Genomic DNA, 72,089 nt, shown 5'->3' with positions numbered 1-72,089 from the left:
GTCTCTTTATGAATGGATGATGTCACCACGCGATGCGTCATCAGAGCGTAACGAAAGCCTCGGTTACTATGGTGATGGCCTTTAAGCCAATAACAGTGTGGAGCTGCAAGACGGCGCCCCCTGCCGAAAGAAACTCAACACTACGGGGAAGAATAACACTAAAGGAGAATCCAGGGAATTTGTTTGAAAAGATTAACGGATATTAATGCTGAGGGTTAAAAAATACATTTATATTGGTTGAAAAAGTATATATGGAAGAGATGAGATGATATTATATTATAGTGTTTATACATACATGCACGCACACACGATTATATACTTTTACCATTTTAAATATGTATTATTGTTTTAATAACTTTTCTTTATATTTACTGGTTGTAATTATGAACATTTCCCAATTGCAGAACAGATAAAGGAAAATCCATCTATCGCTCTTTGTATCCATCTAAAGTTTGCATTAAAATATAAAAACAAAAAATTTAATATATTTAAAAAAATTAGTGGATTAAATAGTTTTACATACATACATCTAATAATAAATATTCGGCATTATGAATAAATCAAAATAAAATAAAAAACATTTGAAAAAAGATATCACCCATTTGGAAATAAAGAAGTATATATAACAAACAATACAATAGATAATATAAAGATATAAAAAATATTAAAAATGTCCCTCTGGAAATATTAAAGGTATTTCTATTCTATGCAGTGACAGATTTTTACAAAAGATTAAAACATTACTGTGGAAAATGCATACAGGATATATAGGATTGCATTTTAGACGATAAAAAAACTGTTGAAAGATAAAATATTAGCAATGTATAGCATTAGAATTGTATTATTAAGTATATATAAGTATTATATTTTAAATAATATGCATTGAATGCCAAAAATGAAAATAATTGAACTTTTATGAAACATTGATTTTTATAGAATTCACATAAGAAAACGTATTCCATCCATTGGCTACCGCTTTATCCGGGGCCGGGTCACGGAGGCAGCAGTCCGAGCAGAGTTGCCCAGACTTCCCTCACCCCAGACACTTCCTCCAGCTCTTCTGGTGGCACCCCAAGGTGTTCCCAGGCCATAGAGAGACATAGTCCCTCCAGTGTGTCCTGGGTCTGCCCCGAGGCCTCCTACCGGAGGGACATGCCCAGAACACCTCCCTCGGGAGGCGTCCGGGGGGCATCCGAAATAGATGCCCGAGCCACCTCAGCTGGCTCCTCACGATGTGGAGGAGCAGCGGCTCTACTCCGAGCTCCTCCCTGGTGACTGAGCTCCTATTATAAACGTATTATAAATCTTTAATATGTAATAAATTAAGTATAATTCAGATGCATTATGAGCATTTGTGTAAATGAAATACATCTTCGGTATCAAATTAATTTGACACAAATTGGTTATTAATAGAATTCTGGGCCTCTTCCTTTGGCCACTAGGATCTGGGCCATTTATTTGCCTTTTATCCTCTATTCATAATAAACAATCAAGTTTCCCCTGTATGAATTAAACACAAAAACACTTTTCACAGAGAGAAAGCTTAATTTCATCTGTCGTCCGGATGGAGAAACACAAAATAAGAAAACAAGAAACACAGTGAAGACTGGATGTGAAAATCACCTTTTATGTTTATTACTTCTTTGATGAATTGCTACAAACACATTTCGGCTGCCATTAGCTGCAGCATTCAGTTTTTACATTCTGACGCGGGGCTGTGTACCGGAGCAGGATCGCATCGTGTTTCTGAAGAAACTGGCTGTAATCTGAAGGGTTGATGTGAACAGCCTCCGACAACAAAAACCCAAAGAGACGGACTCAATGAATCAGAGGTATTGAACGGCGTTCCTCCAGAGATGTCTCCCTGAATCTAATGATGGAGTCGTTAAAGGCTGGATGTGGAGCCCCTCAGTGCCATCAGGTGGAACAGAGAACTACACTGTGCAGGACGATAGCCAACGAGTCTGGAAACTACATTCAAGCCCATTCCTCACCAAAGCCTCTCCTGTCATTAAGTTTAAGTCGTTTACCAGCAAAGGAAACTGAAAAAGCATGAGGTGCGACAAGGAGAGAGGAAAGTCCCCATGCCTACAAACAAATCTGATTTTTTAAAGTTGTCACCAACGAGCTGATGTTTTTCTTCACTATATTTGAGTCGATCTGCTTCTCTTGTAATAAATTCATGGGTTTCCAGGTTCTGTGAAAGAGCCAGGGATGTCCAGTGAGAAACGCCTGGACGGACCTCACCTCAGTGTTGGAACAGTCTGAACTGGACTGTTCATGACGCTGCTGCTATTCCACAGCAGCTTGAGGTGGACAAGCTAAACTAAGATTTCACTGCGCAGACCAGGAAGTGCCAAGAAAAATAGAAGCATTGGACTTGGCTAGGAAGTCATAGATGCAGGAGGAAGAGCACCACCTTCAGGGCTTTGGAGAAAGTGCAGGACTTAAAAATGAGTTTTGACACATTTTCCTCACGCCACCCTTTCTGTGTTTTCATTGAGAAAAACAAGAAATTAACAACCGGGCTCCATGAATGCAAGTTTGATTTAGCAAAGAATAGTGACTGCAAATTAGATTTTCCAACAGTTTCTTCATACTGTAGGAGAAGTAATAATGACAACAAATGTCCTTTCACCTACTGTGGAATAGCTCCCGTTTAGTTAGAAAACAAACAAACAAAATCCCCCACTTCCCTCAGTCAGCGTGGAAACAAACAAAATTCACAGTCGAAGTGGAAAAACACCAACTAATCCAAAACAAAAAGAAGAAAAGAAATGCAAAGAAAGGGAGAGTGTGTAAAATGTGTTTGAGTGTGGAGCAGCCTTCATTGAACCAGGCTGATTAAAGATGTGAGGTCCAACGCAGTCCGTCTCTCCTCCGTTCACTTGGATAATGGCTGCAGAGCGGGACGAGCTAACTCGTTGTGTCTGGGACATTCTCCCCGTCCATCTGGTCCAACTGCTGGGGGACGCCGAGTGTCTCGGTGAGCGAGGGACTCACAGTGCAGTTTGATTAGTTCTGCTTTCACACGTCGTCCAGGGGATTATTTCTGCAGCTCCTGCGGCATGCTGAAGGACTCATACACGTTGGCTGCAAACTCCTTCACCTGGTCGTTCATCAGCAGATCCTGAAGGCAGGCGGAGGGAAAACAAGGGCGTGAGACAGACTTGAGGAGCTGTATTGGTAGCACTGACGTCTGCAACCTTCATGACTAAAACACGTTTGTGATTTTCCCCCAAACCTAATTTAACTGTGAGCACAAAACACCTCCAATCTTTAAAATGAGCTTCTAAAGTTTCACACCTATGCCTTTTAACATAATAGCAATCTCAGAGACATGGATAAAGGTACAGAATTCAATATAAATGGTTATGAAATCTTTTATACAAATAGACAAAAAAGGATGGGTTGCTTTATATACTGACAAAAACATGGACTGGAGAGTGGTAGGAAATATGTCATTAGCTGTCAAAGATGTTTTTGCATGCATTACTGTGGAGATTGTACTGCAAAAATGGAAAAATATTATTGTAAGCTGTGTGTACAGGGCACCGGGATCCAATATGAACGTATTTAAAGACTGGATGGAAAGTCTATTTACTGATAATATTCAAAAGGATGCTATAATATGTGGAGACTATAATGTAGATTTGATAAAGCCAAAAAACATGCATTTACTGAAGAATTTGTTGATACAATGTTCAGTATGAATATGTATGCCCTAATCACAAAACCGACTAGAATAACAACCCATAGTGCCACACTAATAGACAACATATTTACCAATATCCTGGACAACAACATAATTATTGGCCTGTTACTAAATTATACTTGTGATGATTTGCCAGTCTTCATGGTGTATGAGGCCACTTTTAGTTACAAGAGGTATCAAATACGATACGTATCAATAACGGAATTTATGTATAATGAGTGTGATGTGAACTTAGCTTACAACTCCTTCTTGGAAACATTCATTATGCTTTATGACAAGAATTGCTCGACTATAAAGGAATAAAGAGGAATGTGGAATGTACTGAATACTGTCATTGGACATGTTTCTAATAGCTCATGTTATCCTGAGTACTTTGTGGAAAATAATTCAATTATAAGGGACAGGGAAGGCATTGCTGTGGGGTTTAACAATTGTTTTGTTAACATTGGACCTGAACTGGCAAAGAAAATTCCCATAATCAATGAACCAATGAAAAACTTGATAGAAGTCAATTCTAATTCAATGTTTCTCACTCCTGTTACTGAGGTGGAGGTGTTGGCTGTAGTAAGAAAATGTAAGAACAAGACATCACGTGACATTAATAACATTGATATGAAAACTGTTAGGAGTGTAGCAGAAGAAATCAGTAAACCAATTCCATATATCTGCCAGCTCTCTCTCCAGAGTGGCCAATTTCTCTCCAAAATGAAAAGAGCTCAAATCATTCAATTACACAAAGCGGGTGATAAACACCTTTTTACCAATTACCACCCTGTATCTCTCCTGACACAGTTCTACAAATTATTAGAGAAAATATTTGATACACGACATTGAAAATTTATTGAAAAACATCATTTATTATCTGATAGCCAATATCGATTTTGACAAAATAGGTCAACATCTCTTGCTTTAGTCGATTTGATAGAGGAAATTTCAGATGGTATAGAACCAAAAAATTGCATTAGGACTTTTATTGATCTACAAGAAGCTTTCGACACCATAGATCACAATATATTAATGAATAAATTGGAGACCTATGGCAATAGAGGTATACCTAAGCAATGGTTCCACAGCTACTTGGCTGAGAGACCCCAGTTTGGACAAATTGAGCAATATAAATCAGAGCATAGAATTATAAAATGTGGTGTTCCTCAGGGGTCGATACTGGGGCCTACGTCTGTTCATCATGTAATAATGACATTGTTAAAATATCTAAATTCAGGAAATTTGTACTTTTTGCGGATGACACAAATATTATCTGTTCAGGAAACAACTTGGAGCAACTTTTGGAACAAATAACTGAGGAAACGAGTAAACTAAAAAACTGGTTCAATGAAAATAAGTTATTGAACTTAAAGACAAAATGTATGTTATTTGGAAACCGAAAAAATGACATTACCGTATTTTCTGCCCTATAAGACGCACCGGATTATAAGGCACACCTACATTTATTGACATAATTTACTACTTTGTTCATATATAAGGCACACCGCATTATAAGGCACATGCAATAGACCAGTGGTCATAACCTTTATAGCTCAAAGCCATTAGGTTACATTTTCCACTGATTCTAACACCCAGAGAGGTGCACACGCTTTATTTTGATAGTCCTACCTGCAGCCTATGCCAGGACGACACTACACACAAAACCTTCTTCACTGCTGGTTGACAACTTACAACTACCGCTAATAAACTAAACTACATGAACTAAGCAACAAAAACACAACACAACACAATTATTACCGACACCACAAACCAAATAGAACCCCCAATAATTGCATTTAAAACACCACAAACAGCTGCAATGAATTATGGGAGTTTCTATCGGCTGCACTGAGGAGCTCAGGATGTCCCATCATGCCTTGCAGCGACAAATTCATGTTTTGTGTTGTTGGAGGTTATTGTGGGTTGTTGTTGGGCTTGGTGTTGTGTTGATTGTGTTTATGTGTTTTTGTTCCCCAGTTTAGGGAGTAATTATTTCATCTAGTTTATTTTGGTTTGTTAGAATGTTGGTGTGCAACCATGAGTGATGAAGGTGTTGTGTGGAGTCTGGTCCGCACTGAAGATCCGGTTGCAAAGTTAGAGTTGTCAAAATAAAAGCTTCTGGTTGTTCAGCAGTCAATTAGCAGTTGCGAGTAGAACAATCTTCCATATATAAGACGCACCGGGTTATAAGGTGCACTGGCAGCTTTTGAGAAAATTTGAGGTATTTAGGTGCCTTATAGTGCGGAAAATACGGTACTCTACAATTATCCATTGATACCATAATAATTGAAAGAGTTCAACAAAATGTATTTTGAGGGGTTGTGATAAATGAGAAGATCTCTTGGAAACCTCATATTAGTTATTTGCGGAAAAAAGTTGCAAAATGTGTGGGAGTTATGAGGAGAGTGAGCCACGCTCTCAATCACAATGCCCTGATGAGACTGTACTATTCGTTTGTGATGTCATATTGAATTGTTACAAGTCAGATTTATTGCCTCTAATCACTCTATGAAAAAAGGCTATAAGAGTTGTTCATAAAGGAAAATATAATGATCACACTAACCCACTTTTTTTAAATCATCAGTTCTAAAATTATTTGATTTGGTGAACTATAAAACTGCTCAAATAATGTTCAGGGCATCAAAAAACTCTCTACCCTCAAATATCCAAAAATGATCCAACTTAAGGGAGAGAACCAATTCTGTACCAACCAAAAGTTAGAACTACTTTAAAATCTATGTGCAGCTCAGTGGAATGGTTCGACCGAGGAGCTCAAAGTTTGCTCTGCCATTATCCAATTTAAACAAATGTTTGGAATAAGTTGGAAATATTTGGAAGAGAGACTGATGCCCTCAGCTGTGAGCATTAAGGGAGAGGCGTGTGGGGTCAGAGAGTTCGGACTGGTCGTCGTCTTGTTGTGATGATTCTGTGTTGTTAATGTATATTGTGATGTGTTTCGTACGGGATTGGGATTGTATAAGTGTCTGCTTCATCCATCCCCTTTTCAAACCAGGTACTTGTTTACGTTATGTTATGTAAGCTGTGTTGTGTGCAGGTTTGACATTTTTGTTTTTACTTTGCTTTATACATAGTTTTGGTATCTGAACATAAACTGGATCTTATGTTGCATTCATGAAGTTTCATTTACGATTTGAGACGCTGAACTTTTCATTACATTTTCAGTTGTTTTACCTGATTTGACAAGTTTCAACCTTTTTTCCTGCATTTTTTTGAAAATGTTTACATTTTAGCAGTTTTAACCATTGCGGCTCATTTTTAAGCAGTTTTGTGTGGTTTTTTTTCTTCCCTCCAGCAAATTCACCTTCAGTCTTCAAGTGCACATTTTACTTGTAACTTCTGAAACTATCACTCTCTCAAACATTTGTGTTTACCTGAACAAAGTGGCTGGGAATCTCACTGCAGATGGTGTTGATCTGCCCGTTAACGATAGGGATGATCTTCGCCAGTGGCAGGCTCACTACAGACAGACTACACACACACACACACACACACACACACACACACACACACACACACACACACACACACACACACACACACACACACACACACACACACACACACACACACACACACACACACACACACACACACACACACACACACACACAGCCTCCGATTAACTGCAGTTACATATCTGAGCAATTAGAATAGTAATAAATAAACAGGGCTTCATTTATTTCAAGGCTCGTGGGCCTACAGCTCACCTGTCGGGAGCGTAGCTGGGGGCGGAGTCCCCGGGAGGCGGGTGAAAGAACTCGGCCAGGTTGTCAAGGAGACGAGAGAAACCTCGGTTCAGGCAGGCGTTCAACACAGTGGAGAAGTCCGGACTGAAGTTGTGAAAATAGCCACGCGTCAACAAAGCCAGATAGAAGAAACTCCCGATGTGCACTCTGCTCACCTCTCCAGCATGTCTCGGGTCTCGTTTAACAGCCGCACAGTGACCATGTCGTTCTCAGTCAATCCGCACGCCTGCGCAGAGAAGAGTTGCTCAGTCGTTCTGGACACTTCCTCCACCACGTGAATACCGTGTGTGTGTGGGTGGACTGCGACCTGCTCAGCCAGTGCGTCCTCGTCGTCTGCCAGCATGTACCAGCAGAGCGGGCGCTCGGAGCCGGACTCCACCTCGGCCCGGATCCAGCTGAGCTGCTGCTCCAGCTCCAGCAGGGACAGACTGTGCTTCAGAGACATGCTGCAGGACAACAGTCACAGTTGAACTCTTCACCTTCCATCTCTATGTGTGAGTCTTTAAGAGGCAGCGTGCAGAGATACTCTCTGACGCACCTGTTTAAGAAAAACAGACTAAAAACTCCACTTCTCTTCAGCTGGATATTGAGCACGTCACTAGTCCTGAACCATTGGGAGCACGTAAACAAAAACTTTAGCTTATTTATATCATTCATTGTAAAAAGAAGAAAAAAACCCAAACAATTCAATTCAACAGAACCAAAGTTTGCAAATTCTTCAATAAAAGGTAGTGGAAGGAAGAATAACTTCTATACTCTCCCCCTTCATCTCAATGAATCCTTCATTAAACAAAATGACTCTAAATTAGGGGTGTGCAATATGAGTTTGTGAAGGATAAGAACTTGACGATCCGACAACACAGAGATCGTAAAGTCGTCTGTCAAAAACATTGTATATGTTGCAGTTCTATGCTGACGCACAGGCATATCAGATGTTTGACGTACACCTTCAAGAGAAAACCCAAGATAAAGAGGTCAACGGCAGCTCGGTTGTGTGAGCATGAAGGAAGTCTGAGAACGGTGTGCTCTGACTTTTGTTACTGATTGGGTCGAACCGCTTTCCGCAAAAAACTGAAAGATTTGGTGAAAAACAACATGAGGGACACCAGTCAGCAGAACACACAACAATTAATATTACACGCTCCAGTCATAACGGCAATATTCCAACATGAAATTGTAAACTGACCTTCCCAGTGAGTTCTGCACGGCCTTCTTCACTACCGTCATCAACTCTGTCAGACCTGGAGGAGACGAACACAAATGAATCCTGGATTCATGGATCTGTGGGGATAATCAGCTGGAATCATCTAATCATTCACACTAAACTGTTTCTTGACAGTGAGCCGATAAGAAAACGGTGGGTTTACAAAAGGAAACATGAAGTGGTTCGTTTCATGTACTTTCGGGCTGTAGAATAAAAGCTGCAACGTGACACGTGACTGTAGTTACTGCCAATTAATTGAACTGAATTGCATTTATTGTCATTGTAACAGGTACAACAAAATTACATACAAAGTTTGGGGGAAAGAAGGACAACAAGAGGTGAGGAGAGGAGGACAAAAAGACAGATTTTAATTAGATTAAAAACTACAAATCTAGAAAAATCTGATTTGTTTTGACAGCCGAGTTGTCTGAAACATACATCTTTTTCCTTCCTTTTGTAAAACTAAAAAGATAACCTCTCTAATGTACTCCCACTGAAATTCACAGTAAAAAGCAATGAAATTCAACCGTGAAACAGTGTACACAGTCCGTAAAGCAACGGCTTAAACGGCAGAAATAGAGTCGCCACTGATCCACATGTTTTAAAGATTGACTAAACATACAAGAGTGAATTAGTATCAGCAGAGATCCTGGCCGGTGTGCTATTGTGGTGATGATTTACCGTCTCCCAGGAGATGTTGGATACTGGACAGGTACTGCTGCTGAACATCTGGAGGAGCCAGAGGAGTCTGAGAAGAGACGCACAAAGCACCAATCAGCTTCAGGTCAACCGGCTGCATCTCAGAGTGGAGACGTCCTCACCGGCAGGGTGGCAAAACAAAGTTTTCAAATGGGAAACTTTCCGTGGGGATTTACTAAAATTAACAGGAATAAACCAGGAATTTACTCAATTAATAGAGAAATTTAATTTAGTTGGGGAAAATGGATTTTTGCACAAACTGGCCTTAAACAACCAGATTTCATGTGGAGCTGAATATTTGCACCATTGCTCCATCGCATGCACGCAGCTTAAGGTTCAAGGTTACTTTATTGTACCCGTGGGTAGATTTGTGATTGCATTTGGAACATCATAAACAAAAAACAAATAGTGAACCAGACAGGCGAGTGACCAAGACAAATAAGACGAGTGCTCAATGTCCCACCAACAAGTAAATAAGATCAAAATAGATCAAAATAAACCACAATAAAAGCCCGAGAGAGATAAAATTGGTCTCTGACATAAAAGGAGAAGAATATACAATACTTACAAATATCACATAAATGTCGAATGTAATCGTTTCTGCATCGCGATTCTCCATTGATGCAGCGAAAAAACATTGTCGATTCTAACGAATATTTCCAAACTTCTCCGGCTTAACTCCCCATGGAGATTGACTGTAAACTTTGCAGGAGTTTACTCGAGAGCTTTCCAACCTTTTGCAGCCCGACTCACCGTTGCAGTCTTCCCCACAGAGTTATCCAGGTACAGGTATCCTCCGATGATGTTGAGCTGGATCCTCAGCAGCACCACCAGCATGCAGGTGCTGTAGACCGCCACAATGCTGCGAGTGAAACCTGAACAACAACAACCAGGGTTTGGATTGACGTTCAGGGCCTGAAGCCGAAAAACAACTACAATCAAACGTAAACGTCAAACATTTCAGAAAGGATGTATTTTCACTTGAAAAATTGTCATGAGAATGAGGCTTCAGTAAAATCAAAGTGCTTGATCATAAAATGCAACATATCTTGGAAAACAAAAGTGACAGAAGGTCCAACTCAATGCACGTTGCTCGACAATTTTACAGTCGGAAATTAAAATAGATCAGAGTTATAATGAAAACTACTCACTGATTATCTTTAAATCTTCCCATATGTCCAGTTTGTTGGTTGGTCTGAAAGAAGGAAAGAAGCACAGTTTATTTCACAAATAAAATACACAGAAGCAGACAATTGGTTTGAGGCTGACAGAAACAACAACATGTGATCGTTACGTTTTAACTTCATTTTTAATCTCACTTGGTCTTGAGGAGCGTGGTGAGACTTTCAGAGTTGAGCTGAGTGACAATGGCTTCTCTCAGAGGAGGCAGCATGGACAGCACTGTTATACACACACACACACACACACACACACACACACACACACACACACACACACACACACACACACACACACACACACACACACACTTAGAATATGTCACTTTCACGGCTGATTATGGGAGGGACAGAGAAGTGGTTCAAAGACTCACCGGTCATGTTGCAGGTCCTCTGGTTGCTCTCGAAGTGGAACTGCCGTCTGGCCTGAGCGATGTACTCCGTGGCTTCTCTTTCCTGAAGCTCCCGCAGCTTCTTCTGGGCATATTTACCCAGGAAATACACTCCTGAGACAAAAGGGACGCACAACCGTTACTGGGCACATCAAGCTGCAGTAGATTGGCTCACATCACCGAGGCCAAACACACAGTCTCCAGGTCTCTTAATGACATTAACAAATTAACATACGCATAATCAACACTTACTGTAGACGTGACTGTATATCCTTGAGACGCTGTTTGAAATTATACAAATAAACACTGACATTAGACCCAGTTTACGCAATGTTTCAAGTGAAAGCGCTTTCGTTTCGTTTCAGAAAAGTTTTGCATTTATGCAGCAACTGTAGTAATGCTGAAAACGATGATGAGGTTTTCTAAACGTAGAATGGGAGGCAGAGCTTTCAGCTATTCGGCTCCTCTCATGTGGAACCAGCTCCCTTTCAGATAAGGAAACTGTCACAGTGTCTACTTTTAAAGGTTAGGCAGAAGACTTTTCTGTTTAAGAAAGTTAGAACTGCTTCAGGACACCCTGGACTATTTTGTAGTGAAGCTGCTGTAGGTTTACATTGAGCCTTCTTTTCTCCCTCTCCCAAGTGTCACTATTACATGGCCGAACATTTCCCCATCTCTTTCAACATGTGTGCAGCTGTGGATGTATCCCTGTCTGCTTGTTGCTCTTTGAAGGTTTCTTCCCGGGAATCTTTCCTTTCTACTGTCTGCGCTCGGTGCTGATTAAAACAGCTGAGCAGGTTAACAATAACCAGCATTCATAATGAATGCTTGGGAATATTTAGAAATTATTAACTATAATCGTGAATTTTATTCATTTGTATTATGTTGGATTAAGTAAATCTTGTTTTTTTAAATCCTGAACATACTATGATATTATTCACTTTGGGTTCTGCTATTAAGACTAAACAGCATTAAGATCAATGTAAGTCAACATATGCTCCTAACTTTACATCAAAACAATGCCATTCAATGATATAATGTTCAGTAATGAAGTGACATGTGACATTGAAGCCACGATGCTTACAGTTCTTGTGCACTCTCTAAATCTTATTAAAAACAAAAACAATTGAGTAAAATGAATAAACCGTTTGAGACAGGAGCTAAAGCTAACAGCCTACCTCCAACCACAGCTCCGGTCACAATAAACTTCTTTTTATGGCGTTTCAAAAAGTTCCACACAGACGAAAACATCTTCAGTCGGGCAGTGAGTCGAGCCAAACCCCCGGAAACACTTTGCACCCCGCGCGGATTATTTTAAAGACATTGTATGTGAAGAAGTTTGACGGAGTTAGCAAGTCTGAGCGAGCATTACCCCTTACGGAAACAGCCGAGAAGACTCGAAGCTTTCCGAACGAGAGTAACTTCCGGCGAGGGATTTTCAAAATAAACAAAAAAGACGAACCCTTGTAAAACACTTAACATGTGCCTGTAACATCACAGCTCCACTGAAAAAAAAAGATCCCGCTTTATCCATCCATCCATTTTCTGCTGCTTATCCGAGGCAGCAGTCCGAGCAGAGTTGCCCAGACGTCCCTCACCCCAGACACTTCCTCCAGCTCCTCCGATGGCACCCCAAGGCGTTCCCAGGCCAGCCGAGAGACATAGTCCCTCCAGAGTGTCCTGGGTCTGCCCCGTGGCCTCCTACTGGAGGGACATGCCTGGAACACCTCTCTGGGGGCATCTGTGTGGAGGAGCAGTGGCTCTACTCTGAGCTCCTCCCTGGTGACTGAGCTCCTCACCATATCTCTAAGGGTGACTGAGCTCCTCACCCTATCTCAGAGTACACCCAGCCACCCTACGGAGGAAGCTCATTTCAGCCGCTTGTATCCGGGATCTCGTTCTTTCAGTTCATGACCATAGGTGAGGGTAGGAATGAAGATCGACTGGTAAATCGAGAGCTTGGTGTTTTGGCTCAGCTCCTTCTTCACCACGACGGACCGATACAACGTCTGTATAACTGTAGATGCTGCACCGATCCGCCTGTCGATCTCACGCTCCATCTTCCCCCCACTCGTGAACAAGACCATGAGATACTTGAACTCCTCCACCTGTGACAAGGGTACTCCACCGACCTGGAGGGGGCAAGCCACCCTTTTCGGGTCAAGAACCATGGTCTCGGATTTAGAGGTGCTGATCCTCATCTCACCTGCTTCATCTCGGCTGTGAACCGTGTCAGTGCACGCTGGAGATCCAGGTTTGAGGGAGCCAACAGAACCACATCATCTGCAAATAGCAGGGATGAGATCCTGTGGTCCCCAAACTGGACCCCCTCCAGCCCCTGGCTGTCCCTGGAGATTCTGTCCATGTATGTGATGAACAGAATCAGTGATGAAGGACGGCCTTGCTGGAGGCCAACGTGCACTGGGTACAGGTACGACTTACTGCCGGCAACGCGAACCAGACTCCTGCTCTGGGCATACAAGGACCGAACAGCCCATAACAAAGGGCCCCGGACTCCGTACTCCCGGAGCACCCCCCACAGGACATCTCGAGGGAAGCTGTTGAACGCCTTCTCCAGATCCACAACACACACATGGACTGCTTGGGCGAACCCTCAAGCACCTGGTGGAGGGTATAGAGCTGGTCCAGTGTTCCACCATCAGGAGAACCTGGTGGAGGGTATAGAGCTGGTCCAGTGTTCCACCATCAGGAGAACCTGGTGGAGGGTATAGAGCTGGTCCAGTGTTCCACAACCAGGACGAAAACCTCATTGTTCCTCTTGGATCCGATGTTCGACTAACGGCCGGACCCTCCTCTCCAGTACCCTGGAATAGACTTTCCCGGGGAGGCTGAGGAGTGTGATCCCTCTGTAGTTGGAACACACCCTCTGATCCCCCATCTTGAAGAGAGGGACCACCCCCCCGGTCTGCCAGTCCAGAGGTACTGTCCCCGCCCGCCACTCCCCCTTGATGATCCCGCTTTAATGAATCAATAATGCGACAGGAAATCGACGCGTCTAAACAATACTTTTAATCTGAAAGCATCCACCTGCTTTCTTGTTTGTAGACGATGACGCACCGGAACTTAAACGTGCCTGTAAAGTGGTGCGTCCAATATTTTCTTCCCTCTCAGAACGCATGTGCGACACGTCGGTGACCCTTTTCTCTCTCCAACATTTTTTATTTCAAGAAAACGAATATGCAACAAAAATAGAGATAATGCAGACGTTAGAGAGACTCTGAGTTGAAATGGGGGCAGATGGAGAAAGACAGGATGATTCCAGAGAAAGTTGGAGTCCGAGTGATGAGGACATTGAGAGGTGGATGGATTCTGCTTTCCAAATGGTGAGACGTGAAGCCAAATTAAATCCGAATGAAATCAATTCATTTTAGACAAAATCTTTCACGGGTGCTAATATGTTGGTGATCATACGTGCTTCTTCAATAACTCCAGTTTTAGTCATTAAATATAATTATGGTCCGAACATTATATTCAAAAGTCTTCGCCTAAAAGAAGGGTACTTTTGAGGGCCTTTACATACACAATTTTCTGTGAAACTTTGCAGTCGCCGGGTCCGGCGAAAAATGTGATCATTTTGGGGAGTTGCATTTGTGACTCGTGAAATAGCTCAGGACACATTCGGCCGTGCATTGGGGTGCAAGGACCCGTTCAACGCTTCTTGCAGCTTTAGTTAAATGTATTCTTATATATTAGGGGGGGGGGGGGGGAGAAGAATAGAACGACAAAATAACTGGGTCCCAAAAAGCCTGGTCAATTGAAAATTATATTTAAAAAATCTAATCTAAAATTAATAAATAAGTTTAAAAAAACAATCTGGCCTTCTTTGTATAGCTCAGTTCAGCAATTCAAAGTGCTTCATATGAACAAACCTGTACAGTTCGCAGTGAAAAGGGTTAAAAGAAAAAAGAAAAGAAAATAAATGCGACCACATTTAGGTTGTATTGCTTAAGACCAGTAACATGATTCTGCATAAAAAGAGTATTTCAGGTTCAGTGACACACCAATCTGCAGACAAAGCTCAGTGGAATTGATATTGTGCTGGTTGTACTTTGTAATAATGTGTGATAAGTGAAAACATTAGTTTATTTTAAAAACTGTTCATTGCACTTGTGGTTCATTTAATTAAAATCTTTTACATCCCAGCTGTCAACTCTCCTCTGGTGTCCCCCAGGGCTCTGTCCTCAGTCCCATTCTCTTCATTATCTATCTCCTCCTCCTCGGCAGTATTTGCAATGCAAATCTAATATTAGGGGTGACCGTGGCTCAGGTGGTAGAGTGGTCGTCTTTCGGAGTGAGAGGTCTGAGGTTCGATCCCAGTCTACACCGGTCTATGTGTCGAAGTGTCCTTGGGCAAGACACTGAACCCTAAATTGCTCCCAGTGGTCGACTAGCACCTTGCATGGCAGCTCTGTCCCATTGGTGTGTGAATGTGAGTGTGAATGGGTGAGTGAGCTGATATGTAAAGTGCTTTGGGACTGCACTCAGTGTGGTTAGAAGGCGCTATATAAATCTAGACCATTTACCATTAGATTTCACTGCTTTGCGGATGACACTCGGCTTTATGGTTCCACCGTGCTGCTTGTTGTGGATTTGTTGCTGCAGGCGAGAGATGCTCTGGAGAACGGAGAAGTGCCTGTCGGCTGTCTGATCGTCTACCGGGACCAAGTTGTGGGGAAAGGAAGGAATGAAGTCAACGAGACGAAAAATGTACCCCAAAAATATGTAAAAACACAATGGCATGTATCTATATATATATTCCTTTTGAAAAAAAAAAAGATATTTGTTTCTGTATTTCCAGGCGACTCGACATGCGGAGATGGTCTCCTTGGACCAGCTCCTGGACTGGTGTCGCCGTGGTGACTTGGACGTGAGGAGCGTGTGTGACCGGACGGCGCTGTACGTCACTGTGGAGCCATGCATTATGTGTGCCGCGGCTCTGCGCCTCCTCAGTATCCTCCATCTCCCCTCTCCGCTCCTCCTGAGGCTGGACTGGAGATTGTTGCACACGCTACGTTTGGCCTTTTGTTTGACGACTCTCCTCCCTCCAAAGCCTCCAGATTTGGCCCCTTGTTTCTTCAATCTTCCCTCTCTCCTCCTTGTTGTTGGTTCTATATCAGCTGTCAGACATCCCCCTGGTTGTGTACGGCTGCAGGAACGAGCGGTTTGGAGGCTGCGGCTCAGTTCTGGACGTCTCGTCAGCCGATCTGCCTCAAACTGGGATTACCTTCAAGGTGTCAGTTGTCGCCCTGAGTGTTTTTGTGTTTCTGGTCATCATGGGAGAAATTATCGTGTTATAAATAACACAACGGGGTTGGGGGTTGGGGGGGCGACTCAGTCCCCATTAAAGGGACAGGACCACCCCATAAAATATTAGTAAAATTCTGTTTTTTCCTATACATTTCCTTTTTGTTGTTTGTTTGTTTTCAGTCTTGTCATGACCATGTGTAAAATTAAGTCTATTTTAATTTATTTTTGTTTGTGCATGAGGGTGAATCTTCACTCTTTCACTTAATAAAGTTGCCGTCCTGCATGCAAGTTGTCCTCACCATTGAAGTGTGGGGGCGCTAGACTAAACCGTCACTTAAAATCAGTCAGCCGCTCAATGTCAAACAGAGAAACCTGGTTAATGTGTGGATTTCCTAATTCTAAAAATAATGTGTGGGATTCTGAGGAGCAGCACCAAGAGCTGATCCAGTATCTGTGGTGCTTCTGTCTGAAGGTAAAGTCTATAAACTGTAGTATTAATATTCAAAACTGTGTAGTATACGATGGTACTGAGGACTGGATCTCTGCTGGTCTGGATCTTTTTATTCTAATTCTGATGGTCATGCGTGTTTGGTGTCAATTATTGGTTTGTTGATGCGTGTTAACATATTTCAGAGGTTATTGTGTGCATGTTAATGTGGATTTGATTCCTGGTGAAGTCACACTTTTTTTTAAATTGACGTTCATATGATGTCTAAACAAGACTTCCATGTGATGTCCAGGAAATTCATACAAAAAACTTGAATGTGTTCGATTATGGCCTTGAAATCACAATTGTACACCAGTTTTGGCTCAGTGGGGTATAAGTAGGCTTGGAATTGATGTATAAAATGTAGAAAATTGTAAAAAAAATTCAAAGAAAACATTGATTTATTTTTTTTAAAAACAAAAATGTCTTAATAGTCGCGACAACGCAACACTGAGACCTGAGTTGAGACATTGGTGATGCGGCCATGAAGGATAGCAAACTAGCATTACCCTCACAACCATGCTGTCAGGGGGAGTTTGTAAAAACACCCAGAATGCAACAGCTGCAGGAGAGGTTTTCTGGCCATTCCACTGTATTTTTCGCCAGAAGATTTCAATGAAATTGACTGTAGACCAAGCTGCTGTTCACTGGAAGAAGATTGAAGCAATAATTCTGACCAGACTGTCGCATAAAAAGTCAGAAATGTAGCATTAGCATGTATCTTCAGTTGGTGTGATGAGTATTGCTTTGTGTGTTCAGTGTGTTTCAGGTCACCGAGCACAAGAAGCTGTGGAGATGCTGAAGGCTTTCTACAAACAGGAAAATCCAAATGGTGATCACAAACAAACAATAATTTTCTGCGTCCTACCACTTCATTACCTTCTTCACTTCACTTGTCTCTTTGTTTTTATGTTTCAGCCCCGAAACCCAAAAGCAGGAAGGTCTGACTGCCTAGACTGTGCCTGACACACTTGTATTATTATTTGATGTAATAAAGCACATTTTGTATCGTGTTACTGGTGTTTGTTCCGGGAACAACCTGCAACCCAGCAGGAAGAAAGGAGGCTCTTTAATTTACCATCTGTTTACTGTTGGACTGCCAACCGCACCCCCACTGCCCAACATCGGCCAGCAGGGGGAGCCAAAGACCAGATTCAGGTGCAGCTGACTGCAATTACAATAGTTTGTTTAAATATCTATCTATCTATATAAGCCAGAGTCCAGTTGTAACAAAAGATTGTGATTGTTTAAACATTTAAAAAAATATTTTCTGCGTGTTTTTCTTTTTGTTGCTATATTTTCTATTTTAGTAGTTTTTGAGATTTCGATTTAAACAATTCGCCACTTTTTGTACTTTAAATCATTTCTGAATAAAATAACATTTCAAAGACACGAGCTTTGAGCTTAGATTTCTTTGCATTTGGATGACTGTGAATGTTTCCACTGGAACTCTGAACATCACGTTTTTGTTTTTTTTCGTGACTGAAGCTCGAACCTCCGTCCGGCTCTGCTCCTCCTGCTTAACATGCAAATTAATGCAAACAAATGCAGTGCAGAATAATCCACTGTGTTTTAATGTGTCACCTCAGAGTGGAGGAGTTGTTTTAATTAAAACACGCACACACACACACACAGTGTTAATGAAGCTGACAGCAAGAGAAGTGGAGGAGTCGAACACCTAATAAGCCGAGCAACAGTGTAATATGAGATCATGTAGTGAGAACAACACTGCCACAGAAAATGTTTTTACTGTCCTGCCAGGTGGAGGGATGGGGGGGGGGTCTTTTTGTTTCTGCTCAAAGAACGCTTTTACATGTCAGAAGGATTCATCAGAGAGACAGGTGATCATTGAGCAGGTGAGCTTGTCGTTGCTGTAGCGTCGAAGCCACCTGAATCAAAGGAAGGGAGCAGAACTTACAAACCAATGAAACTGGTAAACTATTGTAATCATATGCAGTCTGTACCTAATAAAGATCTATCTGAAGATTCAAGGGCTTCAAACACCAAGAATAATGAAAAACCTTTATATCATTATTTGTGCTCTGATTCTTTATTTGTGTCATAATTGTATTTTTGCTGTACATCTGTATTTGCGTTGTGACTTTTGTGTTTGTATTGGATTTAGTGTATGTTGTGGTGTGCACCTGAGGGGGAGGTTCTCCCAACCAGAATGGAGTGGGTGTGTCGGTCACGTGGTGTGGTGTTGATAGTGGGAGGTGTTTATAAGGGGAAGTGCGGTGACACTGGGGGTGGGTTATCTGACAGGTGAACTGTCAGACGGTTGGAGAAAATAAAGGAAAAAGCAACTCGACTCCTTCGTCCGTCTCCTCTTTCTCCGCCTCCACATTGGTGACCCTGACAAACGAACATGTCGACCGAAGCCAGCAGCAGTGCAATCCCCGGCGGCGCGGCGGCCGGTGCGCCCGTGGTGAACGCCGCAGCGGTAAAATTACCGGAGTTTTGGCCACATCATCCGGAACCATGGTTCCAGCACATCGAGGCACAGTTCCACCTCCGGGGAGTCACGGCCGACGACACCAAGTATTACCACGTCGTGGCAGCTCTGGACTCTTCCACCACCCGCCGAGTGATGGGGCTGCTTCGGGACCCGCCGGCGCAAGGAAAGTACGCCGCCCTCAAGACTCTGCTCCTGCGGCTGTTCCAGATTTCCGACGCCGAGAGAGCCGAGCGTCTCCTGTCTCTCAACGGCTTGGGAGACAGTAAACCAACGGAGCTGATGGAGAACATGTTGGCGCTGCGGGGATCGGGGGACGCGGAGTTCCTGTTCATCCACCTGTTTCTGCGTCAACTCCCAGCTCCGGTCCGCACGGCACTGGCGAGTTCTCCACTCGTGCACACAAAGGACTATCGGGGGCTGGCGGAAGAGGCAGACAAGCTCCTGCTCGCATCACGGCAGTACGGAGTGCATGCAGTCCTGCCGGAGCCACCGGAACACCGGCCGGAGGAGGAAGCGCAGTTTGCGGTCGGGACGATTACGGATCGGCGCAGGAATGACAACCAGCTGTGTTTTTTTCACCGGCGGTTCGGGAGCAGAGCCAAGCGCTGCTCGCCGCCCTGCTCCTTCTCTGTGCAGGGAAACGCCAGACCCGGCACTCATTAGCAGCCATGAGCGCCGGGGACATCGGAACGCTGCTCTTCATTAAAGACACTGTATCCGGGAGGCGCTTCCTCGTGGATACCGGGGCCCAGCGGAGCATCATTCCCGCCTCCTTCACCGACGTGGCGAGCGGTGGTAAAGGGCCGCCTCTGGATGCTGCGAACGGGACTTCCATCCGCACATTTGGCACCAGGTTCGTGAATGTGTGTTTTAATGGCCGTCAGTTCGGATGGGATTTTGTGATGGCTGCTGTGTCCGTGCCCATCCTGGGAGCAGATTTTTTGTGTGCGCATGGACTCTTAGTGGACATGGTGAATCGCCGCCTGGTGGACGCCGTCTCATTCTCCTCCTTCTCCTGCACTTTGGGGAAAGGAGAGGTGGTGTCCCTTGCTAATATCTTGGCTTCGGGGGATGTGTACCAGCGGCTCCTGGCTGAGTTTCCTGAACTGACAGTCCCCACGTTTTCAGCCGCCGTAGTCAAACACGGAGTGGAACATTATATCCCCACGGCTGGGCTGCCGGTGTTTGCTCGCCCCCGCCGACTGGATGCGGCAAAGCTGGCGATTGCTAAGGAGGAGTTTGCCACTATGGAGAGACTGGGTATCGTGCGACGCTCTGACAGCCCGTGGGCATCCCCATTGCATATGGTCCCAAAATCTGATGGGAGTTGGAGGCCTTGTGGGGATTTTCGACGCCTTAATACGGTCACGGCACATGATCGGTACCCTGTTCCGCACATCCAAGACTTTTCTGTCCACCTGGCAGGGAAGGTAATATTTTCCAAGGTGGATCTGGTGAGAGGCTACCACCAGGTGCCAGTCCACCCGCAGGATGTAGCCAAAACTGCAGCGATCACACCTTTTGGACTGTTTGAGTTTCTGCGGATGCCATTTGGTCTGAAAGGTGCAGCACAAACTTTCCAGCGCTTGATGGACTCCGTCTTAAGGGGCTTACCTTTCCTGTTCATCTACCTGGATGACATCCTGGTGGCCAGCGCCTCGCCTGCGGAGCACCTACTACACCTGCGTCAGCTTTTTGAAAGACTGCAGGAGCATGGACTGATCGTGAACCCAGCTAAGTGTTGTTTTGGACTCTCAGAGATTGAGTTTCTGGGCCACCATGTGTCAGCACTGGGAGTGGTGCCCTTACCGGCTAAGGTGAAAGCAATCACTGCTTTTCCGCGCCCAAAGACCATCAGGGCACTGCAAGAGTTCCTGGGCATGGTGAACTTTTACAACCGCTTCATCAGACATGCAGCTCAGCTGATGCGGCCTCTCTATGAAGCCCTGAGGGGCGGAAAGGCCAAGCAGGACGTGAACTGGTCCGCAGAGAGGATCCTGGCTTTCGAAAAGGCCAAGGCTGCGCTCTCCAACACCGCCATGCTGGCCCACCCATCTCCCACAGCACCGGTAGCGCTCACCACCGATGCCTCGGACTACGCAGTGGGGGCAGTATGTGAACAATGTGTGGCTGGAGCCTGGCAGCCTCTGGCGTTTTTCAGCAAACAACTGCGCGACAACGAGAGGAAGTACAGCACATTTGACAGAGAACTTTTGGCTCTTTTCCTCGCTGTCCGCCATTTTAGGTTCCTGTTGGAAGGTCGGCGGTTTACTGCCTTTGTGGACCACAAGCCCCTCACCTTCGCCATGTCCAAGACCTCGGAGCCATGGTCTGGGCGGCAGCAGCGTCACCTCTCTGCCATTTCAGAGTTCACCACAGACATTCAGCACGTGGCTGGAAAAAGCAATGCTGTGGCCGACTGCCTCTCTCGGGCACACGTGGACTCTGTGCATCTTGGGGTGGACTACACTGCCATGGCCAGCGACCAGCAGGCAGACTCTGACATCCAGGCCTTCAGGACAGCCGCCACAGGTCTACAGCTGCAGGATTTGCTGTTCCACGACGATGGTGCCACACTCCTCTGCGATGTGTCTACAGGTCGGCCCCGCCCCATGGTACCTGCTGGCTGGAGACGGCAGGTTTTTGATGCCGTTCATGCCCTATCGCATCCAGGCGTGAGAGCATCGGTGAAGCTGGTGGGGGCAAAGTTTGTCTGGCCGGGCCTCAAGAAGGACGTCAGGAGCTGGGCAGCCTCCTGTGTGGCGTGTCAGCGGTCCAAGGTACAGCGTCACACCAAAGCCCCCCTAGAGCCGTTCCTGGTCCCGGAACGGAGGTTTGACCATGTGCATCTGGACTTGGTGGGTCCACTGCCTCCCTCCCAAGGCTTTACTCACCTCCTCACCATGGTGGACAGGACCACCAGGTGGCCAGAGGTGGTCCCGCTGGCTTCAACGACGTCGGCAGAGGTGGCTCGTGCTTTCATAGCCACCTGGGTGGCACGGTTCGGCACGCCATTGGACGTCACTTCGGACAGAGGCTCCCAGTTCACCTCCGAGCTGTGGACAGAGGTGGCTAAAGGCCTGGGAGTGCAGCTGCATCGGACAACGGCATTCAACCCACAGGCCAATGGACTGTGTGAGCGTTTCCATCGCACAATGAAGGCCGCGCTCCGAGCCACTCTCACAGACAGCAACTGGGCTGACCGACTGCCATGGGTCATGTTGGGCCTGCGTTCGGCTCCGAAGGAAGATCTCCAGTCATCATCTGCGGAGCTGGTGTTGGGGCAGCCACTACGGGTCCCCGGGGAGTTCCTGCCACAGCCATCGGAACCCTGGGGGGTCACAGCGGGACGACCAAGGTTCAACGGGGCAGTCCACACCTTCGACCCGGTCCCAGTTCATCACTGCCTTCCCCGGTCATACATCCCAAAAAACCTGATGACAGCCAAATATGTCTTTATCAGGCATGACGCTCACCGTTCCCCACTTCAGCCGCCATACGACGGCCCCTTTCATGTCCTGGAGGCAGGGACAAAGAACTTTGTGGTGGACATGGGGGGTAAACGGGTCCGGGTTTCACTGGACCACCTGAAGCCGGCCCACACCATGCCGGAGCAGCCGGTGGAGGTGGCACAACCCCCAAGACGTGGACGACCCCCCAAGTCGTCAGCTGCCACAGCGCCTGCACCTGCCACAGCGCCTGCACCTGCAGTGACCCCGGTGCCGGTACCTGCACCTCCTCCTGTGGTGGTGCAACGCAGCCGATATGGTCGGCTGTGCAGACCACCCAAGTGGGACTAAAAATAAAAAAAAAAAAAAAAAAATTTTTTTGTAAAACTTGTAGTATCATTCTGATTGTTCGGGGGGGGCCTGTGTGGTGTGCACCTGAGGGGGAGGTTCTCCCAACCAGAATGGAGTGGGTGTGTCGGTCACGTGGTGTGGTGTTGATAGTGGGAGGTGTTTATAAGGGGAAGTGCGGTGACACTGGGGGTGGGTTATCTGACAGGTGAACTGTCAGACGGTTGGAGAAAATAAAGGAAAAAGCAACTCGACTCCTTCGTCCGTCTCCTCATTCTCCGCCTCCACAATGGCATGATTTCCTATTTGTACTTTTGTTTGTGTTATGACTTTTATATTCATGTTGTTGCTTTTGTATTTGTGTCATGACTTTTGTATTTGTGTCATCTGTATTTGCGTTCGACATTTTTTTCCTTATTGTTGCTTTCCTATTGACATATATGATTATATTTGTGTTGTTTTATTTGTGTTGTGACTTTTGTATTAGTGTTCCAAGTTTTTGTAATTGTGTTGCAAATGTTTGTGTTTGTGATGTGACTGTTTGAATTGTGTCGTCACTTTTCGTGTATGCTCTGGTTTTCGTCTGTCCTCTGAGTTTCATGCTTCTCATACATGAATATTGCTGCTGTGTTCATGTCGTATATGTGAATAATAATATAATAATAATTCTGAATAACCTTTGCTCTCATTTGTTGTTTTTGCATTGACTTTACAGATTTAAAGTTTGTGTATTATGGATCTGGTGATGTTTAAAATAACAGATGCAGTAGTTATATATATTTTGTTAGGCTCTTCTCTCAGATTCACATTCTTGCTGCTCCGCTGCCTTTTTCACTTCTCACGGCTGCACATCTGGGTGACCGATCTCACTTTACTCGGTTTCGTCTGAGTCATTGCAGCGAGCAATGGACACCCGAGTGTTATTCGTATCATGAGCACTAATTGCTGTTTCAAGTTGAGGTTGCCATGGCGACAAAGAGCTGGAAAATCAGTGGGAGTGGGGATGGCTGGGCTAAAACGACTCACCTCTTTCACCCCGGTGCTGTGTGAATGTGTGCCACAATGACAGTGAGACCAGACATGAACTCATCACTGGGATTTATAACTGAGGTCTGTCCAACACTCACTCACTCCAATAGGAACCAAGAGCTCTGCCCTCACTGGTGGTTTCAACTGAAGCAGCGAAGAAAAAACTCACATCAGAGTGAGTCTTGGCTTTAAGTTGACATGAGCATCATTCAATCATTAAATCAGGCCAGAAGAGCTGATCTGCACTCCAAACTCCTGCAGAACACAAACGAATACAAACATTGTTAAAAAAAAACTGCTTTTCTGAAACCTGTTAAGTTTCATCTGTAACAGAGGACTGCAAAAACAATATGCAATGATATCAGCACAACATGTGCTGAATATGAACAACCCTGAGTCATCGGGGGTTTCAACCTCCATGTTTGTTGTCCGTCTGATCACCTGGTAACTAACTTTATATGTCTTCTGTCATTGTTGGACTTGACTCAGACTGTGGACGGACCAACATACAATGCTGGGCTACGCAAGACTGCATTATTTCTCATGGTCTTGCTGTGTCACTCAGAAATATCTGAGATCACCAGTCATCCAGCCTAACCCTAACCCTCCAGCCTCCTGTTCTGCATCTTGCCATCAGTTAATTGCCTCATCGACAGCTGCAGAGTTTGCTGCTGCTTTTGTGAGCTTGGATCTTTCTGCTTGTGCTGGAATTGTTCCTTTGGAATGCCTGGACAGCTTTGTGTCATCTTGTTATTCCACTTGCTCAGCGATCCTGGACACTATTGCTGCTTTTAGTGCAGGTGTGATCCCTGGTTCTCTGACTCTACCCAGCCCTCAGACAGCTGCAGATAGGCAAAGCGCTGCTGGAAGGACAGACTGCACGCATCACTGTAAATACTCCTGTCCACTCTGGCTCAATACCAGAGGCTAAATCCCAACACCTGTCACATATTATTTCCACTAATGGTCACAGCCCTTGGCTTCATCAAGCCTGGATCTCCAGCGTGCACTGACACGGTTCGCAGCCGAGTGTGAAGCAGCTGGGATGAGGATCAGCACCTCTAAATCCGAGACCATGGTTCTCCACCAGAAAAAGGTGGCTTGCCCCCTCCAGGTCGGTGGAGTGCCCTTGTCCCAAGTGGAGGAGTTCAAGTATCTTGGGGTCTTGTTCACGAGTGGGGGAAAGATGGAGCGTGAGATCGACAGGTGGATCGGTGCAGCGTCTGCAGTTATGCGGACGTTGTATCGGTCCGTCGTGGTGAAGAAGGAGCTGAGCCAAAAAGTGAAGCTCTCGATTTACCGGCCGATCTTCGTTCCTACCCTCACCTATGGTCATGAACTATGGGTCATGACCGAAAGAACGAGATCCCGGATACAAGCGGCTGAAATGAGCTTCCTCCGTAGGGTGGCTGGGCGCACCCTTAGAGATAGGGTGAGGAGCTCAGCCACCCTTAGAGATAGGGGGAGGAGCTCAGTCACCCTTAGAGATAGGGTGAGGAGCTCAGTCACCCTTAGAGATAGGGTGAGGAGCTCAGTCACCCTTAGAGATAGGGTGAGGAGTTCAGTCACCCTTAGAGATAGGGTGAGGAGCTCAGTCACCCTTAGAGATAGGGGGAGGAGCTCAGTCACTCTTAGAGATAGGGTGAGGAGCTCAGTCACCCTTAGAGATAGGGTGAGGAGCTCAGTCACCCTTAGAGATAGGGTGAGGAGCTCAGTCACCCTTAGAGATATGGTGAGGAGCTCAGGCATTGAGAGGAGCCTGCTGAGGTGGCTCGGGCACCTGTTTCTGGGAGGTGTTCTTCTCACCTGGACTCTTGGAAACACTCAGGTCTGAGGAGTTGCTTGGCCTCGTGCTGGCTGGGCCAGTTTACATCTATTTCCACAAATCCATTGCCATTTGTCCGTTCGCACTGAGGTGGCCTTCTTTGGAGTTATATGAACAAGGTTGCAGTTGCTTTTATACACAGAAATAATCATTAAATGTTGCTTTTAGCAGAGGTTCGATGGGAGCTCAAGCTAAACACAGCTTACTCCGTTGCCGTCAAGCCATGCTCCATTATATATAAGTTTAGATCTACTTCTAACTTGCCATTTTATCCCAAAGGTCATAGAGAAAATTATTTTTCTGTTACTAAATGTCATTCTGGGTTCAGATCAAGACACAGTACCGAGTCCGCACTGCTGAAAGTGCATAACGACATCGCTCTGCCTGTTGATGCCAAATGCCCTGTTGTCTTAGTGCTGCTTGACTCAACATTTGATATGTGGATCATTCAGTCCTGCTGTTTCCATGAAATAATTACGTTGGCATCCGTAGTACTGCACTCCATTGGTTTGAGTCGTACCTCACCATCAGGACCCTTTCGATTAGGATTAGCGGACCGTCATCCTCCGTTGCCTCTTTCTTTTGTGGAGTGCCCCAGGGCTCAATCTTTGGGCCTCGGCACAATCTTGCATTTTACCACTACACCAATGGTGTCCAGCTGCATTTACCGGTGTTCCCAAATAGAAGAGCCTTCAATCTCTAACAGACTGCATCACAGACATCAAGTTGTGGCTGGGAAAAAATGTTGTCCATTTGAATGAAGACCAAACAGAGTACAGTTTATTTGGTGAAAATGTTTCTGTGTACTTGGATTCTTTGTCCTCAAAGCTAAAACAATCTGTGAAGAACCGTAGACTGATTTTTGATAGTAGTTTAAAATTTGACAAAAACCTGAACAGTGCGGTCAGAGTGAGTTTTTATCAACTCTGAAGTTTAACTAAAGTAAAGCATTTCTTAAATGGCACCAACATTGAAAGGACAATTCTTGCATTAGCTCATGAATTGATTATTGTGATGCACTTAATGTCGACGTGTCCCAGTGGCCTCCAATTGGTGCAGAATGCTGCAACCCACTTTATAACAGCCACATCCAGACATCAGCACATCACCCCCATTCTCTGTTCCCTCCCTCTTATCTGGTTTGACGTAATTTTACTCTATTGTTGATATAGTGCATGTTTTTACTTGTTTTCTTTTAATTCCATTCTTTCTCATTTTACTGTCTGATTTGACCTTAAAGTACTTTGGTTGCCTTGATTGTTGTTAAAGGGCTTCTAAATACAATTTGATTGATTGACTTGATTGAACATATGTTCAATCAAGTCAAACGTAGTATGCAAATGCTAAAGTTGTAACACAAATAAAAGACATATCTCTATAAGTATGTCTTACATATGTTACAACTTTTGCATTTGTATTACAGGTTTTGCATTAATGTAGCAACCTTCCAATTCATGTTTTAGCTTTTTAATACATATTGTCTGACTTTTGCATTTGTGTTGCAGATTTTGGATCTGTGGTACAGTATCTATTTTTACGTTTCGGCTTTTGCATTTTTTAAGCAATTTTGCCTTTGTACCGTAGCTTTTATGTGTGTGACAGCTTTTGCATTCATATTTCAGGTCTACATTTGTGTTGCAGCTTTTACATTTTTGGAAAAGGTTTTTTCCTTTGTGTTACAGCTTCTTACGTGTCACAACTTTTGCATTCATGTCTCAGCTTTTACATTCATGTTTCAGCTTTTACATTCACATTGTCGCCTATGCATTCATATTGCAGTTTTTGCATTGGTGTAGCAACATTTGAATTTACATTTCAGCAGACCTTTGTGCTGTGGCTCAATGCCTCAGAAAGTTTTTCACCTCATTGATTGACAGATTAATTAATTGTTCACTCAGACTTTATTGAGATTTTACAGACCTACAGTTTCTTTCAAACAAGTAGAGCAACTCAGACAATGAACAACATTCCAACACATTGCTGACTTTCAGTTTTACAGCGTGGAAACTTATAAATGAATGAATTCAAGTAATTCATAGCAGAGAAGAAAAGTTCAAATCTTGTGTGTGTTTGTTCTCCATGTACATGGATTGATTTCCTATGTGTTGTGTGTGTTCCCCCAGTCTCTCTTCGTGTTTAAATCACCAAGTTCATCCGTTTTCTTTATGCACATTAAATGATTGATGATGTGTTGGAATCTTCAGATTTGACTGGATCTGTACAATGAATGCAGTTCAAAAGGTCGCGGCTGTTTCCTCTTCCAAAGAGCTCGTCTGTGTTTGTTCTCGCCTGCCAAGGTGATGGGGGGGATGACGTCCTCTATTACGACGTCCACAGTTCAGAGAAGATCACTCACCTTTGACCTTTGCTGAAACAAAAACAGAAAGAAGAACCACATTAGCACAACAACGTTTTTAAGTGACAATAGAAAACGTTCAACGCATTTTGGGCGTCTGGTTACAAGACAGCGGTGCTCAGAGCCGCTGAAAACGGAACTCTTTGAAATGGTATTATAATAGTCAAGTGTTTGAATGAAAGATTATATTTTGCTTGTATATCTAGGTTTTATGGACTAAAGTATCTAAAAGAAAGGTTTTCTGGGCGAGAGTACCTAATCAAATGATCAAAGCAAAGATGGCCTCCAAGATGGCTGCCATGAAATCAATAAATCTCAATGTCTTAACAACTGTGCTGAAGCAACTTCCTATAGGCCTTTTGTTCTGTACCACCCTGTATGTCTTGTGTTCTGTACCACCCTGTATGTCTTGTGTTCTGTACCACCCTGTATGTCTTGTGTTCTGTACCACCCTGTATGTCTTGTGTTCTGTACCACCCTGTATGTCTTGTGTTCTGTACCACCCTGTATGTCTTGTGTTCTGTACCACCCTGTATGTCTTGTGTTCTGTACCAACCTAAATGTCCTGTGGTCTGTAACAGCGTTACTGGTTGTGTACCCTGTGGGGGCTCTGTGTGCCCCAGTTTGTGCTGAGCACGGTCGGGGCACCTAGAAACCCTCCCCTGATTACCCTGTGTCAGTGTGTCAGGTTCACCCACCCTACATGCCTTATGTTCTGTACCAGCGGTACTGGTTGTGTGCCCTGTGGGGCTCTGTGTGGCAGGAGTCAAGCCCCAGTGTGTGCTGAACACGGCAGGGACACATGGAAATCCAATCCTGATTAGGCAGAGTCGTGTGATGTTTGTGGCATATGTGAATAAGGCCTGAGACAAATTCTGACTTTTCCATGTTGCCATTACCACGGCAACCCCACCGTAGGCCAACTGACCATGCGCATGTGATGGTAGGCTTGTGTCATGTTCTGTCATGGGCCAGAACAGTCGCGCCATGCACTTTATTTTCATGAGCCGGTACAAACACAGTGCATACTATCATATCACAAATTGGTGAAAACCATATCAAGTTAGCTAATCATACAAACCCTAATTGAGTTCCACTTGCTAGTTGGTGAACAATGGTTTATGCTATTGTAACCACCATATTGGACTGCATCTTTGTTTCAGCAATACACATGATAACTAGGAATCTAGAATGGTGTCCATCTAATGAATTGATCCCAAAAACCTAGTGATAGATCAAAAATCACTATTCTATGTCTATTATTTCCTGAAGTATGAGCATTTTTTGGTTTCGTGGCAGACATTTTGGACGCCATCTTTTTTACTACTATGCTGTATCATGTTGCATAACAAAAAAAATCCGGCTAAAATGTTAGACACTAGAATCTTTGGTTTTTACCCTTAATGTTGCATTTTGTTTCAAATATTTTGTTGCAGAAGACGAATTTACGGTGCACATGGTGGCCATCTTGAAAAATGGTGGCCATCTTGGAATTTTGCATGGCTAATGCCTTTTTTTTTTTTTTTTTTTTACAAAAAGTGGACCTCAAAGAGTATTTGTGCCAAATTTCATGCTTGTGTCACAAACGGAAGTATTATGCAGTTATGTGCTGCACTAAAAATGGCTCCCAAGGTGGAACGTTTCAAAAACACTCTAAGTCAGGGGTGTCAAACTCAGATCCTTGAGGGCCGAAGCTCTGCACGTTTTCCACGTCTCCCTCCACTGATTCTCATGATGCTTCATCACCAAGTTCAGCACAAAGCCGGATACCGAGCTGCTCATTGCAATCAGCTGTGTGGAAGCAGAGACACATCCAAATCATGCAGTGCTGCGGCCCTCGAGGACCGGAGTTCCACACGTGTGCTCTAAGTGGAAAAGCACAAGCTTTGGAAAACACTCCATCTCTGTGGAAAGAGGAGAAAGCACAACTTCGAGAAAAAGGTTTATAAGGTGAAAGTTTGCCAAAATGCTCGGTCTCAGCATGGAAACGAAGGAAACGTTCTCGGTCTGTTCAGAGATTGCAAACATGCAACATTCCACAAGTGAGGTTAACATTCAAAGCGAAATCCTGAGATAGGAGGAGAAACACTTATTTCTGTTAAGGGAAATCTAATGGTAGAGAACTGTGGGAGGTCTGAATTTTGTTCTTCGTGGTCCTAAAGTGGACCGTATGGTCAGTGGTTGTGGGAAACATAAAAGATCAGGGGCCTCATTTATAAAACCTGCATGACGTAGGATTCCTACTAAAAATGTATGTGCACCCAAAAGCTGAAAATAGCGTGTGGCAAAAAAAAAAGTGGATCAATACATACATCTGCACGTACTTTCCTTTTCCAGATCCCAGTCCACCTGGAAGGTTGACAGTTCAGGCCCTTCCCTCAACACGCCCACTTTCTACCATAAATGGTTAATGCAAATGCCTCGTCAATATTTTGACATCTCAATCAGTTTATTGATCGCCGTCATTTGACACTAAATCCTGACAGAAAAGATGAAAAAAAGGAATTTTACGGCGAGAGAAACAGTCATGGAGGAGATGGAGGTCAGGAGACGATATTATCTGGTGTCACAGAAGCGGAATCACTAAAAAAACAAAAACAAGTGATCAGCAGCTCGTCGTCACCGCTGGAAATAGTGAGAGAGCGTGAGAGAGATCAGTCACTGTAGAGGTGTAGGAGCCTGAAGGTGACCTGAAGGTGGAGGTCAGAGGAGAGTGGCATCATGGAGGTCAGAGGAGACTGACATCATGGAGGTCAGAGGAGAGTGGCATCATGTAAGGCAGTGGCATATTTGTTTTAATGTATTTCTTTCATTTCTTTTTAAGCATCAATGTATTTATTTTAATATTAATAATAATATTTGAATGTCTTTGCAGCGCTTTTCTGTATTTCTTTAATTTCTTTGTAAAGCACTGTGAATTGCCCTGTTTGAATGGTGCTCTCTCAATAAATCTGCCTTGCCTTACTTTTTGAAAAGACTTCGACACTTGTCTCCCTGTAGAAATCCAGGAATGAGCATGCACAAGTTCCAACTTTGCCGTATGTTCATACGAATGTCCGTGTACTCGCTGTTGTTATTATTTCTAGTGTATTGTTCTCTGCACAAGAGCACTTGTGTGTGTGTGTGTATGTGTGTGTGTGTGTGTGTGTGGGGGGGGGTACCTGTGTGTGGCTGGTCCCAGATGTAGCTGTTGAGGATTTCTCCAAGGATGTAGAAGATACTGATGACGCCCAGCATCACGCTAAAGAACATGACACGGGCGAGCGGTGCGATGCGCTCCAGCACCGGATACACCCACACGCCAGTCACATGGTGCACCCAACACGTCCTGGCGGTGGATGACAAAGATTAGCCCGTCTGCAGGGGACGTGTAGGATAAGTGTTGAAGCTGCATAGCTGCAGGACCCATTTACACAATGTTCCAAGGAAAAACTCATCGTCTTTGTGCAGCTCCAGAAAAGTTTCACGTTTTGAAAACTATGTCCATTTCCATTGAAATGGCAGAAACACTGACAATTATGTAGTTACCATGTAGGGCCACGAGTGGGTGCTGTAGCTGTTTATATTAACATTAAGACAGACGTTCTAGTGGACGTACAATCAAGTTGGATTGTTATTAGAGTGACTGTCAAAATAAAAGTACCAAGTCCAGGAGAATCTGGACTGGGAGTCCTGACACTCTGGAGGAAACATTGTTCTTACTGTCCAGCAAATGAGCATGTGTAAAACTATGGGTTATTACTGCTGTGGTGTGCAGGACCAGTAACAGCATTTCAGAAAACTCATGTTTTCCTCCGTTTCCATGGAGACACAAACAGAGCATTTTCGAAAAGTTGCCTTTTCCTCCGTTTTCATGGAGATAGATTCGGGGCATTTTCAAAAAATTTCTACCATTTCCATGGAAACAGTTAAAGTATTTTCATAAAGATGTATGGAGCAAGCCGCTTTCAAATAGTTGTGTTTTCAGGGGCTCTGATCATTGTTGTTGCATAAACGCATACCAAGATGCAACAAAAGTATATTGTTCCCTGTGCGCATGTGTTTGTGATTTCATTACACCCCCCCCCCAAAAAAAACAAAAAAACAAAAAAACACACTCAGTGGTGGCCCAACGGGCTAACTACATAATTTTCAAAACGTTGCCGTGTAAACATAAAACTTTTCTGAAACGAAAACACAAAACAACAACGTTACAAATGAAAACGATGCATTTCAACCTGTAACGTTGTTCTGTAAACCGAATCTCTGTAATTCCTGAACAATAAAAAAACCCCAAACTAAATGGTCTAGATTTATATAGCGCCTTCTAACCACACTGAGGTAGTCCCAAAGCGCATATCAGCTCATTCACCCATTCACGCTGCCATGCAAGGCGCTAGTCCACCACTGGGAGCAATTTAGGGTTCAGTGTCTTGCCCAAGGACACTTTGACACATAGACCGGTGTAGACTGGGATTGAACCTCCGACCTCTCACTCCGAAGACGACCACTCTACCACCTGAGCCACGGTCGCCCCAAAATAAACTAAACAAATAAATAAATAAAACAATAAAACAATGTGACCTGCAGTGTGAAAACAAGTCAATCTCTCTCAATACAAACAGACTAACTACTAAAGAAAAAAGCACTATTCTGGATTAATACGACAGAATGTCACAGCCACTAATCTCCGATGTGTTTAAAGAGGAAGCAGCAGTTACCAGAGGATGTATCCCACCCCGAAGCAGCAAACGGCCGCCAGGCCCCAAGACCTGCTGGGGTAGCGGTGGTTGGTGGTCCGCATCTCAATGATGATGAAGGGCAGAACGGTGGTGTGCTGAGAGAGAGAGAGAGCCAAGAAAAACAGCAAGACATTTAAGAAAACAGCCTGAAATAAAGTGAAATAAGTTTACTGCAGGTTGCTGAAGCATCTTTAGCCGATTGGTCTTTGGAAGAACTGCACCTCATGGCTTAAAGACACTTCCAGAAGGGATACATGTGTCACACATTTATCACACAGAGAAAAAGAAAGGTTCAGTGAGACAATGCTACCATCTATACATTTAAACCAAAGACAAAGTATACATTTTTTTTACTTTTACTATTTGCAGGTGACAGTTTTTGCTCAGGTGAGCTTACACAAAATACTGAGGACAATAATTGCAGAAATGTGTAAAGTAAAGAAAGAAATGATCACTAACTAAACAAAACTAGTTATCTGGGAATCGTCAAAGGAAAACTAATGCAATGATACAGATCGATGAGACTGACGTTGCAAGAACTCACAAAATCTATTTTTTTTTGTGTAATACTGGAAAGAAAAATAAACTGACTGGAAAGGGGGAAGGAAAATAAGCTTCTGTTTCTTCCTACTCTCATTTGAGAATATTAACGTTTCATTTTCACTGTATTCATTTGATTTATTATGTTCAAAAACGTTTCATTTTCACTGTATTCATTTGATTTATTATGTTCAAAATCAAATCAAATCAAACCAAACCAACCTTCATTACACGGACCACGACTTGCCTGATTGGTCAAATATGAATCATGTTGACATACTGTAATTACTTTGTTCAACAAGTTACCAAAACTGTTAAGAAGTGAATTTTTCAGAATATTAAAGAAATCCAAATAATTGATAACAAATGGAAAGAAGAAAAACAAACGCTGGATAATTTCAGCTGGTTTGTTTTCTTTTCTATAATTGAGTGATCTCTGTATACGAAGTATGTATGTTCACATCCAAGTGTAATGCATCTAAACACACAAAAAGCCTCTTTAATCGAGGACATAGTCTGTGTGGCTATTTTTCTGAGAATCATCTAACCTGAGAATCGTGACTCCAATGTTTACACACGCACACGCACACCCCCACGCACACACGCACACGCACACACAGTAGAGTCAGTACAACTCTACTTCCCGGCATGAGCAGCCAAGTGACCCAAGCAAAAGGGAGCCGACTGACCACCTCATGTGCAGTTCACACTGTAAACACTGGGGGGCACTCACACACAGGCACACAATCACGAGTGATGCTCTGACGTTTCCGTTTAATGTTCTCTTTATGTCTGTACAATTTCTGTCAGTGTGTGTGTGTAGCTTTCACGCTCTTTTTCGTCTTGTTACGCTACAGTTAGAGAAACAGCCACTGAGGATCTGCTGATTATCGCCCCACCAGCACCTTGACATGATGGAAGCTGAATGGGGTGTAGCAGTAATGGAACGGGTTTGGTTGAGTGTTGATTTTCGTCCAATTAGATTTAGATTACGACTCCAGTCCAGTCATCCAGGGTACTGTTGTGATCGCCACGTGTCTGCTGGCCTCCAGCTTTAGCTTCTTTCACTGAAGTGCATTGAATCGATACCGATACCGAGGGAAGTCTTCTTCTGGTCGTGTGTGTGTGTGTGTGTGTGTGTGGTCATGTGCATGCGTATGTGTATTTGTGTGTTTTTATTTTTATTTCTATAGTATGTGAAGCACTTTCTGCTACAACCTTATGCATGAAAAGTGCTGTATAAATCAAGTTTGATTTGATTTGATCTGGTATTGGACCAGAGGATCAGTTGGGTTTCTCTCTGTAAAACACACTGTGTAAACACACAGTGCTATATAAATAAGATTGAACTGAATAGAGATCAGTGGTATGGTATGACTGACAAATGTAGGTTCACTGAACAACACAGTGAATAATTTGGCACTGTGGAGGACCCGTGAGAAAATGTTGTTTTATGTCAAACCATCCAGGGTTCAATACTCTGTTGTGATCAGCAGAGTGAAAACTGGATCATGTTTGTTGATTGTTTTTCTTTAATGTTTTACTGGTGATCAATCCGGTTCAGTAATTTTAAGTTCAAACCCTATGCAGCAGAAACAACCACTTGACTTGAGTTGTAATGACTTGTGGTGACCAAAGTAATACGTTTACTAATCTTATTCCTTGATGGACTTGATATCGTGCTCTCAGAGAGGTGGATTACAGAAGCCAAACGTGTTTCAGATTCTAAAGACCCATTTACACGATGTTTTCAAGGGGAAACAGCACATTTTCTTTGCATTTCAGGAGGTGGCCACCGAGGATGAAATGTTTCTTTGACGGAGAAAAATGCAACTTTTCTAAAACGCTGCTACTGTGCACCTCGTTGGTAGTAAATACAGGTACGTCTCCAAAAAGTTGAATATAATGAAAATGTTCAAAATGTTTTGTCACTCATTTCAGAAAGTCAAACCCATATATGATATAGGCTCATGACACATAGAGTGAAATATTTCAAGCCTTTATTTCTTAAAATGTTGATGATTGTGTTTTACAGATATCCATCCATCCATCCATCCATCCATCCATCCATCCATCCATCCATCCATCCATCCATCCATCCATCCATCGTCTGCCGCTTATCCGGGGCCGGGTCGCGGAGGCAGCAGTCTGAGCAGAGTTGCCCAGACTTCCCTCACCCCAGACACTTCCTCCAGCTCCTCCGGTGGCACCCCAAGGCGTTCCCAGGCCAGCCGAGAGACATAGTCCCTCCAGCGTGTCCTGGGTCTGCCCCGAGGCCTCCTACCGGAGGGACATGCCCGGAACACCTCCCTCGGGAGGCGTCCGGGGGGCATCCGAAATAGATGCCCGAGCCACCTCAGCTGGCTCCTCTCGATGTGGAGGAGCAGCGGCTCTACTCCGAGCTCCTCCCTGGTGACTGAGCTCCTCACCCTATCTCTAAGGGTGACTGAGCTCCTCCCCCTATCTCTAAGGGTGACTGAGCTCCTCACCCTATCTCTAAGGGTACGCCCAGCCACCCTACGGAGGAAGCTCATTTCAGCCGCTTGTATCCGGGATCTCGTTCTTTCGGTCATGACCCATAGTTCATGACCATAGGTGAGGGGAGGAACGAAGATCGACCGGCAAATCGAGAGCTTCGCTTTTTGGCTCAGCTCCTTCTTCACCACGACGGACCGATACAACGTCCGCATAACTGCAGACGCTGCACCGATTCGCCTGTCGATCTCACACTCCATCTTTCCCCCACTTGTGAACAAGACCCCAAGACACTTGAACTCCTCCACTTGGGACAAGGGCACTCCACCGACCTGGAGGGGGCAAGCCACCTTTTTCCAGTCGAGAACCATGGCCTCGGATTTAGAGGTGCTGATCCTCATCCCAGCTGCTTCACACTCGGCTGCGAACCGTGTCAGTGCACGCTGGAGATCCAGGCTTGATGGGGCCAACAAAACCACATCATCCGCAAATAGCAGAGATGAGATCCTGTGGTCCCCAAACTGGACCCCCTCCAGCCCCTGGCTGTGCCTAGAAATTCTGTCCATATAGGTAATGAACAGAACCGGTGATAAAGGACACCCCTGCTGGAGGCCAACGTGCACTGGGAACAGGTCCGACTAACTGCCGGCAATGCGAACCAGACTCCTGCTCCGGGAATACAAAGACCGAACAGCCCTCAACAAGGGACCCCGGAATCCATACTCCCGGAGCACCCCCCACAGGACATCTCGGGGGACGCGGTCGAACGCCTTCTCCAGATCCACAGAGGTTCGACTAACGGCCGGACCCTCCTCTCCAGTACCCTGGAATAGACTTTCCCGGGGAGGCTGAGGAGTGTGATCCCTCTGTAGTTGGAACACACCCTCCGATCCCCCTTCTTAAAGAGAGGGACCACCCCCCCGGTCTGCCAGTCCAGAGGTACTGTCCCCGCCCGCCACGCGATGTTGCAGAGACGAGTCAGCCACGACAGTCCCTGCACATCCAGAGACTTAAGGAACTCTGGGCGAATCTCATCCACTCCCGGTGCCTTGCCACCGAGGAGCTTCACAACAACCTCGGTGACTTCAGCTTGGGAAATGGACGAGTCCACCTCTGAGAACCCATCCTCTGCTTCCTCAATGGAAGACGTGTTGGTGGGATTGAGGAGGTCCTCGAAGTATTCCTTCCACCGCCCAACAATGTCCCCAGTTGAGGTCAACAGCTCCCCACATCCCCTGTAAACAGTGTTGGTGGAGAACTGCTTCCCCCGCCTGAGGCGCCGGACGGTTTGCCAGAATTTCCTCGAGGCCGACCGAAAGTCCTCCTCCATGGCCTCTCCGAACTCCTCCCAGACCAGAGTTTTTGCCTCCACCACAGCCTGGGCTGCGGCTCGCTTGGCCTGCCGGTACCTGTCGATTGCCTCGGGAGTCCTATGAGCTAACAGTGCCCGGTAGGACTCCTTCTTCAGCTTGACGGCATCCCTTACTTCCGGTGTCCACCACCGGGTTCGGGGATTGCCGCCACGACAGGTGCCAGAGACCCTGCGGCCACAGCTCCGAGCAGCAGTTTTGACAATGGAAGTGGAGAACATGGTCCACTCGGACTCAATGTCTCCAACCTCCCTCGGGATCTGTGAGAAGCTCTCCCGGAGGTGGGAGTTGAAGGCTGCGCGGACGGAGGGCTCGGCCAGATGTTCCCAGCAGACCCTCATAACACGTTTGGGCCTGCCGAGTCTATCCGGCCTCCTCCCAGTCCAGCGCATCCAACTCACCACCAGGTGGTGATCAGTTGACAGCTCTGCCCCTCTCTTTACCCGAGTGTCCAAGACACGTGGCCGGAGATCAGATGACACGACCACAAAGTCTATCATTGACCTCCGGCCTAGGGTGTCCTGGTGCCACGTGCACTTATGGACACCCCTGTGCTCGAACATGGTGTTTGTTATGGACAAGCTGTGTGATTTGCCACCACTGTTATTGGGCACAGAAGTCCAATAACAGAACACCGCTTGGGTTCAGATCGGGGAGGCCGTTCCTCCCAATCACCCCCTTCCAAGTCTCGCTGTCATTGCCCACGTGGGCGTTGAAGTCCCCCAGGAGAACAATGGAGTCCCCCATGGGGCACTATCCAGCACCCCTCCCAGGGACTCCAAGAAGGTTGGGTACTCTGAGCTGCTGTTCGGTGCATAGGCCGAGACAACAGTCAGAGACCTGTCCCCTACTTGAAGGCGTAGGGACGCAACCCTCTCGTTCACCGGGGTGAACTCCAACACATGACGGCTGAGCTGTGGGGCAATAAGCAAGCCCACTTCAGCCCGCCGCCTTTCACCGCGGGCAACTCCAGAGAAGTGGAGCATCCAGCCCCTGTCGAGGAGCGTTACTGTTACTGTGCTGGAGTGTCTAGCAGACTGTCCTGACCTGAACCCCAGAGACAATCTCTGGACTCTTGTCCAGAGGACAGTGAAAGACACTAGACCAAGAATGCAGAGGACCTGAAGGCTGCTATCAAAGCAACCAGGGCTTCCATTATGCTGAGCAGTGCCACAGGTTGATGCCTCCAGGCCACGCCACTAAGATGCACTCATTCATGCTAAAGGATTGAGTGCATGGAAATGAACAGACTTTTCAGAAGCCCTACATTTTGATTTAAAATATCCTATTTCCTTGATCTTATGTAATATTCACATTTTCTGAGACATTCAATTTTAGGTTTTCACTATCTGTAAGCCATAATCATCAACATTTCATGAAATAAAGGCTTGAAATATTTTACTCTATGTGTCATGAGGCTATATCATATATGGGTTTGACTTTCTGAAATGAGGGACAAAAAATATTGAAAATCTTCTTGATATTGTAATTCTTTGAGATGTGCCTGTAGTTGTGCTGCACATGCTCAGTCGATGAAAAACAAGAACAATGTTTCCTCCAGAGTGTCGTGACTCCTAGTCCATATTCTCCTGGACTTGTTACTTTTATTTTGACAGTAACTGTCATAACAATCCAACTCTGTCATCTATCCATGCGAATGTCTGTGTTCTCCCATTGTAAATATTCATAGAGTATTGTTGCTGCATGTGTGTGGTTTCATTACAAAAACACACGGCAGCTCCCTCAAGAGGCCAAACATGCTAACTACATTGTCTTCATCATTTCTGCCATTTCTGTGTAAACAGATATTTTTCAAAAGTTGCCATGTAAACATGAAACTACAGAAACAATGCACTGCCATGTGAAACGTCAAAGGTCTAAGAGCGTTCAGGTGGATGAAGGATCTACAGGAATCCTAAAAACAAGGGACGTCCATCCTCCAGCTGTCATTAGTGCTTTTCAACTTTCAACTTAAAATCCCTCAAGGTGCTTGACGTTGTTCATCACATTGACCTAGTGTCCGATACACTGACGGCACTCATTCCATACATTACAACAGTTTGGAGTTCAGTGTTTTGCTCAAGGGCATTGGGAATTAAACCTGCAACCTTCCAGCTTTACCAACTGAGCCATACCTGCCAGTGCAGGCAGTCTGTGCTTTCTCAGCAGGTTGATGAAAACACATGAAACTGAAGCCAGACCTTGAGATGAAAGCACTGCTTCACCTCAACTGGCACAAGCTTTGATGTAATGAAACTCTTATAACCGACTCCTCAGAGTGAGAAACAGCAGAACGCCATTGCTGGATTGGTTTGGTTTGAGGATAAAGCAACAACACAACATCAGCATCAGCATCAGCATCAGCATCAGCATTAGCAGCAGCAGCAAACAGCCATTAACTAATCAATCGGTGTTGCAGTGCTTGCTGATCACCTTCGTCTCTGCCAGCTTTTCCTGCCGCCTAATTAGCTGATCCAGAGGCTTTACAGCAGTTTGGAGAGCTGACAGAGCTGAGAGACAGCTGGGCCAAGATTAAAATAACAGGCTGAGGATTTTTAACACAAACCATGAATGCCTTTACCTCTGGAAATTGAAGGAGGTGGTCAGTCAAATGAACCAATTCATACACACTTATCCAACAAAAGGTGCTCTCCTCTCATTCATCCAGGTACAAGCTGGTTCAAGTGAAAATGCATAACTTTCATTTAAGAAAAGTTTCATATTTACACGGCAACGTGTTGAAAACTATGTCCATTTCCACAGAAATGGCAGAAATGTAGAAAACGGTGTAGTTAGCATGTTGAGCCACTAGAAGGTGCCGTTGTTGTTTTGGTAACTTCACCACAACACATGCACCAGAGAACAATATGCTCTAAACTGGGAGTACAGGACATTGGTATGGACAGATGAAAGAGTTGGATTATTATTACAGAGACTCTCAGCATGATTTTGCTGTAAATCAGGGATGTCAAACTAATTTTAGTTTATTGGTCACATTTAGCCCAACTTCTTCTCTGGTCGGCTCGACCGGTAAAATAGTGCCATAATAACATTTCAACTTAAACTTTTTTTTGTGTAAAGTTTTTCTTTGTTTTGGCGCAGAGATGCAAGGATGAAAATTTTGGTATTTTCACAAAACACAAACAATTAGTATAGAAACATACTATAATCTCAACATGAAGCCAATTTACATGAAGGCATCAGTGTTTTCTGTGACATGTTTACAGTTTTCTTGGTATGCAGGAAGGTTTTAGTCCACGGGATGTATATTTGACACACCTGCTGTAAACCCTTTGTCTGCTGTGACCACGTCAAAATTAGATCAGAAAACCATAATGAGACACAAGGGGACAAATGGGGACTTTCGTTTCCGACTATTCTCTGTTATTTCTTTCTATATCCTCAAATCAAGGATCAGAAAGTGGCTTTGCAAAATGTCTTTACAGGGGGTGTTTTGGAGACAAAGGTTTGAAAACCACAGCAGGAGGCCACTGTGCTGTAGCCTGAATTTGACCTGTCAGTTTTCAGGTTTTCCTCAAAAAGAAGGTCAAACTGAGGTGAGTGCTGAACTGTCACCACAGGAGGATGGCTTCCTTTTCTCTCTCTCTTCTCTCCTGGGATCTGAAATTGTAGGTTTCCCTCCTGTGATTATACTGCACACACACACACACACACACACACACACACACACACACACACACACACACACACACACACACACACACACACACACACACACACACACACACACACACACACACACACACACACACACACACACACACACACACACACACACACACACACTGACGCAGCACTTTTACCCAGCATGCCTCAGAGGAATTCCAGTCCTCTGGTCACGTTTAAGTTTAGCCTCTGCTTGTAAATAAAACTCTTTATTCTTGCTCAATATTTTTATTTCCAGGTATTTTTCTCTCTATTTGCCACCCACACCCCCATCCCCACCTCACCAGGGGTTTGTGGTTTAATTTCAGCGGCCAGCTTTCACTCTCCGTGGAAAATCCCCCCCGTTCGGAGAACAGGGATGGTTCCATTCTGTGGTCAGGAGCTAAAAACAGGACAAACCATTTCACGCAGTGATACACAGCTTGGTCACGGGGGTGGGTGGGTGGGGGCAAACGCATCGGAATAAAGACAGTTGACTATAATAAAAATGATAAAGAGTGTCGGGTAGCATACCTGTCCTCCCTCTATACCAAATCTGAATCAGGAGTCTGCAACCCATCAAATTAGTCTGGAGCTGCAAATCATGCTAATTATCTGAACTTAAGTCAAAAACATATACAAAAAACCCTGTACATACATTAACCGAGGTTGCATTTATGAGATGTCATAGTTACAATGTAGATTTATTTTATTACATTTTTAGCCTTTGTGGCCATCTCTAGATTTTCCAATAATAGCAATTTAGCTGTTTACAGTTGCCCTGCTTCGGGGTGGGTGGGGCTCCATGGGGTGAGCCGGTCTCATGTTGGAGGGTGTCCTGTGTCCCCTGGGACCATGACATTAGCTTGGGCTCCGACCGGGGGGTTGTGGGTGGTGGGGTCAGGGTGGCCTGAAGGAGCTTGTCTGGCTCCTTCTGGGTGGGTATCGGGGGCCGTGGCGGCGGCTGTGCCTCCGGGTCTCCGGGCTTGTGGGCGTTCTCTGTGGTCCTTCGGCTGTCTGAGCCCCGCGCCTTGTGGCCCGTGGCCTGGGGGGGTGTTGGTCTTCGGGGCTCTATCATGCCTGGCCCAGACTTGAGGACTCTTCTGGTGTCCCCACCTGCAGGGTGAAAATCACTCGCACTACTGACAAGACCCACAGAGAATCCCAACAGGATTCACTGGGCAGAGCTGGTGGCCACAGTAAAAGGTCACTCTGAAATGTGCAGTTTTGCTTTATTGTGCGGTTCTTGGGGGGGTTGTTGATTGTGGAATGTTGCTCCACTCCTCTTCAAAGGCTAATGTTGTGCATTAAACTGTGTAATGAAAAACACTGGGCAACCGATTTACAGAGATTCATTAGTTTTAAGAGCCAGCTGTTAAACCTAATGACAATATTCTTGAGATTTAAGTATACACTCATGTTAATTCTGTAAATACAGTATTTTTAAGAAGTCATATACATAGGAACACTACAACTGACCCAGGACCTGTTCGAGAGAGTAGAGCTATATTTTGGTGGAAGACGTTGTGGGATATCGGGATTTATGAGCTTCTTTTCTCTCAGACTAACTGTGGATTAAGTGCTGGAAAAGGATGAATGGGTGGATACTAATTCTAACTAAACCATTTTACTACTCCTGCATAACATCAGATTACATTTCAGGTATGCAGACTCATATTTTTGAGTTTTTGAAATGAATTAAAGGGAAACGTTTGACCTGACTATTATGAAAAACAGTAAATGGTTTTGTGCCTGTTGGTTGAGACAGTGCAGCAGCTGAACCAGTGTGATACTCAGTATTTCTACTGATGAAGCTTTTTAAATAAACTCCACTTGAACTTTCAAAAAAAAAAAAATAAAAATCAAGCAAAAAGCCTCTCTTGTTGACACTTCTCTCAGCCCTTTCCTAACTTAAGGAGCTTACTCTGTCAGGAAGGAACAATCCGGCTGTGCACACCTGACTGGTTGAAGTCTGAGGTTTGAACTGGGGTAACCCCTGTGGGAAAACTGCAGCCGAAAACCGTTAGAGTTTGGCAAGAACATGCAAACTGTAGTTCTTATTTCAGATGGTTTAGTTTAGTTCACAAATATTGAACCTTTTTCCTGATCCTGGGGCATCTGTGTGTTCAGAGGTGATGATTATTCTGCAATTGCAGCCAAAGGCTTAGAAAGATGTGAAAAATAAAGTCAGTGATTTAATGTCAACCAATAGACATTGATCTGGTGTTTAGGAGCCCAATATGTGCTACATTGAATTTACAGTAATTCTAGTAGCTTTATGAAGCTTTAAAAAGGAGTTAAAAAATGAAGACAGCAGTTAAATACATCAGAATGGATTTCAGTGTACTCAAATTAGCAATCTAAGCAGCCGGCCTTAGCCTCACCAGACTCTTCCAGATTGAACATCTATTGTGTACTACTCACTGGTTAAGACACACAGACGCAACTTGTGAGACGCGCACTATCCTGCAGACAGCCGACTGCACTCTGCATGATCCTGTGCCATTGGAACACAATAGAATACTCCTGACAGAAGAACCTTGTTTTAATGCTTTATTCCAAGTAGTACTGACAACAACAACAAAATATCCACGACACTGTCAAGATAAAACTACCAAGCTGGACTGTTATTATGGTGACTGTCAAAATAAAACTAGCGTTCTCCCTCCTGCCACCTGATGCATGGGAGTGGCACTACTTAAACTTAAATGCTGCTTGTTTAAGATCACCAGGCATGTTCACCTCTTAATTACTCACAATCACAAGTTTCACATGTTCAAAGCGATGAGAGAACCCTGTGACCTCCACTGTTCCCCACCAAGAGGAAGCATGACTAAAGAGTGTAACTGCCCGAGGTGGATTTCTGAAAATCTTCCATAACCTGAATATCAATTGTTTGGCCGCGGCTATGCTTTGGTCTTTGTTTACTCCTGTTTCTTGGTAAGACGGATCACAATCAGGAGATACTTTTGTCTGCAAGCGCTGTCGAAAAGGTAAAAATGTCAGGAAACACTTCAAACACACGCAGAGCGAGAATAATGCAACAAGGTGAAGAGTGGAGGCTGGCTCCAGGTGTGTGTGTGCGTGTGTGTCTGAGCATGTAAAAGCCATGTATACTTGCGTGCGCTGGCATGAGTGGGGGTGCCTGAGTGTGTGCTGTATTGTGTGTGTTTTAGAGTGTCCTCTCATATTTGTATACATGGAACATTTTTGATGTCTCTTTTCGTGTGTGTGTGTGTGTGTGTGTGTGTGTGTGTGTGTGTGTGTTAAAGTGTCTTTTCTCATGCTCCAGGAGATGACTTAATAGAGTGGTTGCTATGGTAGCATTGCCAAAGGCCAAAACACACCAAGGGCTGTGTGTGTGTGTGTGTGTGTGTGTGTGTGTGTGTGTGTGTGTGTGTGTGTGTGTGTGTGTGCGTGTGTCCAGTCCTGGTTGTAAATATTTTGCGGTATTCCATGGTATCACTGTTGTTTGTTTACTCCGGCTGCCGCGGTAACCGTGTCACCATTCCCACTGGTGGAGGGAGGAGCCGGGTGAAGTCAAAGGAGGGAGCGAGAGGAGATGCAGGATTTCAATAACATATCCAACATTCATGTCTGACAACTCATTAAACAGCAGACGTGGAACTCAACTACTCTCATATCCTTTGAAAACAAAGTGACACTGCAGCCGTTTGAGGTGGATTGTTGGATTGGTGCAGCAGTGGTTACCCTGTCCCTGCACACTGAGTGCACGTGGGCTCCTCTGGGAGCAGTCTGCAACTTCCCCTCCAACCAGTCAAGGACCTGCACACTTGGTTAATTAGACTCAGGATTGGTCAAAGGTGTGAAAATAGAAAAATACCAAAAATCTGAACTGAGGCACTGTTTACGCAACAATGTTTTCTGGGGGAAATGGAAACCTCGTGTTGTGCTTTGGAGGTCGCTCCACATGACATTGTGGTGGTTTGAGCAACTGAAAAGGCAACTTTTTGAAAACAGCTTCCAGTGTCGAACTTTCCAAAAATGTTATGACTCTGTCTCTGTGGAAAACGCTACTTTTTGAAAACACAACAAATGTGGATGCGCCCCACAACTGTGGTAACTAATTGTTCTGCACCCGCTCATTAGATGGACAGTAGCAACCATGTTTGCCTCACGACTCAGCCTGACACCACAACCTCTCCAGAAGGAGTTTGTGTCTCAGTAGGTACATCAAGCTTTTTATAGCGTCAGTTTCAGTGCATGTGACTTTCTCTGTGTCATCACAATCAAAACCCAGGATGGGCATTTTATTTTATCAAGTCAACTACATGAACGCTACAGTGAAGGATGGAGTTATATGTTCCCCTGGAGTTTTCTCAAAATGAACGTATGTCCTTAAAAACTGTCAGTTCCAGTCAACTTCTTGAATTTGTCTGTGTTCTGTGTGATAATTGAGATCAGTTGACCTGTCAACACACTAAACCCAGTCGAGATACGCCTACAAACATAAACTGCACCATTCCGGGAAACACTTAATACATACATGATGTCCAGTAATTTTCAGCTGAGTCATCATTTGTCATTGTCCTCCATAGTGCTGCATGTGGCCTGATGGCCAGAGAAGAACCTCATCTACTGCAATAACATGTTTTCAGCCTGAGATGGGAGATTAAGTTTTTACTTTGGTTGCTCGTTGGCTGCGTCAACGCAACTTGTTGATGACCAGGGGAGATGTTAGTGGAGCTTTGCATCACATGCATGTGCAGGACATACATGGAGTAGAAACCAAGAGAAACACCACAAATTATGCACGCGTTTTAGCAGAAGGTCAATAAAAACGGGCTACTGGCAGAGTAATGCTCTCTTCATTGCTTCCACCCATTATAAATAACGCGATTTTAGGGGGTGGGGTCCCCGTTTGGTTACTAAGACAACAAAACAAAACCAAACTCTTTGGTTTTTCTTGGTACATATTTTAATGAAGTTATGGCCTGTCGATCTACTTGGAGTTACTGCCAACTCCAAGTCCTCACGAGTGCAGCGACATCACACTACTTGTGTTTGTCTGTGCCACTGAATGTGTGTGTTCACGTGTGTGTGTGCTTTTTGTTTAAAGTCAAGCACACACACACATGGAGAGCTCGGTTTCTCCTAGCAACAGAGGATTATAGTTGCACACACACACACACACACACACACACACACACACACACACACACACACACACACACACACACACACACACACACACACACACACACACACACACACACACACACACACACACACACACAGTTTCTATGCTTTCTGTGGACATCACATTGATTTGCGTTCATTTTCAGACTCTCAATTCAGTCATAACTACTGATTACTGAACCGTTACCATAGTGACGTTAGTCGGCGTGGATCTGTTTGCAATCAGGTCACACCAGTACGGATGAACAAGAAGAACAAGGACCCACAAAGACGGCAGACACGCTTCATGTCTTGCAGCCCAGAGAGCATTATGGGATCAACCCCAGCAGCTCAGATCAGGCTGGAGCAGGAGGAAGTCTCACCCTGAGGTCTTTGCATGTTTCAGACAGGCTGCAGGAACATTTGTCCATTATCTCACTCGCCAGCGTAATCAGCCAGAAGTCGCAGCGCGGTGTTGTTAAAACATTAGATTAAACTTGCTTCCTCGAGATGGCTAATCAAAGCACCTCCATTCAAAAGTTCACTGCTGATAAGACTTTAATCAAGATTTTGGAGTTTAGGATCAACTGAAATTAGTAATCATAAAAAGAACCTGAAGCTCTAAGAGCCAGTTTGCACGGCAATGTTTTCAATTAAAAGCACAACTTTCATTGCAGTTTGGGTGTCTGCTTACATGACAACGGTGCTCCAAGCCACTGGTAACACAACTTTTTGAAAAAGATGCACTTTGGAAGGTGGACATTTTTGAAAATGCTTCCACTTTGTTGCCGTGGAAAATGTAACCTGTTGAAAACCATTTGAGTCTGTCTCTGTAGAAATGGAGGAAATGCCATCCATCCATTGTCCGCCACTTATCTGGGGCCGGGTCACGGGAGCAGCAGTACAAGGAGGGATGCCCAGACTTCCCTCACCCCAGACACTTCTTCTAGCTCTTCCGGTGGAACCCCAAGGTGTTCCCAGGCCAGCCGAGAAGATATTCCCTCCAGCGTGTCCTGGGTCTGCCCCGAGGCCTTCTACTGGAAGGATCTCCCCGGAACATCTCCCAAGGGAAGCGTCCGGGGGCCATCCGCAACAGATGCCCGAGCCACCTCAGCTGGCTCCTCTGGATGTGGAGGAGCAGCGGCTCTACTCCGAGCTCCTCCCTGGTGGCTGAGCTCCTCACCATATCTCTAAGGGTACGCCCAGCCACCCTACGGAGGAAGCTCATTTCAGCCGCTTGTATCCGGGATCTCGTTCTTTCGGCCATGACCCATAGTTCATGACCATAGGTGAGGGTAGGAACGAAGATCGACCGGTAAATCGAGAGCTTCGCTTTTTGGCTCAGCTCCTTCTTCACCATGACGGACCGATACAACGTCCGCATAACTGCAGACGCTGCACCGATCCGCCTGTCGATCTCACGCTCCATCTTTCCCCCACTCGTGAACAAGACCCCAAGATACTTAAACTCCTCCACTTGGGACAAGGGCACTCCACCGACCTGGAGGGGGCAAGCCACCTTTTTCCGGTCAAGAACCATGGCCTCAGATTTAGAGGTGCTGATCCTCATCCCAGTTGCTTTATACTCGGCTGCGAACCACACCAGTGCACACTGTAGGTCCTGGTTCGATGGAACCAGCAGAACCACGTCATCTGCAAAAAGCAGAGACGAGATCCTGTGGTCCCCAAACTGGACACCCTCCGGTCCCTGGCTGTGTCTAGAAATTCTGTCCATGTAAATAATGAACAGAACTGGTGACAAAGGACAGCCGTGCTGGAGGCCAACGTAACGAAAACCGCATTGTTCCTCTTGGATCCGAGATTCAACTAACGACCGGATCCTCCTCTCCAGTACCCTGGAATAGACTTTCCCGGGGAGGCTGCGGAGTGTGATCCCTCTGTAGTTGGAACACACCCTCCGATCCCCCTTCTTGAAGAGAGGGACCACCACCCTGGTCTGCCAGTCCAGAGGTACTGTCCCCGCCCGCCACGCGATGTTGCAGAGACGAGTCAGCCGCGACAGTCCCTACACAGCCAGAGACTTAAGGTACTCGGGCGAATCTCATCCACTCCCGATGCCTTGCCACCGAGGAGCTTAGCAACTTCCTCGGTGACTTCAGCCCGGGTAATGGACGAGTCCACCTCTGAGAACCCAGCCTCTGCTTCCTCAGTGGAAGACGTGGTGGTGGGTATGAGGAGGTCCTCGAAGTATTCCTTACGACAACATCTCCAGTTGAGGTCAACAGCTCCCCACCTCCACTGTAAACAGTGTTGGTGAAAAACTGCTTCCCACTCCTGAGGTGCTAAGACGGTTTGCCAGAATTTCCTCAGGGCCGACCGATAGTCCTCCTCCACAACCTCCCCAAACTCCTCCCAGACCAGAGTTTTTTCCTCCACTATGGCCCGGGTCACGGTAAGCTTGGCCTGCCGGTACCCGTCAGCTGCCTCGGGAGTCCTATAAGCTAACAACGCCCGATAGGACTCCTTCTTCAGCTTGACGGCATCCCTTACTTATAGTTTCCACCACCGGGTTTGGGGGTTGTCACCACGACAGGCACCAGAGACCCTACGACCGCAGCTCCAAGCAGCAGCTCGGAAGTGGAGAACATGGTCCACTCGGACTCAATGTCTCCATTCTCCCCCGGGATCCGTGAGATGCTCTACCGGAGGTGAGAGTTGAGGACTGCGATGACAGAGGGCTCGGCCAGGCATTCCCAACAGACCCTCATAACACGTTTGGGCTTGTCGAGTCTGTCCGGCCCCCTCTCCGTCCAGCGCATCCAACTCACCACCAGGTGGTGATCAGTAGGCAGCTCTGCCCCTTTCTTCACCCCGTTGTACAAGAGACGTGGCTGGAGATCAAATGGCCCTGGTGCCACGTGCACTTATGGACACCCCTGTGCTCGAACATGGTGTTCGTTATGGACCAACTGTGACTAGCACAGAAGTCCAATAACTGAACACCGCTCGGGTTCAGATCGGGGAGGCCATTCCTCCCAATCACCCTTTTCCAAGTCTCACTGTCATTGCCCACGTGGGCGTTGAAGTCCGGAATGGTATCGTATCATATGGTATCTCTCCACCTCCCACGCAAGTTTGGGCTTCTTCCCCCCAGCGAGGCCACGTTCCATGTCCCAAAAACCAGATTCTGTGTCCGGGGATCGGGTCGTCGAGGCCCCTGCCGTCGACTGCCGCCCAATCCACACTGCACCCAACACCTACGGTAGCCTATGTTTGTGGTGGGCTCACAGGAGGAAGGGAAGGAGGGCCCCGCGTAGTCCCTTCGAGCTGAGCCTGGCCAGGTCCCACGGGCAAAGGCCCGGCCACCAGGTGCTCGCTTACGAGCCCGCATCCCAGGCCGATGCAACTTTTCAAAATACTTCCGACTCCATGGAAATGGGGGAAAACGCGACTTTTCTGAATTGTGTCGTTTTGTTCTCTGCACGCATGTGTGTGTGATTTAATTAGACAAACAAACAATATAGTGGCAACTTGTGTCCTGGCATGGAAACTACATAGTTTTCAAAATGTTGCTGTGTAAATGCAAAACTTTTCTGAAATGAAACGTTGCCATGTGAACGGGGCCAAATATAAAGATCAACAAAACCATTTATCTCACAGGTGATTGGGAAATGTTTCCTCATTATTTCTCTGCTCCAAAGAAACACAAACAGCTTCTGATTGAATATCCAACATATTCCATTCGATAATACACATCTGACGTAAAAGTATACACAGGGGGTCCAGCTGTTTTAAGTTTGAATCCCCCAAAACAGAAAAGATCAGATCTGTACCACCTGCCAATGCAACGGAACCAAAATCCACATCAGTGTCAAAACAGGAGAGTCTGTGCCACTCTTTAATCAGACGTTTTACCTATAAAGAAATAAATAGAAACATGGCTGTGACTCACCATGCCGTGGTTGAGCCACTGAGGAATGAAGTTATCAAGTAGTTTGGGGTACACCAGCTCTCTGTCGTATAGGTAGAGGGACCAGAAGGTGAACACCACAAACTGAGGAGAGAAAAGAAGACACAGGTTCAGACGAAACACAGCAAAACACATAACCGGATCCATCCATTCATACTTTGTCTTCATGTGATGTTCAATACAACTGAGTTCCCACGGTTTACTATTTCCTTGAACTATACGGCATGGTGCCAAAGTTTGAGGCAAAAAATGCTGCTTATCAACCAAGCAACACCATCAGGGAGGCATCTAATAACTGCTGCGTACACAGATGATTGTAAACATACAGTTGATGTCAGTGTAAATCAGCCTAAACTTCAGTGAGATCTATTCCCCGAGCCCTCATCTGAACAACATGAGTTTACAGCACACATCTCAAACACATTAGTTCAGGGGCCACATTCACCATACTTTCTTCTTTAGTGGGCCAGATGCTACAAATAGGGCCATAATAACATCTACATTTAAATTCTAAAGTTTTTCGTGCCTAATGGAAATGTCTGAGTTTTTGACAAACCAAACAAATACGATGGGAAATTACTCCAAGCTCAAGGTAATATCAGTGCATGTACTGTGAGTGTATGACAGAAAGACACTGCAATGTGTTTGAGGCTCACAGGTAAACTCACAGGCAATGAAATATGTTAGGTGGAGTGGTTGTCTCTCTGGAGGGTTGCAGGTTCCATTCCCTATCTCCTCCTGTCCACATGTTGAAGGGTCCTCGAGCCCCAAACTACTCCCAGTGGAGGGACTGAGCTCCTCGCATGGCAGCCGCCTCCATTGGAGTGTGAATGTGTGTGTGAATGTGATTAACATTGTAAAACTCTGAGGGACTGCTCCATCACTATGTCGGTGAAATCCATTTACCATATTTGTGAATTTGGCCAACCCGAGTCCCGAGTGCAACAGATTTACACCCTCCCTCTAGTTCCACGCAGTTCTTTTCCTCATTGTTCAAACTGTCAAACTGTCTCATGTTTCCACTGCACGGTGGTCGATGTCCACTCTTGATTTGTTCTCGCTGCACATGCAGCTCTCCCGACAGTGCATCCGGCTGATCGCAGCTGCCTCATGACCCACATGTCCCGAACATGACATGAGCCAAAAAACTCTTTGTCTCGGGCATCTCCAGTGTTTGGATGGAGGCCAGAGCATGTTCTGCAGGACGGGGGTGGAATTACATGACCGTTATTTGGGCTTCAGCAAAGCTCCATCAACCACCTATTGTACCCTGACCACCATGTTCTCTGGTTTCAGCAGGAAACGCGCGCGCGCACACGCAGGCACGAACGCATGCGCGAACGCACGTCTCTTATCAGCCGGGCAAGGTTTCAGGCACAAGCTGTGGTGATGATCATATCTATTGTGCTGAATGTAAGCTGAACTCTGTGTCCAGCTCACACACATGGAAACATACCAGATAATAGTTTCTATAGTGTGTGTGTGTGTGTGTGTGTGTGTGTGTGTGTGTGTGTGTGTGTGTGTGTGTGTGTGTGTGTGTGTGTGTGTGTGTGTGTGTGTGTGTGTGTGTGCACGCGTGTGTGTGCATGCATGCATGCTTGTGTGTGTCAGAGTATTTTGTAGCCTGGAATATTGCAGCAGTCTGGCTGGCGCTCAGGTCTGCGTGAAGCAGTAAAGACGACATCATGAGCATGAATCTGTGCTGGTCACATGGACCGTGTGGTTCTTGGGCATGGTGGCAACAGAGCGTGCGAGACAAGGAGGAGTCTGAGGATCAGACAGAGGTCGCCGTCTGGCCAAGGATGACTTGACAAGGTTTATTCAAACAGATTTTCCTGCTGAAATTCTGTGGGCACTTGGAGTAGTTTTCTTTCTCCAAAGTACCATAAACTTTTGTGCTCGCTCCATTACTCTACTCATAGTTTATTGAACTGAAGCTGTATATGGAAAAGAGGAAGAAGCCATCTTAGCAGTTATGAGGCTGACATAGTAGCAGGATAGCAACTTGTATGTATGTATCTTCATTTGTGTGTCTTTATTCAACAAACAGTAACACAATAGACCTTTGTTCATAGGCGTCCACACAAGGCAAATAAAAGAGTCTGTTGCATTAGTCTTTACTAATGTGTCTGTGCACAATGGGGTTGAGCGCCACCTGGCATCACCAGAAAGGACTGCATGCAAAGTCTGCTATTAATTATCAACAATATTTTCTTGTTTGTGAATAAAACTTCCTCCTATACAGCACATAACTACTGTGTGAGGATTCTACTCCCTGGTTCTTGGTCTCCTCTTGCTGCTTCAGGCCGTTTCCTCCTGAAGCACACTGATGGTGTGTTAGTGTAGCTCGCCCCTCTCTCACCATGCAGTGTGTATTGCATTAGTGTAGCTCGCCCCTCTCTCACCATGCAGTGTATATTGCATTAGTGTAGCTCGCCCCTCCCTCACCATGCAATGTGTATTGCATTAGTGTAGCTCGCCCCTCTCTCACCATGCAGTGTGTATTGCATTAGTGTAGCTCGCCCCTCTCTCACCATGCAGTGTGTATTGCATTAGTGTAGCTCGCCCCTCTCTCACCATGCAGTGTGGATTGCATTAGTGTAGCTCGCCCCTCTCTCACCATGCAGTGTGTATTGCATTAGTGTAGCTCGCCCCTCTCTGACCATGCAGTGTGTATTGCATTAGTGTAGCTCGCCCCTCTCTCACCATGCAGTGTGTATTGCATTAGTGTAGCTCGCCCCTCTCTCACCATGCAGTGTGTATTGCATTACTGTAGCTCGCGCCTCTCTCACCATGCAGTGTGTATTGCATTAGTGTAGCTCGCCCCTCTCTCACCATGCAGTGTGGATTGCATTAGGGTAGCTCGCCCCTCTCTCACCATGCAGTGTGGATTGCATTAGGGTAGCTCGCCCCTCTCTCACCATGCAGTGTGGATTGCATTAGGGTAGCTTGCCCCTCTCTCACCATGCAGTGTGTATTGCATTAGTGTAGCTCGCCCCTCTCTCACCATGCAGTGTGTATTGCATTAGTGTAGCTCGCCCCTCTCTCACCATGCAGTGTGGATTGCATTAGGGTAGCTTGCCCCTCTCTCACCATGCAGTGTGTATTGCATTAGTGTAGCTTGCTCCTCTCTCACCATGCAGTGTGTATTGCATTAGTGTAGCTCGCCCCTCTCTCACCATGCAGTGTGGATTGCATTAGTGTAGCTCGCCCCTCTCTCACCATGCAGTGTGTATTGCATTAGTGTAGCTCGCCCCTCTCTCACCATGCAGTGTGTATTGCATTAGTGTAGCTCGCCCCTCTCTCACCATGCAGTGTGTATTGCATTAGTGTAGCTCGCCCCTCTCTCACCATGCAGTGTGTATTGCATTACTGTAGCTCGCGCCTCTCTCACCATGCAGTGTGTATTGCATTAGTGTAGCTCGCCCCTCTCTCACCATGCAGTGTGGATTGCATTAGGGTAGCTTGCCCCTCTCTCACCATGCAGTGTGTATTGCATTGCTGTAGCTCGCCCCTCTCACACCATGCAGTGTGTATTGCATTAGTGTAGCTCGCCCCTCTCTCACCATGCAGTGTGTATTGCATTAGTGTAGCTCGCCCCTCTCTCACCATGCAGTGTGGATTGCATTAGGGTAGCTTGCCCCTCTCTCACCATGCAGTGTGTATTGCATTAGTGTAGCTTGCTCCTCTCTCACCATGCAGTGTGTATTGCATTAGTGTAGCTCGCCCCTCTCTCACCATGCAGTGTGTATTGCATTGCTGTAGCTCGCCCCTCTCACACCATGCAGTATTGCATTAGTGTAGCTCGCCCCTCTCTCACCATGCAGTGTGTATTGCATTAGTGTAGCTCGCCCCTCTCTCACCATGCAGTGTGTATTGCATTAGTGTAGCTCGCCCCTCTCTCACCATGCAGTGTGTATTGCATTAGTGTAGCTCGCCCCTCTCTCACCATGCAGTGTGTATTGCATTACTGTAGCTCGCGCCTCTCTCACCATGCAGTGTGTATTGCATTAGTGTAGCTCGCCCCTCTCTCACCATGCAGTGTGGATTGCATTAGGGTAGCTTGCCCCTCTCTCACCATGCAGTGTGTATTGCATTGCTGTAGCTCGCCCCTCTCACACCATGCAGTATTGCATTAGTGTAGCTCACCCATCTCTCACTTCCATAAAGTAACGTAACGATCCATAGCGTTTCATAATGATCCATAACGTAACAATCCATAACGTAACAATCCATAACACAACGTAGTATTCCATAGCGTTCCATAACGTAACGTAGGAATCTATAACGTTCCATAACGTAATGATCCACAATGTTCCATTACGTAACGTAAGGTTCCATAATGATCCATAATGTAATGTAGCGATCCATAATGTTCCAAAATGTAATGATCCATAATGCAATGTAGCGAGCCATAACGTAACGTAGCGATCCATAACGTTCCATAACATAATGATCCATAGCGACCCATAACATAATGTAACGATCCATAACGTTCCATAAATTAACATAACAATCCATAATGTTCCATAACATAACGTTCCATAACATAACGATCCATAACGTTTCATAGGGTAACGTAGCGATCCATAATGTTTCATAATACAATGTAACGATCCATAACGCCCCATAACGTAATGAACCATAATATAAGAACATTGCTCGAGCGCTCGGGTGCGGGGCAGTGACCGGAGCGTTCCCCCCGGTTGGCTGAGGCACAGACACAGGAGTCTTGAGCTTTCTGCTTAAACCAGTGGTTCTCAATTATTTTCTGTCACGCCCCCCCTAGAGGACAGAATTTTTTTCAGGGCCCCCCCCCCCCCCCCCCGAATTGTACTACCATTGAGAACTTGATCATATGTATTTATTTATCTGTATAAACCACTGTATGAGTTGCTGGCACCAGCATTCTGCATACAATCGCCTGATTATCAAAATAAATCTCTATGGTGTGAGGTTTTATGCACCTTGCGATGTGGTGGGCAACTTTGTAAGAGACTAACAGGCTTTTTTGTTTACTGATGCCGCGCTGACAAAATGACCGGCTTGTTGGCCATACTCATGGAGTTTACCATGAAACAACTCCAGTGGCTTACTGACATAACGGGTGTATGGTCTCCAGGTGTATGGTCTCCAGGTGTATGGTCTCCAGGTGTATGGTGTATGGTCTCCAGGTGTATGGTGTATGGTCTCCAGGTGTATGGTGTATGGTCTCCAGGTGTATGGTCTCCAGGTGTATGGTGTTTGGTCTCCAGGTGTATGGTGTATGGTCTCCAGGTTTATGGTGTATGGTCTCCAGGTGTATGGTCTCCAGGTGTATGGTGTATGGTCTCCAGGTGTATGGTCTCCAGGTGTATGGTGTATGGTCTCCAGGTGTATGGTGTTTGGTCTCCAGGTGTATGGTGTATGGTCTCCAGGTGTATGGTCTCCAGGTGTATGGTGTTTGGTCTCCAGGTGTATGGTGTATGGTCTCCAGGTTTATGGTGTATGGTCTCCAGGTGTATGGTCTCCAGGTGTATGGTGTATGGTCTCCAGGTGTATGGTGTATGGTCTCCAGGTGTATGGTCTCCAGGTGTATGGTGTATGGTCTCCAGGTGTATGGTGTTTGGTCTCCAGGTGTATGGTGTATGGTCTCCAGGTGTATGGTCTCCAGGTGTATGGTCTCCAGGTGTCGTCTTCATTTATTTGGTTTCATGCTCCGCTGCCAGAGTTTTTAGGCATAAAACACAAACGGGTGTTTCCTGGTTCCCGACGTGTTCACGGTAAACCCAAGGGCTATGTAGCATCGTCATATCTCCTGCTCTTACTAGCTTTATGTTTACTGTCACCTGTTTTCTTTTCCTCTGACGCCTCATCCTTTTTTCTTTTCACTCCTGTCAGAAACTTCTCCACCTCTCCTCCTCCTCCTCCAGCTCTGTACACCGGTGTTGGTGTGTAGTACTTCTTCTACACACTACTGGTGTGTAGAAGAACTGGTTGAACAGGCAGCCTGTTGATGAGTTTGAGCACTGCTGCCACCTAGTGGCTGGAGGCCCTTTTTTAATCCTTCAAGCATGAATAAAGACACTAATACTGAAAGTCGCGCCCGCCTCACGCCCCCCCTGACACCCCACCACGCCCCCCCAGGGGGGCGCGCCCCACCATTTGAGAAGCACTGGCTTAAACGCAGCAGCCACTCCACTCCGGCGCTGATCGCGGTCCGGCAGCTCAGCGTCGGAACACGGAGGCGCCGAACTCCGAGCTCCTTTTCATGGCTTCCGCGGTCCGTCCCCGTGATATAGCGCCACTGACCGCGGCTGAACAGAACGCTGACCGCCTCTGGAAAGCGGAGTTGTCGGAGCGCGATCAGCGCCGGAGACGAGAGCTCCAGACTCCCGTGTCCCGGACGCGCATCCACGCCACGGCGAGCGCTATGCTGCTAACAGAAAGCTCCAACGCGATGCAAAGTCCCTCCCCCCGGTCTCCCCCTGCCTCAAGTCGCTGTTTCACCACAAACACTAAAGTTGAGCAGCAAAGAAAAGCTGACCACACTGACAGAGGCTTCGTCCAGCCGACACATTAAAATATTGAGGGCGTGTCGTAAATCACTGACCAATCAGCAGACAGCAGCTCAAACTCAGACCCGTTCCATGGTCCTGGTACCCCAACGGAAGGGGAGCGGAAAAGCGGTCGCCTTTGGAGCGGTTTAGAGCGGTTTAGACCGCATTCCTGTCGTGACATGCGAACCGGAGCGGTTTAGACCGGTCTAGGCCGGTACTTTTTGTGCGGTGGAAACGGGGCTTAAGAGGCTCAATCTGGTCCCACCAAGCAAGGAACTTATAGAGGATTGAGACTACTTTTATTTTGACATTTCATTGTATTTTGCCCCAGAACGTTTCATTAAAATTTACTTTATGTTGAGATTGTAATCATTTTCAGTACTGTTTCATCTTGTAAAAATACAGACAATTTCATTACATACACTGTGACCACAACAAAGAAAAACCTTTGAAGTATAAATTTAAAGGTTATTGCAGCGATATTTTACCAGTCTGGTCACTCAGGATGGAAATGGACTGTATGTGGTCCTTGAAGTACATTCAATCTTATTTAATAATTATCTGTATACATCTTATATACATGTGTATATATTGTTACATCTTTGTAGTGGTTTAGTTATGTGCTTTGAAATAATCATAACATATTTGGTGTTTGGTTCATTCAATATCAACTGGTCCTACAACATCCCTACATCACAGGTTTAACTGTATATATCTACGTGAAAACCTTCTCCTCACAGAGGAGTAGGTTTACACCACTCGTTCTTTCTTTTCTGCCAACAAAATTCAAAAATTCAACTTGGAGGGGTCATGATCGATCACTGACCTCGTTTGACTCCATGTTAAAAGTCAATGAAACAATAAGCCATGCCCTGGGCCCTATATAATCCATCAACACAGAAACCACCAACATAGAAACCATCAACATAGAAACCATTAGCTTATGTAATCCTGGGTGACACACCCAAAGAGTTCAAATACCTGAGCTCCACCATTCAGCTGGACCAGCCAGGCTTGTCCAGTGAGCAGCATTAACTTCCAAGACATCAGACCAAATCCAGTCCACCCAATTCAGGCCCCGTTTAAATGACTATGGTGCTCAGAGTTTCTAAAAACGGAACTTCTTTATAAAAGAGCTCCCAACGTGGAACTTTTTGAAAATAGTCCGACTCTGTGGAAAATGTGTAAACGCAACTTTCTGGGAACAGAAAATGCTCAGAATCTCTACGTGTAGACAGTGGAATGCATTTTATCCTGGGACTTTATAGTTTTATAGTTGAAAGTTACTCGAAATAGCTGAAATTAGGGATGGGGCTGATCCGATCCAGTATTGGTATCGAGTTCTGATATGAACGTAATTCACAGATCGGAAATTTCCAATCCAACTGGCGGAGATTTCCGATACATGAAGCTTCATCTGTGCTCCTGCTGTAATGACTCCACAGTGTTTCCCTGCTGCTGTTCTGCTGGCGTTCTGTAAACTGTGGACTGGATTTCCTGAAGGGAGGCGGACCCCCACATTGTCCAAATGGAACAAAAATACTTTGTACTGCTTCCTTTTCTGATCTCATACTAACCTCAAGTTGTCTTTTGAGAGAATACATGCAAATATTCCTACATTTCATACTTTACTGTAGAGAGTCTATTACAGCCTCATATAAAATCAACAACAACAACAACAACAACAACAACAACAACAACAACAATAATACTGAAGCAAACAGAGCTCTGGCATCAGAATAGTATCGGTACCAGAAGATATCCAAATTTGGGCATCGGGATTGGATCGTAAGTGAAAAAACCTGGTTCGTGCTTCCCTAGTTGAAATAAACATGAAAATGCACAAAACAATGAGTTTTCACGTGAAATGTTGTTGTGTAAATGGGGCCTCAATTGTCTTTGAGATTGTTGTTGTCAGGGCCCAAACAATTAACCGGCCGATTGTAGTCATTAGAGAACAACGGGTCGTCAGCCAAAAAGCAGCTGATTGAAATCTGAGTGTCCAGTAGAGGAAGCGTGAGAAGCCGACACTAAGCAGTTTACCTCAGTGCTAAGTCACCGAGCTTGTGAAATGAACAACAATCAATAAGGTTCCCATGATGAGCTTCTATCACCTGTACCAAAAACAGCACCAAGTTATGAACCTGGAGTGTCTGTGTCTTCGCTGCCTGTGAACCCTTTTCTAAAAATCAACAAAGTGATTAGACACGAAAGATCATTTTAACCACATCTGAATAATCATGCATTCAATGAGCTCAGATCTTTATATTTAATTGGTGGCCAATATTTTCTTCTATTGTCATCGCAGAAGTGCTCAGTAACAATTCTGTTGGCCTGATGGTGATAAACAATCAAATGTTTGTCTCTTTCACAATGATCAAAGATGTCAGATCCTCGTCTGGATGATTAGCGCTTTGCAGAAAACTGGGTGTGTGTGTGTGTGTGTGTGTGTGTGTGTGTGTGTGTGTGTGTGTGTGTGTGTGTGTGTGTGTGTGTGTGTGTGTGTGTGTGTGTGTGTGTGTGTGTGTGTGTGTGTGTGTGTGTGTGTGTGTGTGCGTGTGTGCGTGCGTGCGTGCGTGCGTGCGTGCGTGCGTGCGTGCGTGCGTGCGTGCGTGCGTGCGTGCGTGCGTGCGTGCGTGCGTGCGTGTGTGTGTGCGCGCGTGTTTGCAAGCGTGGATCTATGGCCTCACCGCTCCGACAGGGAAGGCCAGGACGGCCATCATCCAGTCCCTCAGGCCAATCAGCTTCCTCAACTGCCGCTCCTGCTCCCTGCTGTCGCCTCCCTTAGTCAGCAGACTGGACACATCGATCAAGACACACAGACCAAAAAACACTGCCTGGATCACCTGCAGGGAGAGACGGGAGAGCTTTCACACACCAGACAAAGAGACAAAGAAGGAAAGGACGAGGCAGTGCGTTCTTTCAGAAGAGGCGAGGAGAGACTGGGCTGCTCTGAAAGTAATCATGAAATGTTGTGGTTTACTCATTTTCACAGAACCTTCCTCGCCTTCATCGAATTCAGCCAGTAATTTCACGCATTACTGCAAAGTAATTTCTTGTACCCCAGAGAGAAGAGGGCCTGAAATATGGAATTCACTTGAAAATGAGCATGTGTGAGCACACACAGCTGCTTATAACGGAAAAATAGAACCTGAGAAATGTTTTGTGGTTGCTGTCTTTTCACCAAATCTACTGCCTCTGGACATGAGCTGTAAAAGTGACAGCTCACCAGGAGGTGGCGAGCCAAACACTTCACAAGTGGGAAACTTTAAAGACCCCATATTATACAGTTTTTCACATTGTTTCTGCTTTGGTCCTGAATTTCAGTAAGTCTAAAAGTCCCTCTCGTGAGCTTTACTGAGAACAGCTTGTTTCTGTTTCCGTACCTCTGAAAACCAATAAGCTGTCGGTCCACGCCTACCTGTCTGCTTTCCTGGCCCATTTGCAAAGAGATCAAAATGAGCATACGCTGATCATTTTAGAGGGCAGAGCTCATCGACCTGTGGGAGGGTCAAAGCAAGGATCCACTACCAGAAGGAGGGGTTATTCCCCCAGATGATGTCATGAAGGGAACATCTCTGAATCGCCTGTCTGAGGATACAGTTGCTAAACCGTGATGCAAGCACATGAGGGAAAATGACAGACTTTAAACAATCATAAAATCATGATCATAAAAGGAATCTACAGGTTAATTGATGAGCTAAATAATTGTTAGCATTAGCATAATAATTTTATAAAAGAGAGCCTCCTGTAATAACAATCCAAATTGGTCGTCTGTCCATACAAATGTCTCCACACTCTCCTTGTTAATGTTTACAGCTTATTATGTGTGTGGTTTCATTACAAACATATAACAGCACCCACACGTGGTTTTACAAGAGAACTACATTGTTTTCAATGTTTGTGCCACGTAAACGGACATTGTTTTCAAATTGTTACCGTGCAAATGTTTTCGGAAATGAAAACGCAAAAACGATGCATTTTCACTTAAAATGTTCTCATGTAAAAAGGGGCTGAGTCTGACTGATGTGTAAAACTTTTCAAATGCCCCACAGCAAGGTTTGTCCAACGTGAATAAATCCTCAACAGCAGGAAACACTGGCTTATTCTGCAAAAAGAACAACAAACCCCACAAATCGGACAGATTTCAACAAAGCCACGCAATGTGCACCTTAAATATGACAATCATGCCAAATTACAAATGCTGCATTTCAAGGAGAAGCTCTCCGACAGCTTGAGGTGAGAGGCGGAGCACAGCGGCTGGATAGTTTAACCTCTATGTGTGTAATAACACTCTCCTATCGATATATTCACAGTGATGGATGTGACCTCCTTCTCCAAGGAGAGGATGCAAACAACTATCTCCCCTCCCCCGCTCTGGGAGCATCAGATGTCACCTGCTAGGTGAGGACACAGCAAGTTCATAAAGGTATTATATAGCCTCAACGCCATCCATATGCATTTATGTACAGAGCAGAGCTCAAGCAGGATTTTGAGCGTCAATGAACCATCAGAAGAAGTAAAATGTACATTTTATTGTTCGATACATCAATTAGACAGAGAAGAAGCACTTTGCTGAAGCACTACAGTAAAACCAATCTATTTCTGTTACTATAGTTTATGTTCATTAAAGCCAGAGTGGTTCATCTGGATCAAAATTAGTACTTGAACATAGTTAATGTCAGTTACAGGACGATGCTCTATAATCTGGATGTTAGTGGAGGAAGATGCTCTATAATCTGGATGTTAGTGGAGGAAGGTGCTCTATAATCTGGATGTTAGTGGAGGAAGATGCTCTATAATCTGGATGTTAGTGGAGGAAGATGCTCTATAATCTGGATGTTAGTGGAGGAAGGTGCTCTATAATCTGGATGTTAGTGGAGGAAGATGTTCTATAATCTGGATGTTAGTGGAGGAAGGTGCTCTATAATCTGGATGTTAGTGGAGGAAGATGTTCTATAATCTGGATGTTAGTGAAGGAAGATGCTCTATAATCTGGATGTTAGTGGAGGTAGATGTTCTATAATCTGGATGTTAGTGGAGGAAGATGTTCTATAATGTGGATGTTAGTGAAGGAAGATGTTCTATAATCTGGATGTTAGTGGAGGAAGATGTTCTATAATCTGGATGTTAGTGAAGGAAGATGCTCTATAATCTGATGTTAGAGGAGGAAGATGCTTTATAATCTGGATGTTAGAGGAAGGCGATGCTCTATAATCTGATGTTAGTGAAGGAAGATGCTCTATAATCTGATGTTAGTGAAGGAAGATGCTCTATAATCTGATGTTAGTAGGAGGAAGATGCTCTATAATCTGATGTTAGTGAAGGAAGATGCTCTATAATCTGATGTTAGTGAAGGAAGATGCTCTATAATCTGGATGTTAGAGGAAGGCGATGCTCTATAATCTGATGTTAGTGAAGGAAGATGCTCTATAATCTGATGTTAGTGAAGGAAGATGCTCTATAATCTGGATGTTAGAGGAAGGCGGTGCTCTATAATCTGATGTTAGTGAAGGAAGATGCTCTATAATCTGGATGTTAGAGGAAGGCGATGCTCTATAATCTGATGTTAGTGAAGGAAGATGCTCTATAATCTGATGTTAGTGAAGGAAGATGCTCTATAATCTGGATGTTAGAGGAAGGCGGTGCTCTATAATCTGATGTTAGTGAAGGAAGATGCTCTATAATCTGATGTTAGTGAAGGAAGATGCTCTATAATCTGATGTTAGTAGGAGGAAGATGCTCTATAATCTGATGTTAGTGAAGGAAGATGCTCTATAATCTGATGTTAGAGGAAGGCGATGCTCTATAATCTGATGTTAGTGAAGGAAGGTGCTCTATAATCTGATGTTAGTGAAGGAAGATGCTCTATAATCTGGATGTTAGTAGGAGGAAGATGCTCTATAATCTGGATGTTAGTAGGAGGAAGATGCTCTATAATCTGATGTTAGAGGAGGAAGATGCTCTATAATCTGATGTTAGTGAAGGAAGATGCTCTATAATCTGGATGTTAGTAGGAGGAAGATGCTCTATAATCTGGATGTTAGTGAAGGAAGATGCTCTATAATCTGATGTTAGAGGAGGAAGATGCTCTATAATCTGGATGTTAGTAGAAGGAAGATGCTCTATAATCTGATGTTAGAGGAGGAAGATGCTCTATAATCTGGATGTTAGTGGGGGAAGATGCTCTATAAACTGAACATTGGCTGAAGTTACATGAGAATAGTAATAGTTACTCTATAGTCTAAATTAAATTAAGATACATACTTACATTACTTACAAAACCTCAAAATATTCAAATCGAGCTATTTTTAGTGTCGGAAACATAAAACATTTGGGTATCTGTTATAAAATATGCCGATCATTTGATCCTAAAAACAGATGCTAAATTATTGATAAATCAAGTGGCTCCTCATTAATTTATTAATCAATCTCATAGTTGTCCATGATTATGGAGATTTGTTAATAAAAAAGGAATTGGTATGAAGGAGTCGATGAGGAAGATGTCTGCTTTAGTGTGTCACTTTCATATTGAAGTGCACACACACACACACACACACACACACACACACACACACACACACACACACACACACACACACACACACACACACACACACACACACACACACACACACACACACACACACACACACACACACACACACACACACACACACACACACAGGGAACCAGATGTGGCGGCGCTGTGTTTCCTGGCTGCCAGTGGACACGGCTCTTTAACAGCACAGTAAACCAGGGGGGAAAAGTTTAATGTGGAAAGTATAACAGCTTTCTGTCAGTCACACGCACGCACGCACGCACGCACGCACACACACACGTTGTTATTATGACTTAACAAGTTTTTCACAGCAAAGAAAACTGTTTGTTAGCTTATTTTTGGCTCATTATTTATATTGAATTAGTTAAACTATTACATAAGACGTGTTTGTATTGTAGTAATGTTACATTTACATGTGGCTTGCTCCCCATAAAGAAATGAGAAAAGAATAAAAAAATTATTGAGAAAATCTGGAGAAATGTTCCTTTTCCTCTATCACAGATTATGTAGAGGATATTATATTTAGATTTTTTTTTTTTTACTTTTTAAAATATTTTAAAGCAATGTTTCACTCAGGTGCAGCGGTAAGAACTTGAGGAAAGAAATGCTTTACTGATGCTTTCACTCTTGTAATAAAGGTTGAATACATAAAGAACATTTTAATTCCACTCAAAGCAGCTCAGGGGTGAAGAAACTGTGATTTGTCCTCATGTCTCGCTGCCTAAAACAGTGCAGTGAAATAGAGCCGCTTGTCTTCAGCAGCCAAACACTGGCTGTGTTCAGACTGTTCCACACCCTGCCCCGAACGGAGGAGAACCCAACACAGTGCAGGACTCTGCTGGGAAAGTCAAGACTTGTGGCACTGTGTATGAGCATACCAGTAAATTAATAATACATAAATAAATACATTTGGAAACAGCAGCAGCAGCAGTGAGGATTCAAGAACTCCTAAATGAATGTAGAGGAAATCCTGCAGCTTCTGACAACCTTTTATTCAAATGTTTTCTAACAGTGCATGTGGTGGCGCCATAAAGAACTCATTTTGAATTTAAGAACATGACAATGTAGGAATGTTGTTCCAATAACATCTGTGGAAAAAAATGCATGTGTGTATTGCCCTAAGTACTCGGTATCAGGCAGTACTCAAATGTATGAGTATTTGCCATTACAGTACTCATTTGGGAAAAAACGTGGTATCGGGGCATCCCTCGACTGAAGCATGAATTTCTTCAGGAGTAGAATCAACAGGCAGAAAGAAGCTCATCTTTTCTGTTTTTCTCAAAGTGGCTGCGAGCAGCTGATTCGCTGCACACAGAGCTGGCTTTGTAACATAAGTGCCTTTATGTGTTGGTATGAATAGTGGCAGTGTCTTCCTCTGATTTCTGTTGGTGGTTACAGTGTAAAGTTTCTAATTGGATTTCACTGGTGGATAAAGGACAGCGATTGTAAAGAGTTAGATGTGGTCTGCTGCTGCACCTCAACTGTGCAGCAGCAGCTTTTACACGCACAATAAAGAGCACCAATACAATGACTCAGGAGTTACCCTGGGCTTTGGCACAGCTAGCTCACTGCACATGGCGGGAAACAAGACAAAACGACTTTCCCTTACAAGACTGACAACCAGCAGCTAAAAGCAGAGGAAGCTATTGAAAAGCTTGCAGGGTCAAAGGGTAAATGTGACAATATGATATTACAAAACCTTCAAAAATCTAAGAAAATTAAAGCCTGTAAACATTTTATTTGCTTTTGAAAATTCTGAAAACAGTTTAAAAGCTTTTTTTAAGGCCCAGTTTAAAAGAAATTTCAATTGAAAACATTTCCGTGTTTTCGTTTGCAGTAAAGATTTACGTTTCCACGGCAACATTTTGAAACTTATGTCTGTTCACAAAGAAATAGCAGACGCGCTGAAAACGATGACGTTAGCATGTTTAGCTATAGTGGAAGCTGTTGGTTGTTTTTGTAATGAAAGAATAATACACTCTGAACATTAACAACGGGAATACACGGGCATTCATATGAACAGACGACGGAGTTGAATTGTTATTGTGGTGTCTCTACCAGCTCATGTGCAGAACAATATTAATTACAGCCATGATGCTCATGTGCAGTAGCAGCATTCTCCCCCCATTTCCACTGAGATGTTGTTGTGGCATTTTCCAAACATTTCACGTTGGAAGCCGTTTTTTAAACGTGGCTCTGAGCACAGTTTCATGTAGACAGACGCCCAAAACGCAACTAAAGTTTCCCGTTTTCACTTGGAAATGTTGTAAACGGGGCCTAAATTAAGCTAATTAAAACTAAGGTACTTCAACAAAGTTTTAATTAATAAGAAATTCATTGATTTAATTAATTTTAGAAGTGATGTGTTTTTGACATTTTATATATATAATTTAAGTGTGCATGTGTGAAGATATTTAAACATACATGTTTGTATTTTGTGTCATACCATGGCTTTGGCATGTCTGAGTTATTGTCTGAATGTCTGAAATATTATTAATAATAATTAAAACAAGAGCAATCAGAGATTTCTGACCTGTGTCCAGTCTTCACATGGGCACAGGGAAATGACAGATATTCCACATCCAGACCAACTGCCTTTTTTCATTTATTTAGTTTGGTGATCACGTGATTTTATTTCAGAATTTGAAAGAACACAAAATCAGACAATATATTGCACAATTAACATTTTCTATTTGAATGAACATTTCTACACCAAAGTATAACGATCAAAGTATGATCAAAATGTACCTGCTTGTGTACAATTGTTTATGAAGATCCGCACATTAGTTTTTCAGATATCTTCTTACCAGACAGAAAGACAAACAGACAAAAAAACGGGTAATTTTCTAACCTGCTTGGTGGAGGTAATAATCAATAAATGTATAAAAAAATATTGGTGTCTGGGACTCACGGTGCACGCGCACCGCGCCCCCGGAAGACACTAATGACTTAGCGCGGTTTTTGCAGCACAACACCTGTTCCGGTTCAGCCTTTACCCGTCAATCTGCCCCCCTTAAACCACATTCGACCCCTGGGAGAGACTCCGGGGCCCCGGTTATTGTTGTTTACGGCCACGGCTTCCGGTAAACAAAGAGAAGCAGCACGTGAACCGCTGAGTAATCATATATTTGTAACGTGTGTGAAGGAAAAGCAGGGTCGTTACCAGGTCGATGAAGGTCAGGAACTTCCAGCTGCCCCCGTAAGTCTGGTGCGCGGGCATGTCCAGAGCCTTGTAGTGGCAGAGGATGGAGAAGTAGGACAGCAGGATGGCGACCCGCAGAACCTGCGAGGGGATCAGCGCCATGATGCTCGGCTCCGTCTACCTGCCCGCCCGCCTTTCACCTCTCTGCGCCGGTCTGACTCCTCCGCCACGGCCCGCCGCTCTGGATTCTGGACCCGGGGCTGTGGACCTGGTACTGTGGACCTCCGTGTGTCTGAGAGCCGCTCCTCCTGCCCCCCACTTCCCCTCACCGGCTGCTCTCTGGACTGCTTCCGTGTTATGGTGGTGACGTCATGGGGTAGATACAATGTAACGATGTATGAAACAATGTTTACGACGTATTTAGGATTTATACCATTGATCATATTAAGAATTATTTCTGTTTAAATATAACATTTCACATTATGTTCATATAAAAGCTAATTTATGTATAAATTGTGTGCGTGTGTGTGTGTGCGTGCGTGTGTGTGTGTGTGTGTGTGTGTGTGTGTGTGTGTGTGTGCGTGCGTGAGAGAGAGAGAGAACCATAAATCTGAGAAGTCAATTTAACCTAATCAAACCTGTGAAATCAACAATAAAATTAAAGTTAGTATATTTGCACAAAAAAGTCCTGCACAGATTTAAAAGACAAATGGCACAAACACTTCAGTTCTGTGTGATCTGTCAGAAATCAGAAATCAAACCCTATATGGTGTCATCGGGGGTTTAGCCAATCCAAATCAAGGTGGGCCCTCCCTTTGACTCCTCCCACAATTAGACAGCTCTGCTGTGGCACATGGCACCACGAGACGAAGTACTTCCTCCTCTTCCCAAAATGGCATGTGTGGGCAATTTTCAGAAAAGACAACTGAAAAAATAGTGGACGTGATGCTCAAAGCCATCTTAAATATGTATATAATGGCCATCACTACTTTTCAATATCTAATTTTGCCTGAATTCATCTTGTTTTGCTTATATTCAGGTGCACTCAATAGTCCAGAAATTACAGTATATGGACCTATGATCTATTTAATTTTTCACTTCCAAAATGAAATAATAAAATTTAAATATATTACCCTTAAGAAGCAAAATGCCCTCCCCCTAATAAATTATGAACACCCATGATTTTTAGATGGACACCCAAAACACCAATTTCTGCCTAAACTATGGTGAGCGGAACCAGTCCAGTTCACACAGACACGGTCGATTTTGAAAGCAGCTCCTATGATCCAATATTCAAATGGCTGAAAGGCTAAATATCAGGCAATATACTATGAATACAATGATTTTGGACCAACAAAACACATGTGAAAGTGTTGAAAAGCTGTATAACACGACCATTTTAAATGAACTTGGAGCAGCATCAGATTGACATAAAAACAACATCAGACCAAAGAAGAGCAGCGAGCAGCAGGCCAAACCCACAGAGTAGTACAAGACCAGCTTCAGACCAATATAGACTGGCATCAAGCAATCATTAGACCAACATAGACCACCAGTAGACCAGCATGGAACACTATCAGACTTTCATCAGACAACCATAGACCAGCATCAGGCCAGTACAGACACTATCAGAGCACCATCAGGCTAACTCTAGACCAATATAGACCAGCATCAGGCCAGTACAGACACTATCAGAGCACCATCAGGCTAACTCTAGACCAATATAGACCAGCATCAGATCACCATTAGATGAGCATAGAATATCAGACTTCATGAGGTTTCCATTAAACCAATTTGGAATACTATCAGATTGGCATCAAACCAATATCAAAGCAAGTATCAGAAAACATTCAAGGAATGTTTTCTGATACATCTGGTGCTACTAGCGACGGGGTTGATCCGATCCAGTATCAGTATCGGGTTCAGATATTGATGTAATTCACAGATCACACATTTCCAATCCAACCTGCAGAGATTTCTGATCCATGAAGCCTTGCCTGCTTTACTGTTGCTGAAATGACTCCACAGTGTTTCCTGCCTGCACTGCTGGCTGGCTGCAAACTGTGGACTGGATTTCCTGAAGGGAGGCGGATCTCAACGAGACGTGGAGTAATGAGTCAGGAAATCCATTCCACAGTTTGCAGCCAGCTTAGCAGGCTAACGTAGTAGCACTGTGCTATCCAACTGTTCATGACAACATGTTGCTGTTTGGATGGATTTTACACTCAAAACAATGCAAGGCAGCAACTTGGATGTAATCAAAGCAACACAGAAACGTGGATGATATCAAAGCAACTCAGCAACGTGGTTGTTAGCAAAGCCGTTGTCCAGCAAGGCGGTGCTCTGCCGCCAGACATCAGCGTTTTAAAATTCCAGCTCTCCAGGGGGGCTTTTCCACCGGAAAGAACCAGGGGCTAGCTCAGAGCAAGGGCCAAAGTTAGCACCAGTTCTTTGTCTTTTGCAGAGCTCCTCCACTGCACTCTCAGCTGCGTGAGATATAGAATTTAGAAGCAGTTTTCTATTGTTTTCACGCTTTTCATCGTAACATCATTCTAACTAACTTTCATGTCTTGTTTCGCGTTATGACCGCAGGCTAAGCCACTGCAGTCGCTGTGCAATGCAGTGTGAGGCTGCATTGCGCTCCGCTACAAGACGCTCCACTATTTTTTACCACAGAACTTCATAATGAAGTGATACTTTTGGTTCATAAGCAACTAAAAACCAAACTACATACTACTGTAAATGAAAGCTGGATTTTTTTTAACCATAAAATGAGCCTTTTAATGGTTTCATGTGAAAGAGAACTTTAATCAGCGTGTGTTTATGTAGGTTTCCATTATAAATGGCTGTAGAGCTGCATTCTATCATTCTACTCCTCCATTCCTCCTGATGCTGAAGCTTTTGATTCAGACACATCCAGAAGTAAAATGAAAGGAGCAGAAATTCACTATGTAATGCCCAAATGTTGAAAAATAAGCCCCAAGTTCATTCACGTCTCTCTCTCTCTCTCTCTCTCTCTCTCTCTCTCTCTCTCTCTCTCTCTCTCTCTCTCTCTCTCTGGCCACTCCACGGCTCTGGACGGAGAAAGACGTGAAAAAACACCAATAGAGCAACGAGGAGACTCAATGTTTTCTGTCTCTTTCATCTGCATGTGAGGTTCTGGCCAGACTCGATGCAGTGACCCGGACCAAACAGATGAATACAGTCCATCTCCTCGTTCTTCTAAATGAGCACTGTCAGCACTGATCTGCGAAATCAGTGACGCATCATGTTTTGGAGTGACGTAATGACGTGGCTCTCGCTTGACTCCGTTAACGGTGATAAAAGAACCAGTACTTTGGCGGTGCTCATTTTAGAACTGGCCCTGGCACCAGCCCTAAACTAGCTCCTGGTTCTTTCTGGTGGAAAAGCCGTACAGGAGAACAGCTCTGACATCCAAACAATGAACAGCAGCTCCTCCAAGCTGTCAGCTCCTGCTTCACACCTCCGTGAAGCTGCGTCCTACTCCACACTAAACTCCCTGAAAATAGACCCAATGGTTGGAGTTACGTTAGAACTGGAGACGTTCTGTTGGTGCTGCGTTGCTAAAGAATTTCTCCAGGGATTAATAAAGTGATTGAGAGGTTTTAAAGATAGAACTAGTTTATTATGAGATGATGACGTCACGCAGACCCCACATTGTCCACATGGAAGAAAAATACCCTGTACTGCTTCCTTTTCTGACCTTATACTAACCTCAAGTTGTATTTTGAGAGAATGCATGCAAACATTCCTACATTTATTACTTTACTGTCAAGAGGAGTTTATTACAGCCTCATATAAAATGAACAATAATTATGATAATAATAATAATAATATTAAAGGAAAGAGAACTCTGGTATTGGAACAGTGTCAATATCTGCAGCTATCCACCTTCTGCTAACGGGATCGGAAGTGAAAAAACCTGGATCGGTGCTACCATACTTCAGACCAACATAAAACAGCATAAAAAAGCATCAGGGCAGCATCGGACCAACATAAACCAAGAAAGACCACCAATAGACCAGCACAGAACACATCTGGATTAGCATTAGCCCACCATAAATCAGTATCAGGCCAGTATAGACAAGTATCAGACTAGTTGACTCCAGTGGCTCCTGTGAAGCCCCTCTTTTCCACCTGGGTCCCCTGGCTCCACATGTGAAGCCAATGGTTTTAAACCTGGATTATAGAATGTACAGTGGTTTTAAACGTAGGTTTTAGAATGGAAAGTGATTTTATACCTGCGTTTTAGAATGGACAGTGGTTTTATACCTAGGTTTTAGAATGAACACTGATTTTAAACCAAGGTTTTAGAATGAACAGTGATTTTAAACCAAGGTTTTAGAATGAACACTGATTTTAAACCTAGGTTTTAGAATGAACACTGATTTTAAACCAAGGTTTTAGAATGAACACTGATTTTAAACCTAGGTTTTAGAATGAACACTGATTTTAAACCTAGGTTTTAGAATGAACACTGATTTTAAACCAAGGTTTTAGAATGAACACTGATTTTAAACCTAGGTTTTAGAAGGAACACTGATTTTAAACCAAGGTTTTAGAATGAACAGTTGTTTTAAACCGAGTTCTCTAGCTGGACGGGGCTGGGCCTTCGCTTTTCCTGGTCTGCGGGGGGGTGGGGGTGCTGGTCCGAAGCCTCGGCAGCTTGAGCTTTCTCTGTCCCGCCGGGTTGGTGGGGTGGTGGTGGGGAGGCCGGCCCCCGGGGGTGCGGCGGGCTTCGCCGTCGGGATCAGGGGGGGCTCCCCGCCCATGCGGCCTGGGAGCCCTGCTCCGGCTGGTCCCAGCTTAGCGGCTTGGGACGGGGCCTGGGGCTCTGCACCCTTTATTCTTCTCTTGTGGGCCCCTCTGGCCTGGGGGGTGGGGATCTTCTCTACACTCTCCGTCTGGTGCCTTCTGGGTTGGGGCGTGGCTCTCCAGGGTGGTTCGGTCTGGGGCCCAGGTGGTGGTGTCCGAGCCCAATGGCCTCACGCCCCAGGGTGGTGCTGCAGCCCCCCCCCCCCCCCCCACAACAATTCCAACCACACCCAGTGGACAAACCACACACACACACACACACACACACACACACACTTCCACTCCTCATTGATGAGATTTGCGGCTGATTTTTCTTGTTTTCTGTTACTGTTCTTTCAATTATCAAAATCATGTTTTTGTTCTTTGTTTTGTTTCATTTTTGCTTTTTGGTTTTTTTTGTTTTTGTTTTTTAATTTTTTGCCTACCTGCTAATTTATACTCTTGCTAGAAAATCATGTTACTGTCTCGATAGAGCTGCTCAGGCTGGTTTAATCTCATAACAGTTAGAAAATATTTGGATCAGTGTGATTACTGTAAATAATATATGTAGCAGTAACAAGGAGATTGTATGTTTTCCCCACCCACCCCCCTACCCCCTCTCTCTCTCTCTCTCTCTCTCTCTCTCTCTCTCTCTCTCTCTCTCCTCTCAATCTTCTCTCTCCTCTGTCTCTTTGAGTGTCCCCCCCAAGGGTAAAAAGGGTAAAAAAAAAAATTAAAAAAAATATCTGAACGGTCTGGCCCCGCCCCCCTCTCTGAGCTGCTCCACCCCTCTACCCCTGCCTGGTGCTGTTCAGCTGACCAGTTGCTTCTGGAGGAATGAGGTCTAAACCAAAGCTCAGAAGGGGCGGAGCTTGTTCTGTTGTGGAATGAGCTCCACTGCTGTCACATAATCCCCCTCACTGTCCACTTTTAAAACTCATCTTAAGACTTAAGGATTTTTATTCCTTGGCTTTTAACCATGTTTGAGACACTGTGCCTGGTTTCATTGTCGTCAACCATATTGTTTGT

General features: G+C 44.9%; 3 protein-coding genes across 3 annotated transcripts; 1 reads left to right on the top strand and 2 right to left on the bottom strand.

Moving 5' to 3' along the window:
* Nucleotides 1-1,648: 1,648 nt before the first annotated feature.
* On the bottom strand, nt 1,649-12,308 carry pex3 (peroxisomal biogenesis factor 3). The gene is made up of 12 exons (XM_080513559.1): nt 12,119-12,308; nt 10,923-11,054; nt 10,690-10,771; nt 10,522-10,565; nt 10,124-10,245; nt 9,353-9,419; nt 8,654-8,708; nt 7,775-7,913; nt 7,623-7,693; nt 7,429-7,551; nt 7,093-7,189; nt 1,649-3,130 (listed from the first exon to the last, which is right to left on the bottom strand). The coding sequence occupies exons 1-12, from the start codon at nt 12,189-12,191 to the stop codon at nt 3,047-3,049; spliced, it is 1,089 nt and encodes a 362-aa protein (XP_080369685.1). The 5' UTR covers nt 12,192-12,308; the 3' UTR covers nt 1,649-3,046.
* A 1,777-nt stretch (nt 12,309-14,085) lies between these two features.
* On the top strand, nt 14,086-17,913 carry adat2 (adenosine deaminase tRNA specific 2). The gene is made up of 6 exons (XM_080513626.1): nt 14,086-14,284; nt 15,564-15,668; nt 15,760-15,910; nt 16,086-16,192; nt 17,455-17,527; nt 17,614-17,913. Exons 1-6 carry the CDS (start codon nt 14,189-14,191, stop codon nt 17,640-17,642), a joined length of 561 nt encoding a protein of 186 aa, XP_080369752.1. The 5' UTR covers nt 14,086-14,188; the 3' UTR covers nt 17,643-17,913.
* A 9,790-nt stretch (nt 17,914-27,703) lies between these two features.
* On the bottom strand, nt 27,704-66,569 carry aig1 (androgen-induced 1 (H. sapiens)). The gene is made up of 6 exons (XM_080514379.1): nt 66,267-66,569; nt 59,232-59,387; nt 49,985-50,086; nt 32,861-32,976; nt 31,322-31,488; nt 27,704-28,172 (listed from the first exon to the last, which is right to left on the bottom strand). Exons 1-6 carry the CDS (start codon nt 66,405-66,407, stop codon nt 28,153-28,155), a joined length of 702 nt encoding a protein of 233 aa, XP_080370505.1. The 5' UTR covers nt 66,408-66,569; the 3' UTR covers nt 27,704-28,152.
* Between the last annotated feature and the right edge of the window lie 5,520 nt (nt 66,570-72,089).

The sequence above is a fragment of the Blennius ocellaris genome, assembly GCF_963422515.1.
Source record: "Blennius ocellaris genome assembly, chromosome: 18".
Classification (NCBI taxonomy): Eukaryota; Metazoa; Chordata; class Actinopteri; order Blenniiformes; family Blenniidae; genus Blennius; species Blennius ocellaris.
This window is presented reverse-complemented; position numbering and strand designations above follow the sequence as displayed.

Coding starts and splice junctions, on each gene's coding strand:
- pex3 (XM_080513559.1), bottom strand. CDS start 12,191: ATGTTTTCGTCTGTGTGGAACTTTTTGAAACGCCATAAAAAGAAGTTT. Junction 10,566..10,689: donor ACCACGCTCCTCAAGACCAA/GTGAGATTAAAA, acceptor TCCTTCTTTCAG/ACCAACCAACAAACTGGACA. Junction 8,709..9,352: donor CCAACATCTCCTGGGAGACG/GTAAATCATCAC, acceptor CGTCTCCTCCAG/GTCTGACAGAGTTGATGACG.
- adat2 (XM_080513626.1), top strand. CDS start 14,189: ATGGGGGCAGATGGAGAAAGACAGGATGATTCCAGAGAAAGTTGGAGT. Junction 15,669..15,759: donor AAGTCAACGAGACGAAAAAT/GTACCCCAAAAA, acceptor CTGTATTTCCAG/GCGACTCGACATGCGGAGAT. Junction 16,193..17,454: donor AAACTGGGATTACCTTCAAG/GTGTCAGTTGTC, acceptor TTGTGTGTTCAG/TGTGTTTCAGGTCACCGAGC.
- aig1 (XM_080514379.1), bottom strand. CDS start 66,407: ATGGCGCTGATCCCCTCGCAGGTTCTGCGGGTCGCCATCCTGCTGTCC. Junction 32,977..49,984: donor AGTGGCTCAACCACGGCATG/GTGAGTCACAGC, acceptor TCTCTCTCTCAG/CACACCACCGTTCTGCCCTT. Junction 28,173..31,321: donor CTGGGACCAGCCACACACAG/GTACCCCCCCCC, acceptor TTTTTGTTTCAG/CAAAGGTCAAAGGTGAGTGA.